Source organism: Drosophila sechellia, chromosome 2L (genome assembly GCF_004382195.2).
Source record: "Drosophila sechellia strain sech25 chromosome 2L, ASM438219v1, whole genome shotgun sequence".
Classification (NCBI taxonomy): Eukaryota; Metazoa; Arthropoda; class Insecta; order Diptera; family Drosophilidae; genus Drosophila; species Drosophila sechellia.
The window spans coordinates 14,842,670-14,914,758 of record NC_045949.1 but is presented as its reverse complement, the minus strand read 5'-3'; the positions used below and the strand labels follow the sequence as shown (position 1 = coordinate 14,914,758).

The following is a 72,089-nucleotide window of genomic DNA, read 5'->3' as shown; positions in this document are numbered from 1 at the left end:
TTTTTTTTTTTGTTTTGCCCAGGCAGCAGAAGCTGCAACAAATTGTTGCCAAGTTTTCTAGCGCAGAGGCAAACACAGGAGGAGCATAGAAAATGACACAATAAACACTGAACGCATATAAAGGACATTCGAGTTCATTTGTTCGGCGCGTTTTGCGGCGGCCCATGGTTAAAAGGATGTTAAGGGGGGCGGCTGGGCAGGGTGGGGGCAGTGGGCGTGGCGCTCTGGGTCGACTGGTGCATTGTGGAAGCCCATTGTTGTTTTTGTTAAAAACAATGCCAAGCGACGGCGGCACCGAAAAATGGCTGCAACAAACTTTTCGCAAACTATACAATTGCATAAAATCGTAAAAAATTTATAGGGAATACATGTGCTCTAGGGGAGAAATGGCCAACAACCACAGGCGCAGCAAACAGCAATTGTTGCCGTTGCAATTGAGAAGTTGAAAAACGAGAAAATGCAAGCAAAAACCGAACAAAAAATGGCGAAAAAGGGTTTAACTACATAGGCGACTGTGTAATTGTGCCGAACAACGAAAAAAAAAAAACAAAAACGACCTCAAAATAAATACATTTGAGTCAATAAAGGGTAAAGTTGTTAAAAAGATTAAAAAGGCCACTTTAACTGATATCGGTTTGCGTAGCCAACGAATTTGTTTAAAACATCTATAATATTAAATTGGTAACACGATCCGATACGGTGTAAGCCATTGACAAAAACGTTGACCTTTTTGGGTTCATTCGACCTGTGGACATTTTGAAAGCTTTATGTATTGATTAAAGGCAAATAGGAAAATTCTGTGGCTTACCTTTTTTTTTTTAGAATTTGCCATCAGCGATTTTTTTATTCGAACCGAGCTATGGCTTTTAAAACAGCCCTAAGACACTTTTTTGTCACAGTTTTTGCATTTATCATTCACGGAAGCTATTGGCTTTGCATCAGTCGAAGGTTTCACGTCATTCATCATTCACATTCAGCCCATTCATAACTTTTTGCCAACTTCAGTGCGAGCCACCTTCGTGTTTTCGAGTCTCCCAGAAGCCTAAACATTATTTGCGTTTTACTTGGCTCTGGCTGAGAAAAACTGCAAATGAACTTGGGCCGAGCAGAGACATGGTAGTGGTGGTGGTAAGAGGGTTTTGTTTTTTGTAGCCGACCTGCTCTTTTGGCCACACCGCACTTTCTGGCTTAGCCAGGGGTCGGCGGTCCCTTTCTTCCTTGCTTATATTCCCTTTGTTTGACACCTCCTTTTTTCATTTTTTTTTCATTTTTTTATTTCGGCATGCAAACCGAAAATATAACGCCCGGCACGTTAAGCCAATATTTTGCGGCAGCTAAAAGTTATTCAAAGCTCTGCGGTGGTCTGGGTTTCATTTCGTTGAAGTTTTTCACGCTTCTCGCGGCGAGTTAGCGAAATAAAAACAATTAACCCCAGTGAGTTGAATCAGGACAACTGGAGCCACCAGCATAACTATGACCACCAGCACCACCCACACCTTAGCCAATTTAGACCGCTGGCGAAAAAATGGCATAGAGTTGGTCACCCACATTGACTCGCCTCAGATTTTAACGCTTTTTTTTAAACATTTTCCTGGACACCAGGCTCTTTTTGTTCCGCTGCAGTATTTTCCCCTGTTTCAGTTTCGCGGTGGATGGATAGTTTTCTTTCTCACTCACATACACATACATTTTTTAACGCTGACAGGGTGTTAACTTCAAGACCAGGGTCACAGACGTGTTCTTATGTCAAAAGTTGAAGATACATAGATGTGGAATGAAACTGTTGATGAAAATATAATAATAAACTGATCGGATTTCTTGTTTGTTTTTTATTTTTTTTATATATATATTCAATATATTGTATTTGATTCGCAAACGAGCTTTAATGAAATGCTTTTTGAGTTTAACCCTACAAAGGCCCAATTCAATTTACAGCCGCATTCAGGCTTTGCCGTGCAAATTAGGCTTAAATTCCAGTGCGGATGCTGTAAAAATACATTTTAATTGAGACGTATCCGTTTTGGGAGCCAGACAGTTGCCAAAGAGCCGGCTGAAAAATCCAACTGATTCTGTTCGCTGGTACGAGTATCAAGTATCAGTATCAAGTCTAATGAGCTTACCCACGGCACATGTAATTCAAATTGAGACCACTTGTGTGCAAAATGAGCTCAAAACGCTCTACACATCGAGTGGCGAGGGGAGTTCAATGGGTTGGTGCGGAGGGGATTGGTGGTTGGATGCGACTGCCTTCATCGCTCGTTGAGCTAAATGAATAAACTTTTTCCGCTGCACACTCTTTGGGCGGTAAATAGTGTTAAAGTTCACACACATTTGATTTGTTTTTTTCCTTCCGTTTTTATTTTTCTTTTTTTTTTGTCGCTTTTGAATATATATTTTTTTTATATTTCAGTCGCCCCATGAAGGGCAGAAGCGCAGACCCGCCTCCTTTATTCACAGTCACTTGACTGTTTTTTAGCATTCACAAATTTTTTGACAACATTTGTTCCTCGCAAAATAGTTTTTCCATTATGGCGTTATACACACACACACACACATGGTTGGCTTCTATAAAGTAGCCGAAACAACAAAAGTGTAAATTAGCTTTTGGCTGTTGTTGACGTTGTTGGGTTTTGGGCTCTCCGGCTGTGGAAACGGCAGCTTCTGTTCGAGGGAAAACTTTGTCATTCGGTTTTAATAAAAACACTTACACAATCACACTCGCCCTCGCACTCGCTCAAATGCACTTGCACTCACATTCACATCCACATTCACACACATTGGCTCATGTGGCACTTCATTTGCGCCGCTGCAAGTGGGAAAGTTCGCTTCAAGGGTTTTTGGGGTTATTTTTCGGCATCAGCTTTATTTAGATTGCAAGGTTCTGGGAGGCTGCTACTGCTCCTCCTGCAGATCCTGCTCCTGCTGCCAGAAACCTGCTCTTGACACACCTTCGCCGGAACGGCCTCCTTTGCCCAGCCGCAAAGTTTATTTAAAAATTAAAAACGTTTGGAGCCTTCGTGGAAGGTCCTTTAAATTGCGGTTACTGTAGAATAAATTACTTGCTAAATACCTACATACATATATGGTTTGAATATAGCAATAAGAACTTTGGGCATTCGATTGGAAAATTAAAACTCTGAATAGTTAATATGATTTTCTTAAATGTGAATTTATTACCAAGGAACGTATAGCTTTAGTTTACTACTTTAAATACATGTATTGATAGTAATTATGGGTTAAATCTTGAACTATTTTTCACTTGGAGATACAATTCAAAGGATACGAAGAAATACAAATTAATTTCTCTATTAATAAATATTATTGACAATTTAGGTTTCGGTTAACATTTGCGACAAAATCCATTTGCTAACACTTCACCTGTTTATATTGCTTACATTATTGTAAGGCTGGACAAAGCCTTCGTTGTTGATAATTCAAATAATTAAACACTGGCAAAATTTATCTTTACGGCAGAGACCGGCTTATGGGGCAATCTATTTAAGTTGGTTAAAGGCAAACGGACGGTTGAAGATACCTGCTGAGAATTGTCACCTGAGCTCAACTGTCAGGTGTCCATATTGATTGAATAGTCGCCGCAACAGGGGCACATACAATGTGCTGCATGTGTGCTTTTTGTCTAGCCTACTGCTGTTTGTATTTACAAAATGCAATCAAGATCGGATCGATTGGCATCGTCCTGTATATGTACGAGTATGAATGTATGTGCATACATATGTAGGATTTCGCACCAGCGAAATTGAAAATGTCGGGCCCCTTGGGCTGCGCCACGCCCCCTTTTACACCCATTTCCTACTATAGTGCTGGAAAATAAAATTCCACGATTTGTTGGTGCGTAAATCTGCAACCAAAGCAGCAACGCTTAAAACAACAAAAGCGGCGTGGCAACAACAATATGACTCTGGCCAAAAGCAGCTGTTCGTGTGCTAGCTCAAAGGATTTGTGCAGGATTTTGGCATAACGACAAAAACGAAGAGCCGCGAATAACAAAAAAAAAAAAAAGAAACCAGCTAGCAAACAAAAAAATACATACAAAAAATAGCGACAAGAAGGACAAGGAGGAGTGGAACTTTTTGGAAATTAAATTTAACCCGTAGATGCTGCAGCTCACTGGAGTGGCTGGCTAAGCGAATTTTTCCAGCGCACACAAGTTGAGCCTGGTGGCGCCACCCCTGCACTTAACCCCTCCCTCCCCGCACCAACCCCTTGCGCGATTCGCGTGGCGAAATTTTGACAGAATTTCAAATTGAATATGACACACTTTTTGGACCGGCTTGGCACCAAATCGGTTATCAGCATTATTTCCAATAAAAAAAGCAGGAATTCATTTAATAAAATTGGTTCTTGAACAAAATGAATAACTATTTCCACTGCACAATAAACAGGCAAATGTGCAACATGAGGCAATCGGATTTTAACAGAAATTAAAATATATTAGAGATGTGAAGGGTTACTGTAAATATTTATTTTAACTTTTTTTATTTTAAACTAGGTTATATAAAAAAGGGTAAATATTTTGGGAGCAGTAGAAAGAAATGTTGATCATGTTCATCCAGTTTATTATGAACTTCCACAGAATGATAATTTAGATTTTTAATTTCCTAATTTATTATAATGTATCGGAAAATAGCTGAATGTTCGAAATAAAAAATCTTTCTTTACCCAAAACAACAAAATATACATCGCTAAAATATGGCCAGTATTTAGAAACCGAGTTGCTTGAAGTTCGATTTGTAAGTTTCCAAATTGAAAATATCTATTTGATCGGAAATAAAAAAATATATACCCACAGTTTAGTTCACTAATCGCACACACCTGGCGAAGGACTCGCAATTTATTCTCGACTCGCTCGTCCTGTCTGTCTGTTTGTCCGTCTGTGTGTCTGTCGTCTGTCACCTTTCCGCCCAGTGCCGTCTGGGGCATTTCGATTTGGGCTCTGATGCGATCCCAGTGATAGATGTACACAATTTCACCCATTTGCATACATACGAGCGTGTGTAGTCAAACCAAAGCGAAACGCATTGGATGTGGGAGTGGGACTCTGCAGAAGATAAGTTGAAACCAGCAAAATGATTTTCATTTCAATTATTTATTGATTGATTTGCAATTTGTAACCGACCAAAATGCTGCACACCTGCACATATGTGTACATACTGTACATATCAATCGACTTTCCCAGGATTGATGGCATGGGTGTTTTCTGTGTGGGCGTGGCAGAAAAATTTACAAACCTGCGACTGTATGTGTGGCAATTTGTGTTGCTGTGTTTGCCGGAGCTGCGCGCATATTTAATTGAAAATGTTACCGCATTTATGAAATTGTCAATATGCAATACAAACACACCCCAATGCCGCACGCACACAAATATGCAGGTGTTGACGACATACATTTGACATATTTACATACAATTAGTTTCTGACATTTTTGCGCAAAAACGAAAATGTAAATTCCACCCACACACACAGCAGTACGACCGCAACGGAAAAAAAGGCTGTAACACACACACACACAAAAAGAAATCAACAAACAAATTGAAATGGTAAAAGCGGCATCAGCGTAGAAATTTTTATGGTTTTCTCCTCGCCACTGTGCACCAACAACACCAACAACAATGCGAAGAACAACAAATTTTCGGAAAAATGCATAAATAATATATGCATGTATTAGCATAGATCGGTAGCCATTCAATTAGCGTGTGTAATAATAATTGAATCGTTTCCCAGCCTGAAATAAACTGAAAATATGTGCCATGTTTGACAAAAAGTTCGTAAACGTTTTAATGAGGCTTATTGTTGGCAATGTGACGAACAAAAGCTTCTTAAACCTTTTCCAAACTCTGGCATTAAGTTCGTTTTTGGACGGTTTCATTTTGAACATTTATTAAATTTACTTAATAATTAATTAAAAACATTTAATGCCGTTAAAATATTCCATATAATACCAACATTTTCGTTTTTATCATGCCATTGCCACCATGCTTTTGTAAAAGCCTTTATCAAGAGGCCATATTTCCATTTAATTCATTTTTAAACCACACCTAAAATTATGAAATTAACTTATTCTGTTAAACATTTGCACTCTAGAAAGTGATAATGCATTTTTTCTGTCCTAACAATGCCTTCTTATTTCAATGGAGATCCCTTAACTTCAGCAAAGCATCGAGTATTTCGGTGTCGAAAATAATATCACGTATACGCCACGTTGCCAGAATGAAGTTGCTGATCTTGTGCTCGTGTTCAGGATGTGTTTATTCGTGTTCAAATTGTTTTAATTGTTTAAAATAGTTTTACATGAACAATACTTAAATATTAAATAACTATTAGGCCTTTTTAACTGTGTGAACTACTATATTTTTTCATATTTTGTTCAACTCTGTCTTAAAATACCTGCGCTCTGATGCTCAAAGATTATGTTTTCCATTCTTTTGTCACGAAAATAACTTACGTCAACTGCTAGGCTATTTGGCTCATTCGATTTACATAATCGTTTCTTGCCTTTTGAAAAAGATTAAAATTGTTATAATTCCAAAGAAATGTCTTGTTTACTTGAGACTAGCGAAGTGACATGTGATATTCGCAAGCTTAAGCTTCAATCTGCTCGGTTTGCCTAATGTACAGTTTTGCTAATATCGGTATTGCTTATTCCAGCACCAAGGGAATCCTCATACAAGGTATTGGCTTTGGTTTCCAACCTCTTGGCCTGCATCATATATGCACTTGGGCACTTGAAGGTTTTCCTGTCCATTTCCTTAAAGAGCACAGCTCTGTATCCTTTAATTGGGTTGAGTTCTCGCTGTCTCAAGCCAGAACACCAGAACAACAAATCCAAAATCCCCGCCTGTTGCCCCTTTTCCGTTGGCCTTATTAAATTTACAATTGCATGGATTATGTCAGAACTCTGGCAGCGTTAAGCAGCTCAGCTGAGGCTCAATGTAGTCACTCCACTTCGATTTTTGCTGTCAGCCTCCTCGACTTGGGCTGCCCCACTCCAGATCCTTCGATTCGATGGCTGGCATGGAGAGCTATCCTAAAGAGCTTCAAATGCCAATCAGGACTTTGCCGTGATTGTCTGTGTGTGGGGGCAATGTTTGTGGCGAAGGAGGAGTGGTGGGGCCCCAGTATCTACAATCTCGAACTCGGCCAGTTGATAATTAATAAATTTCTTGCTTCAGTGTTAAGCCCAGCACGCTTTGGCTGTGTGTACTTACTTATATATTTCGACCGTATGTGTTTCTCGGCTTATGTACGTATGTGTTTTATTTTGCGCACATAAGTGTATTCGAAAGGGGGTACTTGATCGTTTGATAAGGCGCTTATCCGTCCATTTTTTTCCATTATAAATTTTAAATTACTAAAAATATCCTATAAAAATCCATAAGCTTTAAACAATACTATATGAATAATCAATACAAATTCTGAATTTTGTGGAATCTGTTTCTGAAGGGTATATATAATCCCAGTTCATATTCTACAACGCCTTTGCAAGGACTATTGCTCTCGCTTTTATATGTCTCTATTGAGGTTGTCGCATACGGAACCACACAATATTCCGGCGCTTGTCATTTGTCTCACGTTTCTTAATTAGCTGCAGGATAATGGGCTTCGTGCACATATCGCAGGTAAACAAAAAGAAAATTCGGCACGGAATCGCTGCGACGCGTCACCTCGAATATATGCAGTGGAAAATGTTTTCCCAATTAATCGCAAAATAATTGAAATATTTCATTAAAATCTGAGCGCGTCGCTGAAAGACAAAACTTTCTTCAAAAATTTGCCGCAGCACTGAAGTGAAAGGGGGAAATTCGAGACAGGATTATAAATCAATTTGTGGAAGCCCACCACTAACAGGAGTAACCGAAAAAGTAACGGAAACAAAACATAATCGAAAAAAGAAAAGCGAGTGAAAAAGTTTACCCAAATAACCGACTTAAGTCTGGTTTTCATTCCCAATTTTTTAGCTCCCCCCGCCAGCACTTACATCCTATATATAGCATGATATATAGACCCGATATGTACATACATACATAAGTCTGTCGGTTTAGGCGTTGCTGATTTGTTTGCTTGCCATTAGGGTTTCTCTTCTCCTGGCTATTGAATTTCATTGTGCTGTTCCCGGTGCCGTAATAAATTTAATATGGGTCATTTGTATGACATTGTATCTGCCGTCCCACTTGCTCCCCAAATCTTCAACTTCACTCCCTGCTCTTGCATTCCCTTTTCCCCTAAACCAGCTACCTTTTTCTCTTGCCATTTTCATTTTTTTTTCTTTTTGGTCATTTCCCATCGTCTATCACACTGTATATGTTTTTGCGGTGACCGTCGTAGGTCGATTAAAGGATTTGTTTTCAAAAGTTGATTGCCAACTAAAATTTCATGCAAATAAATCATAGCAATTTCGCCCATGCTTAAAGGAATTACAGAATTTGGCCCAATTCTTGGATTTTTCAAAAATGTATAGCTCCTTTAAAGATTTTTTCTGTAAAATATGTAAATATGTCTAAAAAAATATGCTTGTGAAAATTTTTTGGTATTTGATAAGAGTGTTTAATAACGGACTGAGCTTTTAAATAATATGCAATAATATATTTTATGAAAATTAACAATGGTAAGGAGCTATTAAGAATGTGACTTTTAACATTTACTTTTAAATAGATATTTTTGGCTTCATTTTCGATTTGCTTGTAGCCTTTTGAAACTGGTTCTACAACTTTTCGGCCTACCCTCGCTGTGAATTTCGGCCGTGTCCTGTTTTGCCTGCGCTTCATCTTCTGCTTTTCCCATCGCTGTCGTCGGCGTTGCTGCTAATTCTGTTTTTGCTTGGGTTATTTGGCCAAAGCGCAAAAAAGGAGCGTGGGGAAAAACCAAGAGAAGGCCCGGCAACAAAAGGCGCAACAAAGCGTGAGCTGACGGGGGCGTGGCCCCCCCTTTTTGCCCCGCTACTGCGTCCCTTTTACTTGTCTTTCTGCCAATGACATGTTGCAAATTAAAAAAGGGTATATGCCTGAACAATCTTGGTTGCGGTTGCCCTCTGTCGACACAGAAGAGTTTTCGGGGTCGAGCACTGGCATTGCCCAAAGTCCAGAGTCCAGAGTCCAAGGTCCAGAGACCAGAGGCCGGTAACAGTATTTTAATGATGCCCGTTTCTTGTTTTCCACCCCGTCGTCGTGGTTTTGGCCGCACCAAATTCCTACCAAAATGAAAAAAAAAAACAGAAAAGAAACAATCAACGATATACATAATTTGATGACAAACCATTTGGGCGCAAGATGGGTCTCTTCTATTTAAAGTTATTGCCGTAAAGCTCTTGAACTTTGGATGGCGACCAGCTACAGCTATGCTGGCTGTTTTGAAGAGACTAAAAGGCATGGGAAATATGCCTGCGAAAAAACATCAACAGCATTTCAAACTTCTTAGTTAGCATTTCAGGCTTTTCCCTTCTTCCCAGGAATTTTCCCCCGGCTGAGTATACCGAGTATAGTGGAGAGCGACTAGAGCGACCGGCAGGAAGTTTAAGTGGAATTTAATAAATGTTCCTTTTTTAACTTTAGTTAACATTACTTTGAAGTTATTCCTTGGCTTACTTCGTCAACATCAAGAGCAAAAAGCAGCACCCCAAAATGCGAGCTGGAAAATCTGTCAACAAAATTGAGGCCAAAAACCATCTGAGCAGTCATTCGTTCATTGATTACCACTCATTACGGAAAGTAAATAGTGTTGGAATGGTATAAACTGGATGGTCAAAGTTATTTGCCAGTAAGTTTATTTAATAATTAAGCAAATGCGGTAGCAAAGACATTAAATAAATTATACGTATTTGATACCATATTTTAAAAGTAAAACTATATCGATACTTTTCCAAATGATTTCGTTCGTTCCATCGTGCAAGATTCTACTTGAGATGTCCTGATTTGCTTACACAAGCCCAGGAGCGTGTCAATCTGAAAGGCCTGAAATTCCGAGTTAAGACCAGGCGCGTATCCAATGCAATTGAGACAACATGACAACAAAGCCTGTCGTTTCCGGAATCCGTGGGGAATTGGCTCCAGGAGCATTTGGCAGCCCTTGACCCGGGTTGCCTTCGATTATGCCATTTAGCAGTGCAAATAAATACAATTGCCGCTTCGTTCGCTGTTTGAGTCTCGATTTCAATTGAGTGGGCAAATGAGGGCGATGGGCGGAGGACTCCAAGGACACGGCGGAGTAGGTGGAACTAAAGATAAACAAGAGACGAGCGAAAAGGAAGGATGTAACTTGGCAAGCAAGCGAGTGGCAGGGACTCACGACGAGCTTTTGTTATTTTTAACAGCAATTTCCAAGAAAAACAAAAAGATGACTAAGCAAGGAGCGCTCCTTTCCCAGTTGGATGTTGTTGCAGCTGAGCGAAAATATATTTGCCGCCATATTTTGAGACAATATCCTTCGCACTTGGGAAGCTCCTTACATGAAGGAAGCAACACTCACACCCAAGCGAAGACGTGTGTACGCTTGTGTGTGCTGCGAGGCTACGCATTGTGCTTCCGTTTCCGCTGTGTTGAACTCCACTTGTTTACTCGATTTAAGGAAATATTACCGGCACAAACAAACAAACAAAGTGCAGCGGCAACGGCAGCGCCAGCGAAGTAGTAACAACAACATCCAGGTCTAAACCAGGCAGACAAAGCGGATATAGATCTCTGTACCGCGTCTCCCAGGTCAGTTTCCGGCCACCTTCAACTTCCGCCCACCGCCCACCAGCCACTGCACCCACCTATATGGCTGTGTGCGTCCAACAGACAAGTCATAAGTTTTTACGGTTCGTTGCAGACAAGTAGTAAGAAATTTTTATGCTTCCCAACTTTCTGTAATAACTCCAACACAAAAAAGCAAAAAAAAAAGGGTGCAGCATTGGCGAAACCCACAAAAGCCACGCCGATGGACAAATGCCCTAGAGAAGGAATGAAAAAATTAAATTTAAACAAGTGTTACAATGAATAAATTATAGATGAATATTTAAGTGAGCAGCGTATTTGCAAAATGTAAATATTTTTTTTCAAAGCAGTTAACAAGTGAATACGGAATGTAAAAAAATTATCATGGTAATGGCAGTATATTTACATTTTGATCATCCCTTTGTATGCGTTCAGATGTAATTTAGTGTTTTAATTTGATTACAGGTAGTGAAAAAATAATGAGTTCACCCGCTGCTATTATAGAAGAATTTATCACAATATTTATGAATAATAAAGTTTACATTTGATTGAGCTTGTTTTTAGGCTCTATATAAACATATGTTGTGGGCAGGAGGTCATATTGAAAGCGTTTGAAAGAATTGGAAAAAAAATATTAAATATAAATTAATAGAGAATGAATTAAGATATTGAAGTTACACTATATAATCTTTTGGATATTTTTTGTTATTTTAAATAGGAATGTATAACTATGGACAATAGAGTAGATCCGTAATGGCTGCACGAAAGGGGGAGCCTTGAACTGGCACTTTCCGAAGATGTGGGGCGGCGAGAGGCATGTGCTTGTGCATATGAAAAGTGGGGACGAAGGGATTGGAGCAGTTGCCTCATAAGTTGCAGCTGAGCTGATATTTTGTACTCGAGTGGAGTTGCAGAAGGTGCAGAATGGCTGGTGGCTGGATGGGCGGATGGGTTGTTAGCGGAACAAAGCTGCAAACAGACTGAGGCAAATTAAGTGGCAAATAAACAGAACCTTACTTGCCTTATTCCTTTGGTTTCGCTTGTGCTCATGCTTATTTTTCCGCTTGCTCGGCCCATTGAGGCGGCATAAAAAATGCATAACGAGCTTTAAAGTGGTACGGCATTTTAAAAAATTTAAACGAGTCCTCTTATCCAGCAACGTTTATTCGCTGGCAGTCTCTCCTGCGCATAAACATAAAAAATTCGCTTTATTGTCAATTTTAATACGTTTTTGCATTTTATGCGATTTGCTTGAGAGAAGTTTTGGGGGACCGGTTGGTGTATAATCCTTTTTGCCTTTTGTCATAAAACCGAGAAAAAAAAATGAAGAAAGGAAGAGGAAGTGGCTGACTTTACGAGCTTTGGCTTTTGCCTTTTGACATGACATTCAACAGATTTACGTGCGCTCCTGCCTAATTTAAGGATAAAGCAGCGCATCAGGATGCGCAGGATGTCAGAGTCAGAGATTTTAGTTCTTAACCTTTCTGGCATTTAATCGAATTTTATGCATAAAATAGCAATTCCTCTTTCCGCACCGCGCTTCATTGCTTTGATCATCCACTCAACCACTCTCTCTCATCTCATTTCATCCTTCCTTCCGCTCAGTGGCAGCCATTTAAAGGGATTAAAAACTTTTCAATATAATAATGTCATTTTAAATTGACAGTGAAATCAACTGACGAAGCTGTAGCACTGAAATGTTTGTTCGCACAGCTTTCTGAGCCACCCTTTTAACGTCAGAAGGGGCTTTGGCCCAATCGCTCATATATGAGGACCCCTCTAAGCCGCTTTCGCATTACGAGAACTTAACTTTTGAGCCATTTAAATCACTGCCTCAATGGGGATCGAGTGGAAAGGGATCTTTCTGGCATCAATTACACCGACAAGCGGCGGCAGTTGGCCTAATAATGCAGAAAATGCCAAACAAAGTGTTTAACGTTGTCAATTTAACAACCTCGAGCGCTTTTTTATGGCCACTTCCACATCCCGCATCCCTCGTCCAACCTTATATCAGGGTCGGACTTCACCCCTCACCCCTGCCTACTGGTATCTTTCTGCTTTTTCAACTGCTAACCAAAACAAAACAACAACAAAAGACAGCAACAAGCAGCACTAAGGAGCAAAGTTAAACAATGGCCAAAAGGCACAGTGGACGAGGCCAAACTGAGATATAAATCAATTTCACTTAGACAAAAATCAAAGTTAGGCGGTTTTTAAACTATACTATATAAATGTTAGGTAAATATTTATATAAATTTATATTATTTATAATACATATCACACAATATTAGAATTTTAATTGAAGTAATAAATTGTTGAATCAGCTTTAAAAACGTCTAATTATTGCAATGTTTCCTATAAAGTCTGAAATGTTTATAAAAAATATTTTTCTTTGTATATCGATCTCATTTATCTTATCATTAATAGAAGTCATATATTATATCGATTAAACATTGAAAGCCATACACATCTGACTGTTCCCGCGATTTTCCGTGCAATTTGCTCCACTGTTCGACGCACACAAAAGCGATTTAGCCGCGCGAGAGTCGCAGCATAAGCCGGATGCCTGCTGGAGCCCAGGGTGCAAGTTAGGGAGGTTAGGATTCTCCGGCTCCGGTCCGGGCTCGAGATCCCAGACTTTGGGCTCCTGGCACGCCGCAGATGCTCAGCCAGCCACCCACTCACATGCCCGGGTACGCACACAACGACCAGTCACACACACACACAATGGAACAACCCACCGCAGAGACACGCGCCGGCAGACAACACACATGTTAACATAAACGTCAAACACACAAAGGCCGTCCGCGAAATGTGGGAGGTGGAGGCGGTGGGCAGGGGGTGGAGCAGGGGATGGTCTCTGCGGAGGAGTATAGGTAATCGAGGTGGAGTGCAGCCACGGAACTACTAGGCTCTGCAAAAGTCGTAAGCAGGGAGCTGCCGTCTAAATGGCCATTCTAGTTGCGATTATCTATCTCGGATAAATACAGGCAGCACTCGTTTGAAACAACAAACAAACAAATAAATACCTTAAATCGCTTTAGCCGAATGAATAGAAAACTGTGCAGCACAAAGGATAATTTAAATCCTTTTTGAGAATTTGAAATTTAGAAACAACTTCAAAATGTTTATTTTCTATATTAAATAGAATATCTTTGAAATGCTATTAAAATGTGTAAGGAAGATACAAATTTATTTTATAGCTAATCCAGTTTATTAAAAGTATTTTTAAAATATTGCAAACATTTGAAGCGAGTGCCCACTGTGCATAACGGGCTCGAAAGCAGCGAAACGTTAAGACGGTTCTATTTTGGCAATTGATTGCCGTTTTTCTTCAACGGGAAATTTCTCTCTTGTGTATAGCCAGGCGTATATGTGTGTGTGCTGGGAGTGTGTGCAAATCGTGATTGCTATCTATATCCATGGTTACGCCGGCGTTATTGTTCTTGCTGATGACCAGCTCCACCAGACACCATCCCTCCCACTCGACCATCCACTTCAGGCGGACTTCTGTCCGCTGGGCACCTGGTCCTTGATTGGGCGTGGTCGGCAACTGCGATATCCATACAGTACATTAGGCTAACTAATGATGCATGCCAAAGACAACAACAGCAACAGCAACATTCGGAACAACAATCACACGAAAGTCCAACAATGTGGAGAACAACAACGCGGACAACTTAAGCTGGGCAGATAAAAAATTATGAACGCAAGTCCTCTCATCCACAGCTCGGAATGGGATGGGATGGCCAGGATATCTAAGGACACGGCAGAGCGGAGTTAATTGAAGCCATAAAAAAAGCAAAGACAACACCAGAAGCGGCTACAAAAACAAGCAGCCTGAAAAACATCTTTATCAGCTTTTGTTGCTGGTGCGTGTGAATAGCTCCCCTGGTTTTGTATGTTTATAAGGCCAGTGATAAGGACGATTTGTCATGGAACCGAGAGAACAAGGACCAGAGATTTAGCTGCATATTCTTTATATAGCTACTACAAGACACTTAACCATTTTTTTGTGCCTGCCTCCTCTCTGTTTATGCGATCCATTGTCGGCTATCGACAACTACATAAAATGTAAGTATCTCGCATAAATTCAGTAGCCCAGCTGATAATTTCAATGATCAAAGGCAGAATAAACTAAGCAAATGGTCAATTAAAGTTGCCGCAACAATGCATTAGTGGGCGGATAAAGATACATTTCTATACTCTAGCAAAGTGTATCCACAATGTGTTGTATTTGTAAATTCGCTATTCTCATCATGTTATTACTACAATTCAGATATTTAAAGTAGATTTTTGAATAGGATTGTCTTTTACACAGTAATGAAACTTTTACCTTGAAAGTTAAATTATCGATCAAAATATTAGCTACAAAGGACCAATATCGGTTTATCTCTTAATATTTAGTTTATTAAAAATGACTAGAAATGTATTCTTGCCGCAATGACTTAACTTTCCGAACGTTCGTGCATACAGAGTGGATGTGCCACTATTATGCTGGATCACATACATCAATGGGGAAACAAACATTTTGAGTGGTATTAATTATTCAAAGGCCTCAAATGGAATACCATGTTGGACACAAGTATGTACTCCATGTTTTCAGTTGGACTGCATTATTCGAGAGTGTCCTGCACACAAAGGCCGGCGCACATACACCAATATACGCCGAAAAGGAGGATAAAAATGTATGTTTGACGTTGCTTGTCACATCACTTTGTGTGGGCGGTGACCAAACACAAGTATTGCATGCAGAAACTAAAATTACCCACACAGTACAGTGGCAACAATAGCTGCAAAGCTCGAAAATAGTGTAAAATGCTGTGTGGCATGATCGAACGAAAGGAAGGCTTTGTTTGCGAATAATTATTAAAAATATTTGTGTTCCCTCTGCCAATCGTTAGGATGTAAACATTTCAATTGGGAAAGATACCCAAATTTAAGTGCCATAATTGCCACTTCAAAATAAGCTAATTGCTGTGAGAGAGCCGGAATTATATATAATTGGTTTTAGAACTTGAACAAATATATTATTATTGGAGCTTAAATTATTTTCCACAACTTCGATGGCACTGCATTATTTGTGATTTTGAAGCGTATGCTCATTGTTTGCATCGGCAATTGAGGAGCGAATTATTTGCATATGCCATGAAATAGCTAATGGGTATATTTGCTGGTGTTCCAATTGAATACGCTATTTTTGCTTTCCAACCATTGAGTTTTTAATTGTTAATGCAAACATGAAAAACTGCTTTTGACTTGTTATTTTTGTTTTTTTTTTTTTGACTATCGCTTTGGCGAGCACAAGCACCAACAATGCATTTGAATGGTCCTTAAAGCAATGGTCCACGCCCACAAATCCCCCCGCTTGTCCTGTTTGTTCTTCGGGGGCATGAGTGGTTGGGGTTCAGATGAAGTGACATAAATGTGAATGAGTTGAAGTCAAAGTGTGCGAAACTGGTGCTCCAAGTACTTGGTGCTGCTGGTGCTGTTGGTGCTAGTGGTGCTGCCCCCAAACAATAATAATCTTGATTGCCCCTTCTGGCCCGCCCTTGATACTCCCAGCTCATATCTGTCTGGCTGCCGGCTGTTTATTCCAACAAGAGCAACATGTCTCCGGACAATTGTTGTCTGTCTGTTGGCTGGTTGGTAGGTTGGTTGTTTGGTCGGTTGGTTGGTGTCCCAGTGCATCTGTTTGCCAATTGATGTAACTGTAACTGACCAAAAACGTTGGCCGTCCTTTTGGCTGTCTATTTAGCCAAGTGATTTGCCCGTCCCCAGCAATCGCAATCCATTTCCCTGCCAAGAGTGTCTATATGCCCGGCACACCACCACTCCAGATCCCATTTCCGGATGTTTGTGCCCCGCTCAAGAGTTTGTCCCGTAGCGGCCTGTATTCCGTTACGACTGCGTTATATGGTACGCCGCTTCCCCACTTTCCCACTTCCAGTTCCGTTCTGTTGTCCAACTAATTGGCTGCTTAACAACTACAGAGGCAGCAGCTCAACTGTCCGAGCTGACTGCCAAGTGTCTGTGCCCAAAAACGACTGTGCAATTTCAATTAAGATTATCGCATGCATTTAATAAAGCACTTAATACACTTATCGGTTGTGTGTCTGTGTAAAATTATATCGACTGCAGTCGGCCGCCTCAAGGAATTTACATTTTACTTCACTAAATCGAAAAGTGTGCGAAACAAGGACATTTCACAAAAATGAAGTTGAGAAGTAACAATACAAGAAAATCCTTTTTTCAACAAAAGTGCTATGACAAAAGTCAAGTCATTGTTATAAAAAAGCATTTTACAATGAATGCAGTGGCATAGCAAAGTCTAATTTGATACCAAATATTAAACAATCGGAGTATCTCAAAACGAAACCGCAAGATACTCTAAATTGTCTCTGATAACTGCAAGGTTGTTTTATGACTCTCAGATACGAATCTAAATTTATTACACATGTCTTTCATTTACGCTGTTCGAGTAGTTTTAATTTCATTGTTTTTCGGTGGAAAACATGTAATTTAATAAAGTGGTAAGAGTGCAGTTATTCGGCAAACATGATACTCCACGCTCATGGTCCCGCAGCCCTCGAAAATCAATTGCGGTTGTTCGTGTAACTATTTGGTTCACTGGTCACCACACTTTGATGATGGAGCAGGATGGGTCACGATGGCGGCGGAGTGGGTCGAGTGTGAAAAGGTGGAGTCGAGGGACGAGCGCTGGAGAGTCGCCGGCGGAGAGGAGCACGTGGCGGCACTTCATGCAATTCACATGAGCGGTCCACAGCTGTTCGCCTTTGGTCAGGACTTTCGAATGGATGGATGGTCGGATGGGTGGGATGAAGTGCCATTCCTGCATGTCCTTCTGCGTTGTATGTAAATGAGATATTTTGCGGTCTGGGAGCGTGGGTGGGCGACGAGGCACGTACAAATTCAAATGCGGTTGAAATCTGCATTAACTATTGCAATTAGTGCGAAATTTCGTATAAATTATGTAAAGAATAGTTTTTGGCACAGAGTTTTCTATGAACTACGACTGCGTCTGTATGTTGTTGGTTAGATTTTGCGTTTGAAAAATATTTTAGCCAAATGGTTTGTTCATTTGCTTGTCCGTCCGCCCATTGTGTACATATTTGTGGGCGTGGCACGGACTTGTTTGCCATTCGGCAGCCGGCGGTTCCTGCATTATGCAATTGAATTTAAAATCTAATAATATGTAGAGCGATTTCTATTGTTCGGCCAGCTGCAACGGCTTATACACCTGTCTCATTGCGTTTTTGGATGATCTAATTCATCTTGTTAAGTTTCAGAAAATGTAAATATCATTCGGACTTTTGAATTTAGATCTTAGGCAAATGGAATTACTATTGTGGGTATCATACTTTTATCAGACATAATAATTAAAATATTACCAAATCATTAAATAATAATTTGTAAATATACAGCTGGAACTACCAGCTCACTAAGTTTCATTTATAGATTTATTCGAACTACTTTTTTTTCTGCTCCGCACGCTTAATAGGATTCATTATTTGTGAACAATGTTGCGTATGCGTGATATTTGGCTGTCTATCTTTTCCCCGCTCACTCAATGAGCGCTCTTGTTGGTCTGTCTGGTTGGGTGAGCCTTCCTCACTTGTTTGTTGTAAATTTCATTTAGATGTGCAATTAAATTTTAATTAGCCTGCCTCTTTCATTTCCATCCACGCATCTGCGTGGATTCCGCAGTAGGGGAACTAGGGGAAGGGCTTTCGAGAATAGAGGCCATGTATGTTTCTAGTTATATATCGAAATACCTTTAATTAGAGAAAGTTCATTTTGGGGATTTCGTGCTATTATACCCTTGATGTGTGCGCTTTAATTTGTTTTCATCGACTGTTTGTTCCGCACTCGCATGCGTTTTCAATGTGCTGCGGTATTTGGTTGCTTGCCACCCAGGGGCATTTGTGGAACAACCTTCAGCTGGTAGCTATTCCCATTTAACTGTAATCAATTAATTCATTATTATTCGAATGCTGCTTTCGAAAAACCTGCCACTTTGCTTTATTGCATGTTGAAGTAGTTTTTCATTATTGGCTCTACCTTGTTGCACACAGTCGGGAGGATCATTGAGTTCACCGGGGGGCGACTCCAGGGGGCAAGTGCACAAACTTGTCGGCAAGTTTTCCAAGGTAATTCACAGGTAACTTAGCTCTGCTTCTTTTATTTATCCCCTACACAACCTTTCTGTTCAATTTCAGTTTGTTTGAAGGCCTCTGGGGAAACATTCCAAACAAGATAGCTCAGCCAGAACAACTGAGGCGAAATCTTTTGGCCTTTAAAGGAGCACTGCCGACGTGCTTCCTGATGCCACTGTATAGAATTGTCTTGTTCAGATCACCTTGGCTTGGATAGATAAATGTCACTAAAATGCTGTTAAGATACTTCGGATTTCGGTCAATGTTTTTTAAAACAATTTGTTAAGCATTAACTATGTAATGTTGGACTCTTTATATAACCAGCACTCATTATGTTTTTCATTTTGTAAGCCGTTGAAACTGGTTTTTGGTAGGGCGAGTCTTTCAATAAAACCAAGTTTGAAAATGTCCTCAACTGTGAGTTATCCCTATAACAATAAGCTGGTGTATATGCTGCGGCCAATCTGATGGTTTAACCGACAAATGTCATAACAATTGATGTCCTGCAGTGAACTTTCAAGCCTTTCGATTTGAAAGGTAAGAACGGTAAACAACTTGTATCGATTGTGGGGGAAAAGGAAACTGTGTCCTGTGCACACATTGAACGCTTTTTTTTTATTGTCGCTGCCATTTTCATTACATTAACCGTTTGCCAAAGCATTCAACTTTGCCAGCTGGAACTCCCAACTGTTTTTTACACCACCCGCCACAATGCGCATCGTTTACCTGGTTTTTCTTGTTTGCTTGTATTATTGCGCCAGTTAGTGCTGTTATTTTTATTTTCCGCTGCCTTTGAAACAGTTTTACTGCGCTGTTTGTTGATTTTCCAGTTGCTGATGCTGCCACTGATGCGACAAAACCCCTTGTGAGCCCGCTAATCCACCCACCTGGCCTGGTGAAAGGAGCAGAAGTTTCACGCTTTCGTTGTTAAAAAACATTACAAGTAGATTTTGGGTAGAATCGCAGCATCAGCAGCAGCAGAAGCGAGAACAAAAAACAGGCAATTGAACAGCGTTCTCCTCGGAACAGAACTTCCGGTTTAACTGGGCACACTTCGAAATCCGCTCTTAAAGTCCAATCACCCGCATCAATCAATCAGCATATGATAGTCTCGAAAAAAAAAAAATAAATCCAGACATTTCCAACCTGCGCATCTCATCGCTGACCCCGCTCAACTTCGACAGGTCAGAGCGTTTTTATAAAGCCATAAAATATACACAAACTAACTCAAAGGTCGGTCTCCACGCACTCGCACATGCATTATTTCTCGCCACGGGGGAAGATGGTCCCTTCGATTGGGGGCAGGAATGGGTTTAAATGTGGGTGAGGATGGTCCACAGCCAGGGTCCTTAGACTGTCAACGGCCTGCTGGGGCAAGCTTTTTTAGAGAGTATACACGGAGAAGTGTTTTAGAATTTGTAGATTCAAGATTATGTTATTATATATAATAATATAATATAAGCAAAGATCCAATTTCTTTAAAGATCTTCAAATAACTTTTTTAAATTTATTTTATTTTTTAGTATTCAATTTACTTTATAACTTTACTTTATAATATATAGACATTGCAATTAGTCAAGCAAAAACTAGACAAGCACTTGAATCATAGGTTTATTTGTCATATTGTCTCCATTTATTAGAACCCATCGATCCACCCTCGCTTTTCTAGCTTTTTGAGTTGTTGTTCGTGCCGTGCTTTTGCGTTGGTTAAAAGGGGCCTGCTTATGTTTGGTTTATGTTTTTTTTTTGCGGCCCATTCTCAGTTTCGGACTTTGGCTCGCCCCGAAAGATTTATGTGCGTAAATTTCATGCTGACGGCATCAGGTGATTTAACACTTTAGATAACTTGGAACAGTTTATAGTCGGAGACGAAGAGCCGCCACCACCCACTTTCGCCGGCTCTGGAGGCTTACAAATGTCGAGGACGCTTGGCTGAGCTCCGAGGATGGGTGAAAAGTTGTATTTTTATTATTTTATTTTATTGCGCTTACATCTTTAAATAAGTTTGCTTTTGCTGCCCTCTCTTATTGGGTGTGTATTTGGGGTCCTTTGTTCGGAGATCTGCCCTTCGGAATTGATGCGTCTTTTGGGGTCATAAAAATTACAAAAAAAAAAAAAGAATTCGCTCGCCTTTTTGGGCTGATTGCTGTGTGCGATTGAGCATCGTTGGTTCTGGTCTCAGGTCCCAGGTCCCCAGGAGTTTCGTTTCGTCCTTTCCTGCTTGTGCTGCTTCTGGAAAGAAGAAGAAAAACTTTTCCCTGATTTCTCTTCGATTGATAACTGAGGCAATGGTGGGCATGGCGAAGGGGATCTCAATCGGGGGGATATTTAAAGAGTTTACTTTAGTCGCACAATGCTCAACAATTGCCAACTCCATTGGGGAAAGTTCGCCCTGCAATCGTTGCAGCACCACCAACAATGGCAAGCAATTACCAAAATACAAAAAATACTACAAAATGAAAGCAGAAAAAAGCGAACCAAATACAAAAAAAAAATAAAAGGGGGAGATTGCGAAAATTCAACTCCAACACGAAAAGGGCAAGCGCGAGAAAGGAAACGCAAAAAAGCGAAAATAACATGGAATTGTTAAGGAACTGCAAACTGCAAATCCATTAAACCACAACAAGAACAAGATGCAGCAGGATGAGGTTCAGGATAAGGACCAGGATGAGCAGAACCGAGTAAAACTCCCAACTACAGTAGGTATTGAATCGAAATGGGGAATGTTTCGACACAATTGACTGAAAATTGTTTGTTAAATGTGCACAGCGTTGAGCATCACGAAGGACATTTGTAAATGTATTTTTTTCGGATTAGCCGAAACGGCTTACACTCAATCACCCTAAACAATTTCCTGAACAGATTTAAGTTATTTTCTCATGAATTTTAAATCAAATCGATCTAAACTATTTCCGTTGCTATCCTCATAGTTGCATTCAGTGCAATAAATATAAGATTGCATTAAGGTTATCGAATTGATCGAGAGAATAACTTCTTATACCTAAGTTTTATTTTCAGGCTTATGTCTGAATATATTCTTTTTACTTGTTTTTCTAATTGGCAAGTTAAAAATTAAAATTATAGATCCGAAATTTTTTTTACGATTTATGAATGAAATGCTTAACAAATGTTTTTAGTGTAGCATTTTCCTCTGAAACCTTCTGTTACTGTGAAGCAAAATCCAATTGTTGTGGTCTTACAAAGATAATAAAATTTGTGTTATCTTACAGTTAAATCACATTAATAAATTTAGTTAAACCGAATATAGGGGTTTTTCTTAAGTTCCAATGAGTCAATCTAGTGGACTATCGGAACGCGAATATATAATATATATAAAAAGATACAATTGATTTTTTCTGATTAACATAAAATGAGTAAATATGCACTAAGCATATTCATTTTTAAAATGTACTAAACGTATTATACCATTTCGAATTCGAATCGAATTTAATTCGATTGTAATGCTTTTTAAGCGCATTTAACCTTAACCAATATCATGTAAAAGTCAATGAGACTGGTAAAGTCAGTTATAATCGGCTACTGTCATAATGAAATTGTATTTTTTAGTTATTCTGGGTAAGCTAAATGTTTTCTATATATTTTCTAGATATTTTAATAATTCTTATTGTCAATCGAACAGCCTTTATGCTAGTCGGGATTGGATGGGGAGAAAACTGCAATAAGCCGTGCGGAAAATGCATCTTGCCCACCTGCAATTATGATGGGAAATGTTACTTTGAGGGAACCAGCGCTTGTGCTCTGGAAAATGAAAAGTGCCGACGAAAGAAAAAGAATCTTGAACGTGAGCTTTATGCTTGAAGTGTTTTTATCCGATTTTAACTTATTTTAAATCTTTTTAGCATTCGTAAAAACCGTGGCTGGGTTCTGTGAGATGGGCGTTAAAATGTGTAAATAGCTAAATAAAATGTTTTCAATTGAATTATATTAATTAAATATATTTCTTTAAAGAAATAAATAGTTGAAAAAATAATATAATATATTGCTGCTTGTCTACTATTTTGCTGTTTAGTTCATTGGAAGTTTTAAAAAGGGTATATAGGATACATTTTTAACCATAATTTATTTTCGCCTAAATGCTATAATCTACCGGCAGTGCTACAAGTCCAATTGCTCAGTAGTTTGACCGATGGAAAACCTCAAGAAGACAAAGATGAGGTAGTTTTTACTTTGCCACTCAAGCCCCAGAAAAGCAAACCCAAACGAAACGAAACGAAGCGAACCAAACCGAGCCACCCAACTATGAAAAATTTAAACTTTGCATCCAAGCCATTTATTCATCCTGCTTGGCATCTGCCATCATATCTTAGCATGCGGTTCTGGCTTCGTCCGGAGTTCTCTGCCCCCATTTTGCATCTTAAAGCCGCCATCTATATCTTTAACCATCTCTATGCTCCTCGGTTCTTGGGCAGTTTGGGGTGCACCTTAAAAATTAATTGAAACATCACTACCGGCTAATATTGTAGATTAAAAACAGCAAAAGGAAGCTGTGCTGGGTAAGAGGACCGAAATGGGCCCCACCTAGATGAGGCATATAAAACTTTTGGGGTTAACTGAGTGCTCTAAAAACGGTCAGAAACTTGCAAATTGCCAGTATGCTTGGCCATTTATCAGTCTTAGTTGTGGGTTAGTTGGAAAGAATGTTCCACAATAAATTCGAACAACAAATTTGGCTCCTTCTGGAGTTTATTAGCTGGCAGCCGGAATTTTGCGGTCAAAGGGCGACCTGAACTTGAATCTGGCGGCCGGTCGTTTCCCCATTCCCGTACCCCCACCATCCACCTATTCCACATCCATCTTCGTCTTTGCCCCCATCAAGTCACTGTCCAGTTTAGAATTTCTTTGAATACTCCGCTTGATGATGGGGCATTGCCAGATGGCATACTAATTCCGGCTCAGTCACTGCGCATGCCCAGATGCTCCGGTAATCGGGGGTCTTCGGGCTTTGGGGCTCTCTCACCAGCGGCATGGGTCGTGGCAACTGGCTTCGGGGGCTTCGGCTTTTGGGTCTGTTGCGCCTAGGACAACAATTTCCGTGTTGCATGCCTCGCCTTCGGGTGATCTAAAAACGAAGCGAGTGTCGAGGTCGCCAACGTGCCATAAAATGCGCATAATGTGGCACGGATGTGCCAGTGCACGTTGGTAATTTGGCGCGTGAGCATCGCCGAGTATCGTTCTTGCCACCAGTGGGGGCAGCCCGTATTGTGATGTTGCTGGTGCAACGGGAACATTTCGTAGCTCTAGCCGGCTAGATAAAATCGCGAAATGGTGACCACAAATAGATAGGCTTTGAGAGCCGCGAAGCATTAACCAGAGATCGTATCGGTCGAGAGAGATCCGGCAGTGCTTATGATACCAAAGTAATCAAGCGGTGATTGCAAAGTGAAGTGATCAGTAATCAAAACTCAAGTGGCAAGAAAGCAGAGAAAGCAAACGAAGGAGAGAAAAGTAAGCTAGGCACATGCAACAACTGGATACGGATACGCTTTTCAAGCCCTGAACAGCCGCCGACCCACGAACCCACCCACAAGTCAAGTACGTAACAGATTGATGAGCAAGTCGCCGTCGCTGTCTCGAAGAACCACCCACTCACTTACCCTCCTCATACTCATCCTCATCCACCGCCTCCTCCAACTCCCAGCCACCCACTCGACCAGGCACTTGACTAAAAGTTCAATTTCCTGCAAGATGCTTTAATTGAAGCGCACAGTAAACAAGAAACAGAAGCGGAGAAACAGAAAACAGAGTGGGCAAGGGTCACTCGTCGCCTTGGGTGCCTTCGCTCTGGTCAGTCATTAGTCATTTGCTCATTTCCGTAAACGCAGCCCGGATGTGCAGCACTTGTCAGCCAATAAACAACCTCGACGGGGGGTTGGTGGATGATGGGTGGCGGCGACCCACCCGCCACCCACTCTCCCAATTAAATGTGGCAAACATATCAGCGTCAATCACCGATTCTGATGGCCAGGCCAGTGCATCCTGCTGCTTCACTGGCGTGTCCACAGATCGGTTGAGAGGCATCGGCAAAATGTCTCGGGCTATTTGCATTGCCGTCCAAGGGATTTGATGAAATTTCGATCAGGTTGGACTTGGTCACAGTTGGGGGTACTATCAACTTGCAATGACAGTTTGTTTTATTGAGAGCTATTGATAAACAAACAGCTGATAACAGCTGAGAGTGAGTCGAAATGTCTGTAGATTTGACAAATAAAATCTATAAACAGAGATGTGTGTTTTTTGACAATTTCAGATAAATTTAGACCAGACGTGCAATGTTCACTTGCAGTTACAAAAAATATCGCCTTTTTATTATAAGTAGACAAAGGAAATTAAATAGATACAAATGAAATATACATGTTCATACAAAGATTTTTGTTCGAAGGAAGGAGTAAAAGATTTCGTATAAGTGTTTTAAACTTTTCCCACTACATTTTTTGGATCTGTGTCTTTGGTCTTTAAGATGATGAAAAGAAAAAGTGGAACGAGCAGAGAAATCTGGAGGAGTAGTATTGCAGTAGGAGTGGCACAGTGGGTGAGTGCAACTGCATATGTGTCACACATTGAGTTTCTTGGACAACAATAACCAAGACGGACAGGAGCAGGGTGCATCGCTCAGAAAGAGCAAAAACGGTGCATAGGTGCTAAAAAAAAAGAAACAACGAGGAGCAACAATGGCACGGAGGTGGGGAAAGATGGGGAAAGTTGGGGGGAGTACCCAAGCTAACCCAGTTTTTTTCGACGCTGGTTCTTCACGGCTCAGTTTTGTTTTGGGCCTTCTTTTTTTTTCCTGCTGCTGCTTGGTACATTTCTTTTTATGGCTTTTACGAACTGGCCGCAAAACGACGACGACGAATAACCAACCTCACTGACAGCAGAAGAAACGAAAATATTTCGACAAAGAACTGCCAGACTTGTCCAAAGCCACCCACCACCACCCAGCAACCCATCCCACTGGATGAAACCTGTTTTGTAATTGTTGTGTTTTTATTCCGAGTATGCGTGTTGATGCGGATTTCTTTGGCTTTCACAGCGCTTTCTGCGCTCTAGCTTCTTGCCGGGGCCATTGTCACGTAAATCTGTGACAGAAATTAGCCTCGTTGACAAAAATATGCCTGCTTACACATTATTTGTACAAACAAATAGACGGGCAACAGTTAATGGGCGTGGTGGAGAGTGTCGTCCTCGTGGTGCCTCTGGGTTCCATGGGCACTGGTTCCATGGAGTTCTTGTGTTCTCTAAGGGGGTGTTGCAGATACATGGGTCTGGAGAAATTTTGCATGGGAACTGCGCCAGTTGACGCTGTTGTTTCTTGGCCTCTTTTGGGCGAATTCCTCAGCTAGTTTTGTGGCTGTCGTCCTGCCGTCCTGTCGGCTTTTCTTCTTCGCCTTGTTTTATTGATCTGTTTATGCTTTAGGACCTCCGGCCCTACACTTCCCCCCACCCCAGCAATCTCTGTCCAACCCTCATCATGGATAAACAAAAAAAAAAAAAGTTTTATTTGTGGACTACTAAAAATGCAAAAAAAAAAGAAAACAAAAAGCAAGGGATGCGGGGACCGCAAAAGTGCTTTTTCGGGGCAAAGTTGTGCCTAGGTTAATGACCAGACAGGCGTGAAGGCAATCATAAACTGCGTACATTTTATCCTCCCACACCTCGCACTCGAAGTTAATTTTCCTTGACCAGAGTCTAGCCAGGATCGAAAGTTTACTCTAGCTCTTAATCAACTCATTATAATGAACCCCCTGATCAGAGAAACAAAAAATATCCATAACATGCCGTCGATTAAATTATTTAGTTGCCTTACGGCACTTTTGCTGATTGACTTTATGGAGTTTTGGCCTGATTTTTTTCAATAAAATGTAATGAGATTAATAAATCAAATTGTTGCACATAAACGATTAATGCTATAAAAATTTATGCATGTATTTAGTTATACCCTTTACTTTAAGTGTAAACGGGTATACAAGGTTCGTTGAAAAGTTTGTATCAGTTAGAAGGATGTGTAATTGACCCAATATTTTTTGAACATTGATAAAATGCAGATTCTAGTAACGGCGAGATTGTGCATCTTGCCCACTCTAACGCTGAGTACGGGGTATCAGATAGGTGAGTTAATCGACTCTATTGTTTTATTTTATTATTTGTCTTGTCAATTTCTATCGGCATGCCAAACCATTTTGGCCAAGCTCCTTTTGAAATACAAACCTGAGTCGAATGTTTTTAACAGGATTTATATTTTTTGTAATCATATAAAATTATTTTATTACAGACAGAGTGAAAAATAATTTTCCGAATTTAAGGCTTGGCCTAGAAAAGTTAAAGTTGAAAGTCAAACAAGGGACAATTTTTGACGTCTACAATATCCATTCGAACCCAGATTACCCTTAATTACCAGGACCTAACCTTAGACACACAAAATACAGAGTCAATCTATCATGCGATGGGTGTTCTCCTGATTAACACGAAACTTTGCCCAGGCCGAGCAACAAAATGATTGATGTCCACTACAAAATTTTCAATGTATCTACCCCAGAAAATTGTCGATTTATTCAGCTAGAGAATTCAGCTTTTCCTACGTTTCGTAAACGTTGGCTACATAAACTGTTTATCGAACCATTCGGTTTTATGTCACAGCAACTGATTGATTTTTAATTAAACGTCCACGATTTCACTGATTGACGCTAATCATACGCTTGATGCGCTTAAGTTCGGCCACGCCCCCCTCTTAAGGGGTGGCTAAATAAAATGAGCATTTCCCACTTTAATTCGAACACAATGTATAAGCGCACACACATACTGCGGAAATTAGATATTTATTGAGCGAGGCGTTGTCAGGCAAACCAATTTAAAAGGTATTGGCCCAAAGCGAAGGGCATTGTAACGGGGAGCGTATGGAAATCGAATATAATCCAGATAGTGCCGAAGATCCATTTACGTGACTCGGAAATGCAAATAAAAAAAGTGGAAAAAACCGCTTTCCGAATGTTTTGCTGCCATATTTTTTTATTGAATTGTAAGGGGGAGCTGAGGTGGGTGAGGGCAGACCGACATAAATAAACCTCAACTAAGTCGTGTGTTTTGACATAGATTTAAATTGACATGGTTGTGTAAACAGACCAGGGAGGAGGACATACATACATATACCAGAGGCAGACACAAAAGCAGAAACAGACGCAGAGCCTCTCACACATTCCTCATTGAAAGCCGCACACAAATTCTCGGCGTTCAAGGCATTCCTCGCCTGGAAACCACAACCCACTTTTCCGAGTTCGATATCAGAGCAGGGCGAGAAAGAATAAAATAAAAATGCAAAATAGTTCGTTATTTAACATATTTGACGGCTGCCCGGTTGGTTGGTTGGTTGCCTGCTTGGCTGTCGGCTCGTAAATGTAAATTGGCCCTGAGATATGGAGCTGATGACAAACAGGCCCAAAGCCAGGAGCACCATAACCAGAAAACTAAACCAAAAACCAGGACGCGCATGGAAAATCCCATCCATGCCAAGCGAGTACGAACCCTTTGACAATTTTGTTGCTGCCTCCGCTTCGATGGTTCGTTGGGTTCCTTCTCCGGGCTCCGCAAAAATATTTGCCACGCAAATAGCTGGAAAAGTATTGCCCGATTATGTTTCTCTAACTGGGCACACACGCAGCAGTCAGCAAATTGAAAGGCAAACACACACACACACCGCCGCCTCACTGGTAGTTGGAAAAAAGATGAACAGGCCAAAACGATTTGAGAAGGATCCGAAAAAAAAGAGAAAAAAATTGAATATGGAGGGGAATAACCAGTGGTGGAAACCGGAGAAAGGAGAAAAGAACGCAGTCTCGTTGCTTTCTATGAATGTCAATTGGTTGTTGGCCGGATGGTTCTTGGCAAGCGGGGAATGGAATGGCTTGGCGTGCAGCTAGACGAGTGGGAAAGGGGGCCAATTTAAAAGGGCTTACTTTTTAATGAAGCGAGCCAGGGATGATGCCGAACCCGAAGGGGTTCCCAACACAATCGCTATAGCGACTATGATAAATGAATGAGCATATGTCGGATGGAGTAAGTGGGTGTCTGGCCATTGAGGAGCTGGCAGCCTTGTGACAGAGAACGGCAACAGGAATTGAAATGCTAGATTAGATGCAATTAGATAGAGCGTAAGTGGAGGATGATAATACGATGATATCCATTGTTAGGCAAAGGAAAGGGTTGTCAGTCGTATGGTAATCGGAGCTAAAGACCGCATATTAGACATGGAGAATGATATTGGATTTTGCATTTCAAAACCTGCGTTTTTTTTTTTGCCTAAATGTGCGTATGTCCAATATGTCGTACCCATATATAAAAACATTTCTTTTGTTTGCTTTAAGCTAGAAAAAATGTACAAATATTTGTTGCACTTCAATACATTTATATTTTATCCACTTTCATCACAAGTTTTTATTTACCAAAAAAGTCAAATAATATTTGCTGGTCAGCCACATCAATATAACTTTTTTAACTTTAAAAAAAAGCTATATAAAAGATCAGTCAGTAACATCAAACGTTTGCTTTGATGCCCGCAACCCCTCCCGGAATTCGTTGGTGCGCTTTTATTGGTTTTGCCGCAGTTGCCAGTATCCACAATCTGACATATTGGAATGTCAAACTAATGAGGTTTCCAAACCAAAACGTACTTACCCCCATTTGCCACCGACCACTTGCAGGCTTGCACAGAAATGGCGGCATTGAGGGGGCATCCAAATCAAATCACATAACATGTCAGCCATGTTGGCCACCGCCCACCGCGCACCGCGCACCGCTCACCCTAGAATGCCACACCCATCCATTCAGCGGTCCACACCAACCAAACCATTCAAACCGTGCAAGCCAGCGCAGCCAGCCCACCAAGCGAACTGAAACCAACTAAAACAATTCCCTTAGCTATGCTAATGACGCGCAGTTTCCTCTATTGTAAACTACCTTTTGCTCTATTTTCACCTCTGACGTCCCCTTTTTTTCCCCACCTAAGCTGTCACCTGTCCCCACGAATCCGCCACCTCACCACCTGGCAGCCCAGGCCCATGCCCTTCTTCTTGGTGGCAATGCCACTGCATTCTCTCCTCTGATATGCATGTGCCGAGGTTAAATATATGTTCTGTTGTGGAGCCTATGCTAATGCGCTCGGTTGGTTAAGTGGGTGGGGCTGCAAAAGTGCGGAAAATTTAAGATCTGCTTATGCTGTTCTAGTAGGTGCAGTCAATATTTGTGTATGAACGAAAGCATCGTGGAAATCATCCCGCTTGCCATCACTCGAGATACGTAGTTTATAATCTGTACATATTATTGAAATCAATATATGGTCAATGGTTCTTAGTGCTCAGATAGATTTAAGCCTTTTACAACCAGTTGGCAAATATAAATTCAATTCTTAAATTAATTTTGGAATATGAATTGCAAGTAAATTAAATGTAGAATTTTTGACAGATTTGTCTGTCCCAAGTAAATTAAAAATAAAGACAAATATTCCATTCTACTACGAGTATAAACTTGTTACTGCATTTAATGTATTTGAATAGATTTCAAGCTTAGTATTGGCTAAGATTGATTATTGGCCATAAAAAATTGTCAGGAACCTTTATCACAAATATGAAAATAACATGGGTTTAAGATGATATGTTTGCGCTTCCCAGAATTTTTCTTGGAGAATCGTATTGTGGGATAATGTTATCCTCGCAGCGGCAGCATTGTTGCAAAGATATTTTTCACGCGCACCCAGGTACTTGAAGATATATTTATGTGCAGATATATGCATATAGTTTCCTATTCGCAGAGGTTTGTGAGTCTTGTGAGGTGTTGTCGACACCATCGTTCGTTGGTTTGTTGAACAGGATTGGGCTGTTGTCGGTGCCCTCGTCCAATATGTGTCAAATGCAAATTTAAATCTTATTGAAAAAGGGGATTATGTGACAGCAGCAGACGCCATATGAAAAAGGGGAGGTGTAGTTGGGGATTTGGTTCTTCCCCATCTTGGCTTTTCATTCATTTTGCGGGATTTTTTTTCAGCTGTGTTGGTGCAACTAAAAATGTCACTCCTTCCGCTGTAATCGAAGCAGGAGTGATTGACTGACTCTGAGTGAAGGACTGTGGTCCTGCAGGGATGCATGTTAACTTTCGAGTGTGGAAGAAGCAGCTGCTCCAGAGGGGCCAGCGTCTGGGGCAGTGGCAGGGGCAGGAGCAGGAGGCATAAACCGATTCTCATTTGCATCTTTTGCTGTCTGCCATTTTTAAATGCTTTTCCCTTTCTTTCCACTACCATTCTCAGCAGTTTTCATTCCTACTCTGTTGGTTTTGCGGTTCTACTGTCATTGCACTCATATCATCATTCTGGCATCATCACAGCCCAAGAGTGGAGAATATAATAGAAATCCAACTTCCAGCAGTACTCTAATCCCCACATCGCTGCATACATTTATAACCCATACAATGACATGACCATACAATATTTCTCTTTCCTTTTTTGGCACAAAATACTTTGCGCTTCGATGCTACCTCGTCCTGTCATCTCCTTTTGTGTGGACGGAATGCTTGCGTGGCACAAGGGGGCGGGAGGTGTGTTCAATATTTTCCAGCTATTGAAATCAAGGATCGAGAAAGCGGGCAGCTGAGGAAGGGACGCTTGTATATATTTCAAAGCTTTGTTATCAATATGTCGCCTGCTTATTGAAAATAATACAATATTCGTGTGTGGGATAAGTAAGGATGCCTGAATGTACGTAATATATCTTCCTCTGTTTTCTTCCTCATTGTGCCAAGTATCTTGTAGATACATACATCCACAAAAAGAATGTGAATGTGAATGTTGGGCTCTGTGTGTGCCGAAGCTTGTCACCTGTCGGGGCTTCGGCACTTTTGGGACATTGATTGCGAAATCATCATCATCATTTGAATGGTAATCCTCGGTTATTCATTCGAAATATGAAATGAAAACTTTTTGATTAAACTACCAAACAAATATGATTGTATCAATAACTCAAGCTGTTTGCTTAAATATATATCGCTTAAGTATTTGTTTTCTGAAAAAGGAGAAATGTTTTGTTAGCTTTTTCGTTTGTTTACACATTTGTTTGCTAGTTAGTATTGTTTACCTTAGCTTTTGTTACGGCTAACCAATTCCGATAATGGTCTATACCGACTCCTCCTGCTGTCATTAAATATGCCTACTCCCAATCGCAGGGCTTCCTTCTGGGGCGTCCGTTTGGCAAATGGGCGGTGAGTCATCTTCTTTCAACTGGCAAATGCCCTGCACGTAGCCACATAAATTCCCGTATTCAAGCTTGAAGCTCTTTTCTTTATACATATACATTAAACATTCCTTTCCAAGCCGTGCCATTCAATTCAATACCATTCAATTTATGTAGCTGGGAGTCAAAGTCCTTGGCTGTGGCCTAATTGAAACATAGCTTGCAAATGCATTAAATCCCCAAATAGTAGCAAAATAATGAGCCTGATTAATTCAATCAGTTGTAATGTGGCACGCCCCTTCAATCTGCCTGGGCATTAGGCCAGTACAATCTTCCTGCGGCAGAACACACAGGTTACGTTGGCCCTTCACCATGTTAAGTAGTTTAACACGCTAATGTAATGAAGCTATAATGCCGAGGGTTTTGCTTCCGGAACATCTGGTGATAGATCAATGTATTTATCGAAATAAATGGACCAAGTGTGACACGTAAATGGATAGGCAATCGGGATGTTAGCGCCAAAATGACGAGCCAATTAAGTCAGCCACCAGTATAATAACAGTCTAATGCATAATTATATACCAAACGAGATCGCTAATGTGCATTCTCAAAATTAATTATTTACCAACGTGCTTCTTGCATTATAGAATATTTTTATATTTCGTTTTAGATATTTGTTGCCGGCACATCATTAGTTGGTAGTTAGTAGTAGTTAAATAGAGTGGATTACACACGTTAAAATTTATAAATAGTTGATATAAATACCTGTTTTATTATATGCAACACAGGATTAGGTGAAACATTAGCGAACATTCAAATATTGGCTATTGTTGTGCATTTGGCATAAGATCCTTTAACTGTTTCAAGTATAACTTCTTGAAAAAAGTGTGCTACAAACATTTATGCCTTTATTGCAAGCCCTCGCTTATGTTCGACCTTGACTCCTGGGAAAATCCACTTCATATCTATCAAGGAATCGCGTCGTTGATTCTCTGGCGTTGTCAAAAGTCAAAAGTTCAGTCTGCAATTTGAACATGACATTTGTCAGGAGACAAACACATGAGATGGCGAGTGGGTAAAAGGATGTTGGCGTTGGTGGGCGCAAGGGGCGGAACGGTATGGCGCCATATCCACTGAACCTTAAATCAAGTTGTAAAGAGGCTGGGCCAAGTGTTTGGGGATTCTCTGTTTGCTAGAACCACTCAGAAAAAAAATAACAATAATAGCTACTCCAAATAACTTTTAATTTTTAGGGACTTTCACTGTTTAATCCGAAATCAAACATGGTATCAAAAATACAACAATTACCTACAAATAATAAATGTTTGTATCTTGTTAAAAAAATTATTTGAACTCTTGAACAGCGTTTATGTCTTTTGATACTTAAATAGACTTTTGGGATATGAATGTGGATTATTTAAAAATATTAGTCATTGTATTTTGACTCAGGAGTCAATTTTTAAGTAATTTTTTTAAGTGTAGAAGCAGCTGTTGATGGAACGCCAGCAACAATATCAACAGCAATAGCAACAACTAGAGCGACACAGCGGCGTTAAAAAAAGAGAAGAAAAGCAAAACGAAAGGAAAGGAAAAACATTCCAAATGAAGATGGGCAGCTGCGAGGCATTTTCCAGGGCACATTCGGACTGACAGACTCACACACATGCGGCTATAAAAGTGACAAATGTTAAACGAAATGTAAAGAAAAACTGACAACAGGAAGATGCCACGTAATGAAGCATAAAAAGTACATTTTTCAAGACGACTGCGAGAATCCAGCGGGAACGAGAATAGATCAAAAAATAAAAAATTACGAGAAAAGGAAAACCATAAGTGGATTCGCGAATGAAGAATGGAAAAAGAATAGCGTTGCTTATCCTTTATACCCTGTAAATATGTGAATGCGTAAGGATCCTCAAAGATCTCTAGATATTTCTAATTCTTTAAACATTTTCATTGTATTCTAACTTTATTTATTCTTTTTATGCTTTTTATCATTTCTTTTAAATACATGAATATAGAACTGTAAACTGTATATATGAATTTTAAAATATGCTTTTACTTCAGCAAGGATGTGCTCTTATACATTTTGTGTTTGTATATTTGCCAAAGAGTAACGCTACTCATAAGCTGTAGGTAAATCAATAAATTGTATGAAATAATTTTCTGTGTTGACTAAGATGCATAAAATGTTCTCTGTTTGCATTGAAGTGGCTCAATAAATGGAGCAATTTTGATGATTGGCCTTGGATTACAAGTGGTAGTGGTATATGTTGTTTTCTTTGCCTGCGTTCTCTCAGATATCTATCGTTGGAAAATTGTATGTGCTAGATTTCAGTACTGCCTGTGATTACATTTCCGTATGCATTGCACAAATTACAACTGGCTGCGCTAGCCAAGCGAATTTAACCTGATCAGAGCTGTGAATCCAACGACCGACCGACCGACCGACCGACCAGTCGCTTATTCGGTGCTGAAATCATAGCATACCTTGCGGCGCCAGTCGACTGACAATGAGTCCTGGCAAAAAGCAACGAAAACATTGTCAACGAACCCTCGTCCTTGCCTTCATCGCATAATCGAAATTCATTTTCACGCTTGTAATCAATGCGACAACGCCCCAGCAATGCCACGCCCAACTTATGCAAATCGTTGACTTCGTGCACAAAGTCCCCCGCCACCCCAAAAGCCCCTCGCCCCGCCACGTAATTGCTAAAAAAAAAATTTGTGTTGCAGAGGGAAAACTTGGAGTGGGGCACAAAAAAAATAAAAAAAAATGAGAACGACAAACCGAATTTAATTTGTTTTTCCCTCGTTTTGTGCAAGCAACTTTCTCGTTTTCTTGTTGAATTCGTTTTCAATACGCGCAGACACATACATACAAATATATGCTTTTTCTTCTTCTTTTGTTGTCTAGCTTGCAATATTTATTATCGAATTGGTAATACCCGTAGCCGAAGGGTGAACGCGGGCTTGAAGGGCGAAAGACATGACGGCGCAGTGCGAGCAATTCGAAAAACTTCAAGCTGAATTCAGGGACCACCTCCGACATAAGTTTCAGGCTTAACTTCCGATTTCCTGCGATACCCTTTGCCACACTCGGGGCATCATAATCCTATTTTCTGCTGCTCAGACATATGATTTCTAGAGTTATAAATCGTAAAATATTATTTGTCAATTTCTTACATTAGCTAGCAAGATGCACTTAAACTTTTCTTAATTTGTACTTAATGATAGACGGACTGATCATTGCAATGATGATTAACCATTCCATTGCCTTAAAAATAAATAATAATATTTAAGAAATCAAATAGTTGAAATATATTATATTCAATGGTTTTTCCACAAATTTCGGCGAGGTGTATAAGAAGTCCTAGGGTATTTACCGCTCCTGGCCCGAAGCCATCCGTTGCCACTCGTTTCCTTCCGTTTTCCATGCCAGCCTTGTTTACTGGAGAGCTCCTCCTTCTCGCTGCTCGTTCTTGAAATGTTTGCTGCGATTGCCGGATTGCATGGCCATGTCGTGGACTGGTCCGCTCCGCTCTGCTCCTCACCGTTCCGATCCGTCCGACGTTGCCTTTGGGTCTTCTTGGTCGGGACATTGGTATGCACACGCGTGGACCTCGCATAGTTGTCCTCGACAGGAAGTCTAACCTAACCCGGGCATATGCCCTGCACGTATTGCCCTTATAAATTGTTGCCAAATGCATATAGTATATACGTATGGCAATACACATATATGTGAGGAGAGGACTCTCCACCTCAATTTCTGCCAACAACTTGCCCCTTCCCGCCGGGGAATGCGTGCGTATGACAGTTGCAATTGTACTTTAGATGGGGGGGTTTGGGGGGACTTTGGTATGCACGGAGGACGATTGCACAAGTCGTTGCAAACTTTTTGCCAAGCCATGTTAACTGCCAGTCAATACACGAAATGCGAATGATATGGCTTATTTGTGTCCTACGGATGTTGGCCGACCCTTCATCCCCGCTTCCTGCCAGGCGTATTGAAAAGCCAAAAACCTTATGACTTATTCAGATGATGTTCGGTTTGAGTTGTCTCGCTCTCTCTTCTGTCCCTCTCTCCCTCTTACTTTGCTGTCTTCAGCTGCGTTTCGAGTCCTTCTGACTCACGTCATTAATTATACGCCACGTGTCGCAGTCCAGGCAATTAAATTTACGCATTTAATCAGGAAAGCGCCTCTCAACGTGACACACTCACTTGCATGTGGGGATAGGAGCACTAAATAAACCGCATGCTCAATGTGTGTACTTATTCCAAAATAAATAGCATAACCCGTATAATTTGTATAATTTGCTCATACCAAAGAGATATTTCCTAAATAATATTATAGTTCCTCTCTCCTTGACATTTGCTCATAATGTTCATTTAATGTGTCGGTGAATAATTTCAAATCATGATAAACATTTATTATTCAAACTTAAGATGTTTGAACCAACGTTTGTGCACTTGTTTTGGGTCAGCAAGTTATTCGTGAAATATTCAGTTAGTTTTTGAATATGTGTATTTATAGAGACATAATTAGTAAATATTATTTCAACATTGAGTTCTCTGTTTTCTCAAGAGACTAAGACTTTTAGAATTAGATCATCACAGCTTTAAAACTTTTATTCAGTTGTTCAGTTCTACCAAAGTTTCCTAAAGGCTTTCACTGATGAGCTTACATTCGTTTCTTCCTGCAACTTTAATGCATTCATTAGGACTATAACGACGCCCATGCCCCATGCCGCATATCATCCGTGGCTTTCTCTGGGGTCACAAACCCCGGGGAGACATTGGCACACATTTCATCGAAGTGTTGGTGGCTGTCCGCCAAATTGGCCAAGAATGAATGAACGATGGGAGACCCATGACCTCCGCCTGAGGAGGACTGTCATTCCACTGGAGCACCTTGTGTGTTTAATGATATTTGCTCGCTTTAAGAATGGCAAACAAGCGAACTGGTTGTATATGTATCCATCAGGACATGAGGAAAGAGATGTTGTTAATTGAGAATTGGTGGTATGTCAGTGGCTAATTGTATATGGCTTTCCAGTGAATTTTGTATACTTTGACCTTTTGGCCAGGTCCTAAGTGGCGGTCAAGTGGCCGGCGTAATAGGGCGACGATGGCCCATCTTTTAAATATTCCAAATCCCAAGTATTTCGCCTGTGCGTGTGCTCACAATTTCCAATTTAATTATACACCTGACCGAATTTGAATATCCCGCCCGTACCACAGACATACACACAAACATACTCCTGCTCACACACACCATGTAGTTTATGCGTGGCCATTCTCATGGCCTGGACTCGTAAATTTAATATTTAAATAATGTTTTCCCCTGCGTTCCCGCTCACTGGGCTATATGTGAAATAATTTTAGGTAATGGCAGCAACGTGATTAGCTTGAATCATGCCACAAATTCATAAATTTCAGCTGGAAAGCCAGAGGTTTTCCTCTTCATTTTGCGACCTCCCATGTTTTTCAGTCATTGTCGCCTTAATTTCCTAATGAAGCCATTCAGTTAGCGAAGTGTCGCCAACCTGATTTCCATATAAATGTATAAATGGTATACACAATATATAAAAAGTATGGCAAAAGTTGCTGTTGCGGTTGAAGTGGTTGATGCTTCAAGGAGCAATAAAAACCGCAGATAAATTCAGAGCAGACTTGATTTTCCCGGTTCTTTCATTAAGTGTAATTAATTAGGTCCAGTTTGGCTTGTGCAAATACTCCTTTTGGTAAAATTAAAAAATAGAATGGACTTTAAAGAGCACGAGCAGTAAAATGTAATATAGTTCTAACCAAAGTTTAATTACAAATTCTTGATAATTTAGAAACACATTATGTTGCAAGCTACATCGCTTTTATTTAATCGTTTCAACACTCAAGAAAATGTCTTAGTTGCAGCTTATAAAGAAAGCTTTCACAATGTAAAACCTAAACGGTTTGAGCTGTATTACCTCTAAAATTTATTTAAATATATTAAAACCGTAATTTCAATTCAATTTTAGCAATGCAAAATAGCTCACTTGAGTTTAGGCCAAAAATATTTCTCCTTTTGCAGTCGGAATGGAACTTTTTCCAAAAAAAAACGGCCTGACCTCGTTTACATTCACATGAACACATACTTTACTCGGGGCAACATTTTACCTTTCAAATTGTGAATCGAAAATTTAAGGCTCGGCTGGGCCACTAACCCTTTGAGTTGTAGAGATGCGTTTGAACACTTTTCTGGGCTTGGATTTTCCTGCCAGCTTCGGCTTGCATTTTCCTTGCCAAATACTTAGGCCCCGACATTGGATGAAATCTGCGTAAGGCATTAATGGCTCGGATACGGGTATTTTGCACTCAGAGGCACTGATTTAATATGCCACGTGCACACAAGCACACAAATCATACGTCAAAATCAAAATTAATCCGTTTTGTGATATATACAGCAATTGAAATTATGTGCTTAAGGGCTTAAAATCAGCCCAACAAACGGGCAAATAAAAAAGGGCAAAAACCAAAGCAACAAAAAAAAGGGATCGCATAAACCAAACACAGCAACCAACCGAAAACAGAAAACAGAAATGTTACAATCCAACAACAATCCCCAAACGCAGCACAAATTGCGTATGTTCTACCCTCACAGTACCCTGCACACACATTTCCTCTTTTTATCCAACTGCCGCCATTATTTGTGTTTTTATTGCTTCGTACATGAAACAAAAAATAAAACGCGTTTGGAGTTTGGGGCAAGGTGGCATCAAATCGGGGGGCAGAAGAATGGCGGTACGCCCGCCATTTGCAACAACTGTGTGTCGGGGGCACTTGAGAGAATGGCATAAAACGCCACTGACACACCGTGACACATGCAGCAGCAGAGCTCCAAAGCGCCGAGCTGATCGAGTTTTGAATACCCCTCTTAGGCTTGGAAAAGTTTGTATCGAAAAAACAAAACTCCATTCTAACTCTTGCACATTTGTAGAAGTCGGGCTATAAATCAAATTATAAAAGATAACTTGTATAGCAATTGAAACTAGGGGTAGCTATCTCAGTATTTATGTGGCATCATCAATGATTTAGCATCGGATTGAATACGCTTTTTTTATATAGTTTGAGAAAGTGGTTTTCGATTGCTCACAACCAGCCCGGCATACCCTGCAAATCGGTTATAAAGGCAAACAATAACAGATTTATTGCATATTTCGCACTGGTAATTGAGATTAAACAGTTGCAAAAATAAGAACGAAAACAGCCGCTTGGCATTTCATAAACCCAGAGGTCGTCCCACACACACACACACACCAGCACAGAAAGCGGCTATAAAGGCAGCGCATAAATTTAAAAGCTCGTATACATGTATGTATCGTTTTGTCCTTTCCCTTAGTCAATCCTTTTTGGAGCCCCCATCATTTGTGCTGCTCGCCGCCTCCATCCTTCTCTTCTGGATTGTAATTCATTTTAATAATTGTCAAGTGGCGCACTTTATTTATGACAAACTTTTAATAATTTAATTGCTGGCCCAGCAATGTCCTCATTGCCGCTGCTCTTATTGTTGCAATTGCTGTATTTGCCGCTGCGTTCGCATTTAATTGATAAATGCGTTTGGGGCCGAAACGGGGGGCGTGCCACCGAATGGCGGGGCGGCAAGGAGCAGGCAATCGAGCGGGTTGCCAGCTGTAATTATAGATGATTTGAATAATTCAATGCCCATGCCCGCCCGTCCGTCGCGTTTTGTTTACGCAATTAATTGTGCGGCTGTGTGCCCCGAGAATAATAACAACAGCCTGGAACAGTGGCCCAAAACAGGGAATTAAGCCATGGTGGAGAGACTCTTGAAGGAAATTCTCATTAATCCCCAAGATACTTAGCTAACGTTGTTTGTTGTATAACAGCGGCAGATTCAGCAGTAAAGTCACAAACTTAAATTTACTTGTGCAATATATGGGTAGAGTTGTCAGAGTTATTACTCATTCAGAAACCATTTCTACTCAGTATATTGTGACTTAATTGTAGGCTTCTAGTTGCGAGTCACGCAAATTAAGAAGTTTTAATTAATTACTACCCTTTAACTTGCAAAACAAACCCTTACATTCCATTACTTTTTACTTGGGACTCAGAAAGTAAATGTTCATATTTGGTAAGTCTTTGATTTATGACGCTGAAATTAGGTATAACTCATGATATTTATATGAAACACCATTGAGTTTAGATTTATATCAAAGTTAACTTTCTGTTAGATGGAAATATATAACGTCAGTTTGGAACTGTTTTCTCAAATCTCTCATAGATCCCAGCTTAGTTCCTATTTTGGTAAAAAATGTTAAGTTTTTTATCAGCCTAATCCACTGTGCACATGCGATGGGGTTGCTTGGTCATCACTCGTTTGTCGCTCTGTACTTTCGGTTTCCATTGTGCACTGTCATTTGCTTGATAAGCATGGAATACATATATCCAAAAGCGTTGCCGCACATCAGTGCCGCGACCACGCCCACCGCACAACATGACACGCCCGAGGCCTCGAATCCCGCCCCTCGGACGAACCACCACCACCTGGCGAACGGCCTTGGATAGTTTGGCGCTCGTCGTTCATAAGCAATTCATGTGTTTTCCGTAAACACTTCAATTTAATTTTAGTGCCGCGGGCGCGTAATTGCTCTTAAATTATTTAGGCAAAGAGTTATTAGAGCAATCCTCCTTTCGCGAATGCGGCCCTATGTAAATATATCTACCCGTAGATGAGAGTCCTCCGCATCCGGTTTCAAGTTCAGGTGCGTCGCTGATTGCCGGAGGGATTGGAATTAACGAAGGTGTCAGCACACGGTGCAAAATTGTCTAGTTTTTTTCGTAACCCCTCGTTTCCAACACCGTCTGGGCACATAATTGCGGCAAGTCGAAGATAAATTACCCGAACTCAAAACTTTGACCTAAGCGCCGTTTCCGTGAGTAAGATTAATGATGCGGCAATTGCCAAACAGCTCCGACCAACGTGAAATGGCCAGCAGTAGCAACTATCACAGCAACAGACACTCGACAACTTTATGGGATTTGAATCAAGGGTTGTGCTCTGGGTGGTACGTGGGTCGGAATGGGGTGGAATGGTCTGGGGGCAACATAATAATTCCGATGTCCGTCGGTGTTGGCGGGTCTGGGCGCCACATGTGGCACCCCCGCATGCCGCACTTAGGTGCGAATGGGTGCATATTTATGGAAACAGATACTGGGATACTCAGCAGAAAAGATACATTTATTGCTATGCCATAAACTTTGAGTAATAAATTTTATTTTTATTGTTCTGACTGACTCTGCTTGACTGACTGACTAGCTGGATGGCTGGTTTTTTGGTTAGCTCCCGAGTACCGGGAAATCACCTTGTTAAGGGTAAAGTGTGAGGGTCGCTCTGCCAAATTGGCATATTTATGACCGAAAGCAGTTTTACGAAAGGCGCTGCCAAAATAGCAAAAGCGATAAACGACACTTGAATGAACCGACTAAACTGTGGATGTGAATGTGGATATGCATCTCAGTTGGTGTGTCTGTGTTGGAGTGTGATTTATATGGCCAAGGAATCGTTGGCGAGTCAAACCAGTGCGGTGCTAAGTTTCTTTTTAAAACGCCTCGCAAGATGAATGTATCTTAAAGTTTGCGCCGTTCTGCTAATGGTTTCATAAAACCCACCACTGCATATGTGCAGCTCCAATGCCAAAGATGGATCGTTTTGCATCTGTCAAGGTGTGAGATATGGCCAAGAACTGGCCTTAGACTTGTGCCAGAAAATCCGAGCCAGTTGAATGGATGGCTATGTAGTGGAAAATTGGAAGGGAATATGTGGTTAAAATGTAAAGTGTGGAATTGAGCAATTTACCCAAGAATGTGGGCATTTACGTTCTCAAAATAGGAATAAATCAGTATTTGAAATGGCAAAAGTGTGCCTCATAATTACTTGTTTAATAAGTTCCTTTCAAAGAGCCTATCCTTTATAAGGCCTTAGATTAAATACCAAACATTTTAGTACAATGATGATACACCCTGCTAGGGTATAATAACTTATCCCTTCTACTGAGGTACTCCGGTGGAAAGGCCCGGCAAAAGTTTGCGTATTCTTAATTGACTTGACGCCGATTAAGTGTAATGTATCTTGAGGATATTATATATAAGGATCCCACTTACTACGTATACATACAAAAGGGCACACCTACTTGCACATAATCGCGCGCCCAAGAACCTTTTTCATGTTTGGCTGCGTTAAATACACGCTCACAGTTTGTTAAGTTCATTTAAAGTTTTGATCCCCGTCTGAGCGACGGCTTTAAAATCTGGTTTTCTTCATTTTTTTGGGCGAAAAAGCTTTGGGCTTGTATAACAGCAACGGCAGCTGGAGTTGGAGCAGAAGTAGGAGCTGGAGCAGGAGCATAGATGGGAGCAGCTTATGCGGCTGAGTTTAAAACCGACATGCTCACATATGCATGCCCTGTGTGCGGGGAGGCAACTTACATATGTTATTATCGCACAAACTCGCAAATTCTCGACTGAGATACGGCGCGGCGAAACGGGCGGCGAAACTGCGAGGCAACGACTCCCAAATGTATGCTACGTTTTGCTCCCATTTCATGCTGCGCTGCGTCGCAGCCCGCGTCGACGTTGGCGTCGTCGTCGGCGTTAACTAGCAGGACATCATCCCCAACGGACGCTCATCATATTTATCCTGGTCCTTGTCCAGGAGTTTCTTGCTACCGCCGCTTCTGCTTTTGCGTCGACTTCTGCTGCTGTTTGTTTTGCAGCTCGTTGACATTTCATGTCACTGTGTCACCGGCATAAAAAATTAAAAGTATAAAAATGATGCAGACTCTGCAAGCCACTCCCACTTAAACTCCCGCCCGCACTCTCCTTTGGCCAAATCGCTGGCATTATATGCGTAATAAAAACTTGCGGTCTGCCCCGCCTGGCTGCCTCTTGTTGACCTTTTCGTGGCATTCGTCCTTCTCCTCAAAGGAAGATGATGGCGGCAAAGGATTCCTCAGTAATGGGAGTGTTTGTGGGGATTGACACTTTATTGTATAGTTTGCTCTTTGGCCGGATCTTAAAGAGGGAAAAAGGGTATCGCATATTTTATGGAAATAAGCGAGAACGAAGTGAAATAGGGATTGAATCAAAGATAACTCATGTTGCTTTTTAATATATATTAAATTATTAATGGTAGTATATCCATAACTATAACTTTGTAGTATAACTAAATTATAAGTTATAAACTTAATTATATTTTTAATAATTGAATAGAAAGGATCTTCCTATTTTTAAAGAGTATACAACTTACTCCTTCGTGCTACTTTTCATGCATTCATTTATTCTGTTCGCTTGTTTTAAAAGTTTGGTCCGACAAGGTTGAGGGTCACATGGAAGCAGCGCCCGCATCTGCAGGTTCAAACTTGTGGGGCGGAGGGGTCGTTTGTGCGCGACAGACGTTCTCTGGCCAACATCATGACCTACCGCCTATCCGCCCACCAGCCCACCAGCCCACAGACCCACTCCATCTCTGACCCCCACTTGTTCCTGGCCCAAAGCGTTGCCTGTTTGCTGCTTGTCTGTCAGCCAACAAGTTAGTCATTTTCTGTATCAAAAAAAATAAAACGCAAATAAAAAACTTTTACGACATATTTATCTTTTTCGTTTTTATTCTGCCGCCCGTCGTCCAACATCCTGACTTCTTCGACTTTGTCCCATTCTGATGTATCGCAAGTATGCGTATGTGTTTGTGTGTGGGCAAGGTGCATAAAGGTTGATACTACTTATATATACGCACTCAACTGTGTGATGTATCATTTGTTTTACATGGTCCAAGCGATGGGAAAAGACTTCGATTTGTCACCATCAGCGTAATGAAAAACAATCAGCAAAAGTGCCGGGCGGAAAACTGAAGCTTTTCTGATTGGTTTTTTCCCTGTCGGTCGGAATTTAATGTTTTGTGCATATGGCAAATGACAGTCGGAAGATTAGGTAAACAGTTGGCGATTCGACCGACAAGATTAGATTTATTAAATTAGAATATATTTATTTAATTGAAACGGAAGATGGATGGGCTGAAGTTAGATATACAAATTGCATATTTAGGTGATTGATTCCTAAATATTTTCAAATCAAAAGAACTTTCTTATTCCGAAATGCAAAGCAAAAAGTATATTGGCATTTGCAACATTGTGTGTAGTTTTCGTTTTCAGTAATAGTATAATAAAAGCTCTTTATTTTCGGAGGATTTTCCTACTTGCAAGCCAATCTTAGAGCTAAGCCGTATAATTTGTGCTATCCGGAGTACGGACCTCTCACTTCAATTTTTCTTGGCCATATTTCATCGTGTATAAAATATATTTGACTTTTCCGAAGCTTTGAGCTGACTGGAAATAACTTACAGACTTAGCCGGATGGGAGCGGGATTGAGTGCCAGTCTGCACAGGGTTTTTCCTTTTGGCTCCTAGTTTTATGGCTGGTCGTAATGTGCGCAGGTACCCACACACATTGGCCCACTCAAGGTAAGCCGTCGGGAGTCTTAAAGCTCAACAATCGTGCTAATGGCCCGTACTCGTCCTTGTCGCCGGCGTCTGGTATGGCAAGGTTCCATGGTTCCATGGTTTCATGGCGGAGCCGAAAGTTTTTATTTGTTATTATATACTTTGGCGTGTCAAATAAACATCACACATCTAGCGTACATGAAACATGTTTTATATGCGACTTCTCTGCGGCTGTTGAGGCCTCTACGTGTTGTGGTTGCGCACTTTCTTCTGACTTCCATACAAGCTGAGAGAAAAGTGTGATGAGAAAGTTATTGAGATTTCATTATAAAATGAAAATTATTTGAATGAATAAACTATGTCTATGGGTTTTGGTATTCTGGCTGCGAATTTTCTCTGATGATTTACTTTTTCTTGATCATTATAAGAAGTTATAACATTTTTCCCCCAGTGCATATTTTCTTTTAAGGCTAGGCATTTCCATGTGTATGAAAGATTGCATGGCGTCGGATGAGAGGGGACTGTGTCACACGACTGCGGCTCATTTGCATGAGTTGTCGCAGGCTTTTAGTCGAAAACTTCCTCCGTTGTCGTTTGGCGTGTTGGACGCGGAATAAGGGGAAGGGTGTTCGCTTAAGCCAAAATATCAACATTGGTTCAAAAGTATTACGAAAACAATTAAATCAAGTTAATTGTTTTACGCGCCGAGCCTGCAAGCAGAATTCTGGGAAGCTTAGGTTTCACACGTCTCTGGAAAGTGCTGTGCGGGATACAAAAATGTTGTAAATACAATTAAAACTTGGGTGATGTAGATACTACATGACTAAAAGTATACTTTCTGCTTGAAAATCAATTAATCTTCTTTAGCAGTCTTGCAATAAATTTGTAGCTCAATTTAAAAGATCTGTACTTACTTTTCTTCAATATTAATATTACTTTGTAGCGGAATTTAAAGCAAAAATATTTTTATAAATGTTTTTTTTTGTGCCACGGTGCGTAGTCAACGCGTGTTGACTAACGTTAATTTTATGCCATTTCATTTGCTTTCGCTTTTCAAACGTGTGATTTATGCAAAGCAGCAACGAATAAACAAATGCCCCCGGCAAAGGTGTCTTCACACAGTGGATTTATGTGAGCCAACGTGCTGAAATGAGACGGGCGAATAAAGGAAAAGTGGGGACCACTAGATTATAAGATGCTATCTATAGATCGCAGATTTCTAAAGAGCCAACCTCTTTCGTTTCCGTTTCAGGATGCATCTGTATCTGGTGCTGATCTCGTGCCTGGTGAGCTCCTCGCACTGCTGGCAGTTCGACGGCGGAGGTGGCCACCGGAGGCCAAGGAATACCGGCCGGGGACCAGCGTCCTCGACCGGAGGCAGGGGTTCCGCCGCCCTGCTGGGCTCACAGCAGCAGGACATCCTCTACGCCTGTCCACTCAACTCCATGTGCCAGTGCGCCGGTCTGCCCAACGAGACGAGCACCCTGATTGAGATTAATTGCAACGAGGTGGCCCTGTACAAGTTTCCAGGTAAGCGACCCCGCCATATCCTGCGATCTGTTCGATGTCCTGTCCTCCGGCCCCGTGTATCGCCTGTCAATGTGTCCTTCCAAGCTTGTCACGGTTTATTTATGTGGCAAATATTTTCATTGCCAGTTGGTCATAAATTGCCATGGCCGCATCCCTGGACAAGGACTCGTCGGCCGGCTTCTTACTTCTCCCATTACCCATTTCCCATTTCACATTTTCCATTTCCCATTTCCCATTTCCTGTTGCCCTGACCAACACCAAGTGCCTTTGGGGTCTTTGTGCTCCTGTCGCCTGTAGCTGGAAAAATGTAATTTTTTAATGAAGCCTCAAACAGCTTTGTCGCGGCCCACAAATAAAACGAAATCTTACATTTAAGTTTGCCAATTAGTTGTAAAAATAAAGTTTCCTTTCATTTTATTTTATTTTCTTCTCCCCTCTTTGTCTTTCCCGCTTTTCTTTCTCCCCTTGTGCGCCGCTGTTGCTTTCGACAAAGTTTTATAACGATTGCTGTGGCAAATTCCACGCAAATTTCGGTAGTTTTTATACCTGGCACTTAATATGTACAGGGGTAGATTGTTTTATAGCGTGTAATATGCACTCTTGTCGGTAACATAAGAGGGGAAAGTTGGATTTATTTATTATTACCGGTGGATACAACAATCAATGTGGCTTAAAGTTTAAAGCTAATTAGCGAAACCATTGTTAGTTGAATGTAGTCTATGCAGCTCCTACTTTCCCGGTAACCTTTTGACCCACAACAATGGATTCAATTTCATTAAAAAGTTTATAGCACTCGCGGAATTTCTACAGTGGGTATTTTATAGTCGGAAGATCCAACGAAGGCTCTTGCTCCCCTTTTAAGTAATGAATGAATGGCAAGTTTCCATAGCTCCATTGTCATTTTCCATTTCCATTCCAAGCGCAAAATGTTTCTCATTGCGGTGGCTTCTTTTCTCCTCGCTTTGTATGTATGTGTTTTGAGTCTTGTGTTAAAAATATTACCATTCTGCAATCCGCTTCCTCTTCGTTTACAACTGTGACACGCCCACAGAGTCGCCTTTTTGCCCAAAAGTTGCCGCATAAGTTGCAAAAAAAAAAGCAAATAAAAGAAACAAAATAATAAACAAAGTTGTTGACTGGCAAAACACACAAAAATTGGCCAGACATTGGCAGCACCGGGAATAAGGAAGACAGGAAGAGTGGAATACTATTGAAAAGTTTGTCTCCTGCTCGGTGGTTTTCCCGGAGGATCCGGGATACGGGAGCTGGCGAAATGGCTACTCCGCATTGGCAATTTATCCTTCGTTTCTTATGCAAAACTTTCCAATTGCATCCGCATTGGCTTTTGCTTTAATGAAAAACTTTAGAATATTACAACTAATCGAATTAAAAGTAATGACACGTCGGCAATTTATATATCCTTTTTACTTCCATATCACACTGAAATAAAGTCTGTTCTTGCTGCATTTAGCATTGCACTTCGAGCAGATGTCTCCATTCTAGGTCTATCTATATGCATTTTATTCCACATATACACATAAATATATAAAGGACTCGTTGATGGGAATGTTAGCGACAACGATTGCATTCAAGCAGCAGAAGAAATGTTGCAGCTGGGAAACTTTTGGCAATTAGCAATTCTAATGCAAGCGGACACACACAGAGACGCAGAGAGATGCGGGAAAGGGGCAGAGAAAACACTTTGGTTGACAGCCTGGCTAATTGCGTGCCACGCCCCCTGCTCCCGCTTTCTCCAGCTAGCACCAGCTTGCTTCCCTCATCGTACCGACTTCCTGCCTGGCATGTCACCATGTGGTGGTCGAGCAACCCGAAAAAATAGCCAAAACTATGCTCCCAGAAATTTTAAAAGGATAAAAATGGGGCTTGGGTGGGGGGCAGAGGATTTGACAACTGTAACTGGGGACACAAGTTGGAAATTCATTTAATATCTCAAAATTTCCAGTGCGTCGCTACCGCACACAGAATATGCAGCAGTGGCACTTTTGTTCCTGCTCCGAATATTTCCGTAATTTAATGTTGAATTTCTATTGTCTATTGGGAACGTAACACAAAAAAAAAAGAACCATGGAAAATTGTGGATCTCCAATTTAGATTTATTTTTAATGTTTCATTTTCGGGCTCTCTCCTGCTGGTCACTTTCACGCTTGGCCAGAGGCCGTTTTGCTAGATAGCAGCATCCTTGGTTCGATTTGGCCGCAATTTTCATGCCGAAAACTATTTGTGACCGACCGAAAAACGAAAATGAAAGACGACAGTTTGCCCACATGCCGCACGTTTCGTCGGCCCGATTCTTTCTCTCTATTTTGTGGTGCAGGACACCAACTATATGGATATAAATGGTAGTTTCCCCAGAACGAGAACATCGCACCCACACCCGGTTCCTGTCTTTAGTTGCCTTCCTGAATGCCGGGCCAAAACAATAACTTTTCAGCTGACGTAATCTTCATCAACACACGGACGCACAGGCTCTAAGGCATCGGTTTTGAATGTCGTTGGGTAGCAGCAGATTGTTACCGAGTTTCGGGTAGCTTTAGTTGGGTTATAGAACACAAATTGCCGAAATGATGGAGTTGAAATTAAGGTCTATACAATTCTCGGCCTGATTTTATTGTGCCACCTTAGATGACTTGGCCTCTGAAATGTTTACATAAGTTACAGTAACAAGTGCACACATTTGACTTGCATTTTGTTAGAAAAACTTAGTCATGTTGGCTAAATTAAAAAAAAAAAAAATGAGTGGAAAATACTCTGTAATGCTATATATTCTAAAGTCTAACTTAAATAATTCCACTACTACTTGAACTATTTTTAAACTGACTAGCGTTCATACTTTGATTTTAGTTTAGTGTTGAAACAAGTCTAAGAATTTTCGTTGGTCTTGGTTGAGTTAATATTGCATAGATGGTGCCACCACTGCCCCTTCACCGCCCACCAACACTTGGTTGTTTGTGCTTCATTGTGTTTTTTTCATATACTCGGTGGGGAAAGTTGAATAAACACTTGGCAAGTGACGCAAAACGAGACGAGAACGTCGGACGTGGACGAGCATACAAACGGCTGGGAGGATGGGAAGTTCGGGAGTGGTCATCGCTGGTCTGCCTGGAAGCTAAAGTAAATAAATAAATATGCTTGGCATTTTGTCAGAGAATTGACTTGCGGCCATAAAGCAGAACAAGCCAACAACGTACGATGGACGCCAGCAGAAGGAGTCTCCCATCCAGGTTCCGTATATGCACATATCACCATGCCCAGTCTCCAGTTCGCAGCTCCCATTCCATCAGTTTGTTTCCCGAGTTCATTTCACTTGGTGGACCCTCAGGCACGGGGCCAGAAGTTTATTAACGCCATATGTGTTGTTGCCGTTGTTGTGCTGGTTTGTCCACTCAAGACAAAACACTGGCAATGGCTTAGATATGCACACGCCCACGCACACACATGCGTACTTTCTCCATATACATATATACATTCGTATGTAGGTGGTATGTATTGTGGACATATATATGTATGGTTCGTTGGCCCTGCATGAGCAATGCGCCGTGCTTTGGCCACGTGTTTGCTGCTTGGTCAAGGGAGGCGCACGCGTGTCAACAGGGCGTATGATTAATATTGTATTAATATGCGATATGTAATTAAGATGTAAGCTACTCTGTGCTTATATTACTTCGTGTGGCGCATGTATGTCCCGAGTCGTAATGCAAACTATATATGCATGCATTGGCATTGGAATAATCAGCAATCTAAACGTATCGTCGATATGATCAACATATGAGTTTATGCGTACAAAGCTAACAATTTGTTTTGGTCAACACTCAAAACTACGGGCTGGATTATATATAAGAACTAAAATGTTATTTCAAGATTTAATTTAATCTCTAACATTTTCTCTAAGCTTTAAATCATATTTGATTCATTTCTATTTCTTATAGCTTTATTTTTTTTGAAAGAATACACTTATTCCGAATCCCCTAAGAAGCTTTATATACTCATTTTACTAATATTTCAAGGTTTTAAAAGTTAAATTTAATTCAATCACTAGAAAGACATCAGAAAGAAATTTCTTCTAACGAGTTCCCATAAATTGGAAATGATCAGTCTACGTCTGTGGCAAAATGCTCCTGGCCCCCTTTGAATGTCTTCCATTTTTGTATGACTCAGTTCAAGCCCGAGGGAAACATCAAAGCCGCAATTAAATTACGATTCGTTGAGCATGTGTTAATTAAACAGGAGCAGCGGGGGCGGACGAGAGTCCTTGGAGTGCACGGGACGAGGGGACGCGGCTCTCAAAGGAACTGGTCACCCAAGGCGACTTTCGCATGGAATTGGAGCTCCTCACAATCACACACACACACATGGTCGTAGTGGGGGAGGGGAATGGGGTAACCATGTGTTTCAGCCTTATTATGGCAACGGCTGCTGCTGCTGCTTGCGACCAAAGGGAATTTCCATGTCATGCTTGTCAACTTAAATTATGGCCTGACCTTACCTTAAGCATTCGGCGGCTTGGTGGGTTGTGGTGGGCCGGTGCTACAAATGACACCACCCACCGGCCGCCGCCCACAATCGACCACCCACCCCCACTACCTCAAGCCGTTCGCCGACATGGTAAATATTTTTCGGTCGAGTGGCGTGGTCGCTTTTTCCCGCTCTCTTCGACTTTGTCTGTTTTGCTCCTCTAGAATTGCCACAAAACTGGAAGAGAAACTGACGTGCAACATGAAAATGCACTTTTCGCTTTTAATTGAAAAATTTCCTCTCCTTTCGGTTCGCCGTTTTTGGGATTTTTAGACCGAAAGACCAAAGCGGAGGCGTATCTATTTTTGTTCAACCATTATTCCACCGCATTTGCTATGCACGTATTCCTGTGTCAGTATCTGAACTAAATCACTGACATCACGGCCGCGTTAAAGTCAAAGCGAAATTCGCGACTAATCCTAGATTTTCAGAGATTGACTCTACCATCAGCGTTTTGGCAAAACAAAAAAAATGGATCAAACTTGACTGCAGAGCGAAATAATTAAACATCAATTTCATGAGTTCGGACTGAGAAAAAATTGCGAACATCAAAGTATTTAGACATAGAGAAAAAATACCGCATAAAACGAAAACTGACCAACAATTGATTGTTCCTTATAAATATTCAATGCGCCAGAGAGTGCAAAAATCAATCGCTCTATGTTTGCCAATTTTCTTTTTTTTTTTATTGTGCGCCATGGAATATTTAATAAGTGAAAACGCACTGATTCCCGAGGAAACTATGTTGAGGTTTGACTGGCAGGGAATTAAGCTCGAAAAAAATATGCAAAATGCATGAAATCGTTCAGGGAAAAACTTTTAAAAATTGTAAATCACTGAATTGTTTTTTCTTAATACAAAGAATGGTATCCCTTCCATTCAGTTGGTTTTTTAAGATAATTAAATCAGTCTTGACGTATTGAAGTTTCATTGAGGTTAAAGTAAACCTGACACGGTGCAACTCTTTAATTTTTTTGTTCCGAAATATATATAAAAAAGAAAAAAAAAATATAAGAAAAAATATACTTTTTAATGGTGCTTATTTTTGGGTGGAGCTTAAGTCGGAATCCTAATCGATTTAGCTAGTGGCCCATTCAAAATTTAAAAAAGAAATCGACCAATCTAGTACGTTGCGATTCATTGTTATACGCGGCCAAGATGTCACTGTCCTGTCTTTTGCATAGCCATAAAATGAAATTTGTTGCCATTTTTGTTTTTTTTTTTTTGGTTTTTTGGTCGCTGGTGAGTCGCTTTCTTTTCTGCAGGCAGTGCCCGGATCCTGTGCCTCTGGCTCGACCGGAAAACGAGCACAGAATCGAAAGCGTGGCTTCATCGCCGGCGGGGAATTGGTTTGGACTACGGGCCATGGACGATGTGCCATGGACTTGGTCCTCTCTGGTCCACCGGTTTGGCGGGTCCATTGTCTGATGGCACGCTGATGACCCATTTGCCTTAACGCGCCGACGATCAAAACTGCCAAAACAAAAGCCATCATCGTTAGACGTGGAGCAACATCTATGTATCGGTTGGCATAGGGAATTGGCGAGGGCCCTGGCATATTCCCTCGTTTATGGTAAACGCTTCCAATGCCGTTTAAAATCAATTTGAATGATGAACTGATAGCCGCCATCGCTGCGACGTCTCTCACTCTGCCAAGGGACTTGGATGGGATGATCTGAGAACATCCAATATTAAAGCAATTTCCAAGCAACACACGGTGAAATACTTTTAATATATACTATATATAGTGCTGAAGAAAAATGAAGTAACTAGGGTTATTTAAAAATTTCAATGATTATGTTTTTATAATTTTAAAATCCTCAAATATATTGTTTGGGATGACTTCTTGGTATGAGTTTTAGGCCATATTACGAATAATATCATGATTTGAATTTTTCAGTGCATACATATGTATAGATTTCTGTTTCCTATAAAACTTCCACTTTTGCTCTGTAATATCCCAGATCAATATATCTTTTTTTTCCTGTTCCTTCGCAGAGTTCATGCACAGCAGTGTGCGCTACATCGAAATGTCCAACACACATCTGCAAAGTGTCGACGATGAGACCTTCCAGGGACTGCGTCTCAAGACACTAAAGCTAATCGACAACGAACTGCAGGATATATCCGAGCGGAGTTTCAGGTGAGTGCTTTCCACTGGAAAAGTGGCGATTCACGCTGGCAGGTGGGAAATGGAGATGGCCCAAACCCAAACCTGCAGCACCTGCCAGGAAAGAGAAATGATGACAGGACAGTTGGCCGGCCTATTTACATGACCCCTTTTCCACCTGGCCGCGTGAGAGTGTGTGCATGCGTGTGTGTCTGCCGGTGAAGAGTGCTTTGTATATTTTTACAACATAAATCTGCAAGTTGTAAAAAAGGCGTAAAATTAAGTTTAACAAAGCGAGGACGGGCGGTGGCGTCGCGTTTTCAGCGGGGCACTCAGGCTGAAAATGCAAGCGGGAAATGCAAACTCACACACGCAGCGGAAAAAGCTGAAAAAAAATGAAAAACTTTCAAGCGCTATTTGTTTGAGTGTAAATAATCACAAAAAGAGCAAAAGGAGAGCAAGATGAGAATAGGAAAGGTTTCATTTTAAGCGCAAAACCGAATAAATATATGCTCTAGGTGGCAACATTTTCGCCACCAATTTGACTCAAAGATAAATTTAAAAATTATCAACTGGGTGTTTTGAATATTTTATCTTATTTCTGACATACATAAGCCTGTGGCTATGAATAACAAAGCTTATAAATTCATAGTTATAAAACCATTTTGGTCTTATTGACTTACCAATTTATATAACCCTGTCAAAGTGTAAACGGCCAAATAGAGAAAAAGTTAACATACGTGAAGAGAAATGTGCTTGTTGTGCTGACTGTAGTACAGTGAACACAGGCTCGTATTTCGTCAGCGTTTTGTGATTCAGTTCGCATTACACATCACACATTTGACTGGGGCTGCAACTTTCCGTGCAACTCCCACTTTTGGCCACGTTATTTTGTGTGTGTAGAATGGGAATGGGAGAAATCATGGGGAAGAGTCGACCGCATTTGCCAGCCTTTTTGGTTTTCTTTTTTTTCTCTCTGCTCTTCATCTTATACGCTTTTTGTTGCCATGAAATGAAACGCGAAAATTTTTTAACGAGCACAAAGGATAACCAGAGTTGGGGTCACGCCCCTTAACCGCAGGCGTACCGCCCGCCCACCCGCACACACATTAAGCTGCTAAAGTTAAATGGAAGGCCACAGTTAACGGCTGTGTGCAGTTTCCGGGGAAAGAGCTCCGGGGGTAGTTGGCCAAAGACACAATTACACACTCCGATGGCATTAAGAATTTAAATCAAACTAATTAATGCTCATAAGGCTGGCAAATGTGGTTAAGGTCTACCTTCACTCCTAACATCGGCTGGCTTCTTTTTCCCTACTCCAAATATATATAGTATACCCCTTGAAATGCTCTGCATAATAAACTCCCGCCGCAGCGTCTATTAGTAGAAAAGTTGTCTGGGGTTAAATTAAATATATCAGCTTAAATTATCTTAGCTAAAATTATATACGTAAGGTAGCCGCAAGGACAATTTTAATTACCCATTAAAGAGTTCTCATCAAGGCTAAGTTCACAACATTTAAAACTGCGTGAATATCCTAATCTATTATAGGTTTTATCCTCACTTTTTAGATTTTACCAAAAAATATTTTATTAAATGCTCTTGCTAACAAATTCGTCCTATAAACAATGTAGCTATTTTACTTAACTTTAAAAATGCTAATGGACACATACACAAACCGTGCTCACCGCCCCTTGTATTTACTTTTGCTGACCATAAACCAACCATGTTCCCGGAGTTACTCGCTCTTGACCGCAGGTGTGGTCCGTAAAGGTTTCATTCGCAGCTACCTATATATGTTGACTGAATTCCAATTATATACACATGTGCATCTGGGTGCCCTTATTACCCACAGGGGAACACTCACGAGAAGACTTGATTCCCATTTTCTGTTGCGGACTATGATGCCATATGTAAAAGTTCCCATCAATATTTCAACACTTATGTATTTCAAAAATTGCTAATTAATAATTTAGAGTGCTACATTGCTAAATTAAGCACACGCACATAGCACTAAAGTTGTGTGGGACTGCATATGGATTGGCTTGTTGTGTGTTACGTGTTTGTTGCGTGTTCAGTTGCAAAGTGCCGATAAATGCGCACTTCTCCGGTATTCCATGTACATAGTACATATGTACATACCGGAGTGACATGCTAGTGGGGGTATTTCAATAGAATTAGAACGAAAGAAAAGTTAGAAAGGTAGAAAAAAATAAGCAACGAACACAATATTTTTTAATATGTAGATATATTATTTTTAATTAGTGGAGCCTCGAAATGACCACAAAATATATTATAAATTAGCAACTTCAACCACATTAATAATGCTAATAATAAATTTTCGAAATATATAATATATTTCTATATATATATATAGTCATTGCTATACGTTTCTATGCCCCGCATCTGTAAAAAAAACTAGTTTTGAAAAAAGTTAACAAGAATTTCTCTTTACAATGCTTTCTAAATATAGCTTATTGTGAGTACTTTACGCCTAAATCGTTACCAATAGTTATTTAGGAGTCATTTGGTGATAAAAACGCTCGCACGCGCCGAATCACACACACACGCAAAGACACAATATAAACCAGGATAACATCAAGAACTACCGGCAAATGGCGAAAGAAAGCCGGAAAACAAAGGGAAGGCCAGAAAAGCGAGTGGTTTAAAGGGAACCGCAAAAATTTGGTTTTGCGTTTGATTCCTCGTCGCATAAACAACAAGACCGGGAAAACAACAACGCCAAGAACTACAAAAGGATGCCGCTGCGCTTGTTTTTGTTGTTGCCGCTAAGGAGGAGGCTGGAACTTGTTTGGAAAACCTCGTGGTTTTCATAATTGAGGTCGCTGTTTCCCCAAACTCTGTTTGATTTTCTCTCTGCAGTTCCTTGCTGTGAAATCGAGGGTGGACCTTAGTAGAGACTATTCCTTATAAAAATATCAGTACTATACTATATTTATTGAAATTTCAATTCCTTATCACCTTACAAGTAATAAAAATTTAAACACAATTTCTATGCGAAAGTGTGTCACCACTGCGAATGAGTTATGTCAAATATTAATCATACGCCAGGTTAGCCCATAAAAGCATCATGTTAGTCTTAGTGCAAATTAAAGAATAAATTAAAGAATACAAGAGCTGTAAATAAATCATTTTATTTAAAATGCATATGCGTTATAAAATGTATTGCTAACTTGCATGCGTTAAAAAAAGCTGGAACGATATTTTAACCACTGCTTTTTAGAAGCAGATTTTAGAATCATAAAAACTTTAAGTTCCTATGTGGTCCACTCCAACGCACATATGTGTGTGCGCTTGGTGAGCTTGCGGTGCGTGTGTATAACTATTAATGGGGCCTAGAGAGGAAGTGAAGTGGAGACCACGGGGTGGCAGCTGGGGTCGCCTGGTCGCCGTTGCTACGCGTTAATTAAGTTTAAATATTTGTTTTCCGACTTGTGTGTAGGATATGTCAAAAGGCAGGCAGCACGTCAATTTATATGAGCCATGGGATGGGGAATCACATGTTGATGGGGGATGTAGCAGACCCAAGCGGAAACTGTTGATAGTTGTGAACAAAAGTTTTAGTGAAAGTTTTGGCCATTATATATTTTTGATAACAGCCCCCCCTGCAGTTCGTGTGGAATGATTTGGAAAATATTTATGCAGATAGGCGTGGCGCCTCGTTGGTCCTCGTTTTTATCGTACTTCTCCCTTTGCAGCACGATGACACACTCGCTCATGACTTTGGATATATCTGGCAACAAGATGCAGCACTTGCCACTGGATGCACTACAGCGACTGCATTCCCTTTCGCGACTGGTGGCACAACGGTAAGTCTAACTACTATTTTACCATAATTAAACTAACTATGAGACTTATTATAGAAGTCTGATTATCTTAGCTTCATAAAAAACCATTTTATTCCTCCTTAGCAACCACATAACCACCTTGGATGGAAATTGGGATGCCCAGCATGATACCCTTCGATCTCTACATTTATCCGACAACGATATTACCGAAGTGGCGCCGGGAGGTGGATCGATAGAAGTAGTTTCCCAAAACGACAACAGTTCCCAGCCTTCCAGTTTGGCCGCTGTGCAGACCAGACTAGAAACGAGTAATTCAATTTACCCACCATCTCCGAGCTCAGGAGATCGGGTGACAGGGGGTCGTCCCTTCGAACAGTTGCAAAAACTACTTTGGCTGGATTTGTCCAACAATCGGATCTACAATGTGGCTGGGAACTATCTGCCGCGTTCCCTGGTGACCATGGACCTGTCCAGTAATCTGCTTACAGTTTTTCCCCAGCAACTCTTCGAGCAACTGCCAGAGTTGCGAATCGTAAGTTTAAGGGATAACCTTATACGGAGTGTTCAGTGGAAAGAACTTCAAGTGAGGCCGCTGCGAATGCACCTGGAACGACTGGATCTCGGACAGAACTGCATTGAAAACCTGGAGTCCGACTATTTTCAGCAAAACTATTCCGATGTTCATCTGAGAGCTTTAAATTTAGAACAGAACTTTGTCACCCAGCTGCCGGAGGCGGTGTTTAAGGCCACGGGCATAGCCCACCTAGTATTGGCCTTCAATGCAATCAGTCGAGTGCATCCTTCGGCCTTTGAGGGTCTAACCGAGACCCTGGAGTATCTCGATCTGGAAAGGAACCGACTCACCACGGTGCCCGTAGCCTTATCCTCACTGCATCACCTGAAGTACCTCTACCTGACCTCCAATCAGATAAGTCAGTTGAACAATCTTCCCTCATTCACGGAAAATCTACGCGTTCTTAGTCTGAGTGGCAATAACTTCACCATGATCCCTGTTCTCGGCCTGAAAAACTACACACAGCTTTCCTACTTGAACATGGGCTACAACTCCATCACGGACATCCCCGAAGGAATTTTTGCCGTGGATTCTTGGGGCAGCAATCTGCAGACAATACTGCTGCGAAACAATAAGATAACCCATCTTCATTTAGGATCCTTCGCGGGACTGGAGCAAATTCAGGAGATTAGTTTGAGCTTCAACGATATAACCATACATCATCCTCTGGTTTTCGAGAATGTTTCGAGAACCCTTAAGATTTTGGAGCTCTCGTTCGCCGTCTTTCCAGCCAGAAGCCTGGAGAGCCTGGATCCCTTAGATGCCCTCTTGCCCCTTTCCCAGCTCATTTGGCTGGGTCTGGACAACAATAATTTGAAGCAAGTCTCAAATGAATCCTTCGCACAGATGAGGGAATTGAGCTACATCAATCTGAGCTTTAACCAGCTAAAGACACTGCCCCGCGGACTCTTTCAGTCCGATGCTCATAGTCATTTGGTGGAAATTGACTTGTCGTACAATGGCCTGGAGCGACTAGAAGCGCAAACGTTTCATAGCCTCGGGGACTTGCAGACACTCAATTTGCAATCGAACCGCCTGAGGACCATAGCTCGGCATGCTTTTCACAATTTGGAGTTCCTACGCTACTTGGATTTGTCTTATAATCGCCTGGTCAACATCTCCCACGGCGCCTTTACCGTGCTACCCAATCTGGCTGCCCTGGATCTGATGCACAATCAGCTGTGTTCGCTATCCTTAAAATCCTTTCTTTATGTTTCAAACACAACCACTCCATTACGACTCAATGTGAGTCACAATCACATAGCCAGTTTTTATGACGAGCTGAGCAGCTACATGTATATTTACCAGCTGGACATTAGTCACAACCATGTGACTAAGTCGGATAGCTTTACGAACCTGGCGAACACGCTGCGATTCCTCAACTTGGCCCACAACCAGCTGGGATCGCTGCAGAGCCACGCCTTCGGTGACCTGGAGTTTCTGGAGATCCTTAATGTGGCCCACAATAATATCACCTCGCTGAGGCGACGCAGCTTCCAGGGCTTGAATAGCTTGCAGGAACTGGATCTTAGCCACAACCAGTTGGATCAGCTGCAGGTGGAGCAGTTCTCGAACCTAAGGAAACTGCGAATCCTGCGCATCAACTCGAATCGGCTAAGGGCCCTACCACGAGAAGTGTTCATGAACACGCGACTGGAGTTTCTGGATATAGCCGATAATCAGTTAAGCGTTTGGCCAGTTCCGGCATTTACGGACATCGGATTCACTCTTCGATCCATCCAAATGTCCCACAACAATCTAGAGTACTTGGATGCCTCGATGTTCATCAACTCACAGTTCCTGTACGACATCAGTTTGGCCCGCAACCGCATCACCATTCTGCCGGACAACACGTTCAGTTTTCTGAATAATCTGACCAACCTGGACCTGTCACAGAATCCCCTGGTGACGACCAACCTGCGGGAGGTGTTTGTCCACACGCCGCGCCTGAGGAAGCTGAGCCTCCACCACATGGGACTGTATGTCCTGCCGCCGCTGAAGCTTCCCCTACTCTCCTACCTTGATGTGAGTGGCAACTATCTGCAAGAGCTGTCGCCACTGGGTTCACTGCGCCACCTGCGTCACGTCAATGTCTCGCACAACAAGCTCACGAATGCGAGTTGTGCGGCGGAGCACCTGCCACCATCGGTTCGTGTATTGGATCTGGCCCACAATCCGCTGCGCAGGATATCGCTGCACGATCTCGCCAGTTTGCGGCACCTGGCCGAACTGAATATCCTGGACGTGAAGGTAACCAATCCGCAGGCATTTTCCAAGCTGCGTTCTCTGAGGAAGCTACATGCCAGTTCGCATGCCAATCTGGGTGAGATTGTGGCCAGGATGCCGGGTCTGCAGCAGCTGAGGGTGCACTGCCTGGAGCCAAATATTGGCCAACAGCTTTTCGCCAAACTGGCGAATAACACGAAAATCCGACTCCTCGAGCTATATGGCAGCAATGTCCAAACCATTGCTCCCGATGTCTTTACCGGACTATCGCGAAGTCAACGGCTGCAGGTGAAGATCTCGCACACACGCATCTCCGACCTCCCGCCCGGTATTTTTTATGCCCTGCGAGAGGTGCCGCACCTGTCCATCGACATCTCGCACAATCGTATCAACGCCCTGGCCGCCGACAGCTTTTACCCCAACAAGAGCTACTGGGATGCTGTGGGAACTCGGAGCATCATGGGTGGACTCATCACCTCGCACAATCCGCTGGAATGTGAGTGCGGACTGGTGTGGTTCGGTCACTGGTTGCGCCGATGGCTGAGGGAGTCTGCCCAAATAAAGGTCATCCAGAAGGATGACCTCAAGCGCATGGTCCAGGTGAGTCACTTGACCTAACTCTTTGCTGTGTATCCTTCTATTTAACCTTGTGTAAATCTTGATTTTTAACCAAAAGTTACCCCTATCGATTGCCGATATGCGCGTAAGCTTTTATATTATTTTAAACCTTTTTTATGATATTAATGCAAAGCGCGAAAAAGTTATACATAAAAGTATGTGGCTTCAGAAAATGAAGTAAATGATAAAGTGTTTTGTTAGATACAAATACATTTCGAAATCCGCCTGAATGTATACCATAATTGCATTATGTGCTTAATGTAAACATGGTTTCTTATTCATTTAAATTATCAGGCTAATATGGCATGCACTGATATCCATTATTTATTCCATTTGAACTTGTTTTGAATATGGGCTAATGAGGTTCTATTCCATTTTCGTAGAGAGCCCGTGCCAACACCTGCCACGATCCAACATCGGGTCGACACCTGCCCATCCTGGAGATCTTTCCCGAGGATCTGCTCTGCCAGGCGAGCGCGTTGAGCAGTTCTGGCCAGCGCATATTCCTGTTATCCTTCGCGATGGCCCTGCTGATACCCATTGTGATGACCACCATGACCCTCTGATGTTGGCTTTAGTTGCCGGCGAAGTAGGTTACTTACAGATCGGATCGGATTCCGAACTGACTCCGATGCTGTGGCTGAAATGCTGAAAATACTCAACTGATCATTGCCTGTATGATATGTACATATATAAATATATATAAAATGAAGAACTTAAACTAATCGGTAGGTACGAATTTTTGGGATATAGCTAATTGTGAGAGCCAGCCCCGCAACAATAAAGATACAATTAAATGAAAGACAAGCAAATCGGTTTATGTCCACTCGTAAATGATAAGTTTTATATACATACGAACAAAGTATATTTATAAGTAGTGGAACAAGTCATGTGCTGGGCACTTTTTTTTAGATCTTACAATTACTTCCGATTTCTGACTATGAATTTTGTTAAAAATATATACTAGGCTCGTCACCAAAACTTATTTCATCCGCCCGTAAACTTCCAGCAGAATGATAAACTATTAGTTATCTCAAATCGAACTTATTCATCTAAATATGGCTTCTTTACTATCCTAATTTCCACTTTTGACGCCCAATACATGACTTTGTGTCTTGGCCAACATTAATGGTAATTAATGCAATTGATTACTTACACAGAACCATACACACACCAGCGAACATATGATGATTCCTAACACACTCACACACTTAGAGTATAGTCAATAACCAGTTTTTCATCTCCATAGAACAACATAGAAACATAAGTTGTTAATAATAGTTATATAACTATTTTTAAAACGAATTTGCAAAACCAAACTAATAATACAAAATCTAGTTTTATTTGCCTATAATTTACAATTTAGACAAGGCCAATAAGTACATTTAATATAAATACAAATACACACTTAGATAAATCGAGATATATAAAACGATATATAATAATAATATGAAAATTATTGGATAGCAATTATTAATTGTTTTTTAAGCAAGAGTAGCGGACATTGCACATCTAACAGCAAAACTAGAAAACGGTTTGCAAACTTTACGGGCAGTCAAATTTTAACAACACACACGCAGACATATATAAGTACATATCAGTTTGGCAAAAAAATAATAATAATGGTAAAATAAGGAAAAGCATAATCATGTCACACACAGACATACACAACTCCAAGCTATTTAACTGAGAGGAATAAATTACGAAATAAAAACGTTCCCTTGTTTTTTTGCGTTCATTACTCACCATTTCATTGAATTGCATTTTTTTAGGTTTTTATATTATTTCGGTTACAACAATGACAATCGTGATACTAATTGTAGTTGTTTACACGACGATGATGCAAAATGCACAAGTAAAATAATAATAATGATATTGGTAAATAAACTATTGAATGAGACAAAGTGGACAAATGAATTATGGCAAAACAAACAAACGATAAAGCTGCTGGTATTCCAATTTATTTTTTTTACCTAACCATTCAGTTTTTCAGTTTTCTACCCAACAACCGATGTCCCCAAATGAAAAAAAAAGAAACCGAATGGAATTTTTATCAAATAATATTGTACATACAGCAAACGGAATGGAATGTTCATTATGTTTATTCAAGCCAGCGTTTATTTCCAATTATTTTTCAATTTAATACGCAGCGGCTAAAAAATACGAAATTTAAATAAAAGAAGAAGTTAAAGTAGCAAATGAAAAACTGAAAATGAATATCGATACAGAAATTGAATATGAAATAAACATAAAAATGCTAGAAATATTAACCCTTTGTGTTTGTCAGTGATGGGAATTGTGTTCAGTTTCGATTTGGTCATGGTGTTTTCATTCTTTTTGTTTTGTTTTTTTTATTTTTTTTTTTGTTTTAACCCCTATCAGCTGCGGACCCCAGAGATTAGCCTCCAATGAGGAGTTGTGCTCCAACTGCGGGTATGGCTGCCCTGCAGCTGTTGACCCTTTTACACATTTTAGTGTGAAACTTGACTCGCGGCAAAATAAGTTGCGGCAAATTATGTGCGGGAGACGCGGTTGCCCCAGGTGGCTCGACTCGCCTTGTAGCACTTTCCCCTACTGTCTTCCATAAAAACAGCACGTGAAGCGGGGAAACGAGCAGCAAATTTACAAGGACCCGGTGGCAGCAGAAGAAGAAGTAGATGCAGGACCGGAAGAGGAACCCCTGGTCAGGCCATAATTGGATTATCGGCGCTCAAAAGTGTTTCAATAAGTGCATTCCATTGCAACCAGATCTTGTTTGCCACCCTCGACGAAATGATGTTCTGCACGGCATGTTATGCAATGTATGGATACTCTTTTAGCTGAAAAATGGTTTAGTTCTGATTAAATAGTGTAAAAAGGGTTTGAATTAGGATACGTTTTAAAATAGTATTTAATATAGAAATACAAAATTGTAAAAGGTCTAAAAATATAATCACCTTTTTAAGGAACTATTCTTGTTATTTTAAAATGTGCGTTTATATCGTGCATAAATGGTTTGAAATATGTTCATTTCAGTTTGGCTATAAGAATTCCTGCTCCTCCAGTCGTAATTTCAGACCTGCTTCATAAATAGTCCCAACCAACCACTGATGCTCCTTTGAGGGTATTTTCAGCCTCGTCAAGCCGGATTCCCTTTTCAGCTTGTGTGTGTTGTTCCTTCTTGTTCGAGTGCGTGCGAGTTTTTTTGTAGGGGATAACTGAAACCTTTCAGCGCTTTTAAGGCTTTCCCCACCGACCGCTTCCTTTTTGGCCGCGAATGGTGGGTCCGTGTGGTTGTACTTGTTGTTCCTGCGGAGTCCTTTATGCGGCCGGGCCTCCTCACGCCGGAGATTGCATGTCGATGCGACTTAATTGCATTTCAGACAGTCCTGCCGACGAGCTGTTGGCCCGTTTGCCCGGCTATACGAAATTCCCAACTTTCACATACGCCCGCCCTGCCCCTCGTTTTCCACCGCTCGCCTTTTCCAGTTTTCCCCTCGCCATTTTCCGTGTTGGTCGGAAGGAAGCGGCACTAAGTACAAGTTGTCGGTGGGTATTGCACTGTAGCTGCAGCGGCAACTACACCTACTATTAAAAATGGATTCACTGAGAGAAAAAAGGATCTAAGTTGTGTGTACTTGCGATTTTTTATTTGATATATTTTAACATTTTATAGGTACATTACTAAATAATACTTAATACAATATAAGTTCCTATTAAGGATTGCATTATATTCAATGTTGATATGTCCTCGAACAGTCGGTCAATGTATTTCAAAATTGATTTGACTTAAAATACAAAAATATCAGTCTTATTTTTTAACATTTTTTTTTAGTGCACACATACTGCAGTTGGTAGTACATACTGCTACTTACGGCTTTTACCTGTGCCTTGGCTAACAAGTATCGATATTGTTTCAGGCACATCTCAGCCAAAAGTGAAAGGAAGTGTGCTGCTTGGGGAGCGCCATTAGGAGTTGCTGCAATTTAATAGCCACCAAGGAGCTGACGCCCGAAAACTAAATGTTAAGTTTACCTCGCAGGCATGTTGCAACACATTGGGGCAGAATGCAGAGGGGTGTCTATCTGAAAGTGGGTGCTGGGGACGGGGAATAGCTGAGCAGAGCACACACGGCTGTCAAAGCCGACGACGAGCAGGTAAATCCAAATCCACCCAATTTGCCTGGCACTCGCCGCCACTCACCATTACTAATGCAGATATGCCAAGTATCGGGGCGACCAAAAGGCGGGCAAAAGGACGAGGAGTGGAGTGGCTAGCAGGACTAGCCGGCATAGCAGTAATGGCAAAAACCGCCGACAAATCTGCTGCATTGCCCCCACGCTCAAACACACAACGACCCAACTTCAGGGAAGGAGGTGTTGTGGAAATAGGACTGGGCAACGGAAAAGGGGGATCCTTCCCGTCGCACCAGCGGGCAAACTAACAGAGTGCTTATTTTAACGAAGTTACAACAACTTTTGCAATACAAACAGTAATGCCAGGCAGATTCACACTGGACACAACAGTCCTGGCAGCAAGGATACACGGACACGGAGGCAGACACAGGCACAGCTACCGGCGAAGATACAGACACAGATACAACTATACGTGCTCGCTGCTCTCGAAAGTATGCAACAGCATTGGAAATTTCCGAATTAAATGAAATGGGCTACATTTAGATGCTCTTTGGGAAGTAAACGTTACTTTGAATATCTGAAAGTAATGAAAAGATATCCTTTTTAAAAACATTATTATAACCTTATATAAATTGTGAATTTAATGTTTTTAGTTATCGAGTAAAAGTTTTCTACACGGACAACCTCAATTAACAGTATGTACTAAAATACATTTTACAACATTGATCAATAGTACATAAAAATAAAATTTTATTTTCAATTTTTCGTCTTATTCGGTATCATATATTTTCTTAAATGAATGCCTCATCTTAATTTAGGCATACACATGTTCAAGTTTTGCCTGTCTAGTAGATTTTCAAAAGTCAAGTTGCTGATCATGCATTGTATCAGTCTCTTGCCACCCAAGGGACATCAATCCAATTGCTTCCTGCTTCACAACGAATAGCCCGGCATTTTGCCGGAAAGGAAAATAAAACCGGGAAAGGGCATTCAAAAAATTCAGCATACGTATGTTAGTTGCCATTTCAGTTCCGTTAGGGCCAAACTGCAGCCATGCATGTACATACAGACAAACATAAAGGGGGGGAAAGACATACGTATGTATATGGGGTGGTGGACTAGCAGGGAATGAACGGAGTGAATTGGAGCTGTGCAGCACTAGAAACTTTACGACATGCAAAAATTGTGAGCAGAGAGCGGATATAATTGTCGGTCTTCTCGTAACTTTGCCGTGGGGAGCAGATTAGTTGATTTGTACACACTCGCAGACACACACACACACAGCCAAGCGAGCACACACACATACAGTTTCAGTTTGGGGCGGTAACTGGAGTCCGAACCACACGGAAGAGTAAAACGAATCCTTTTAACCAAATGATATGCACTGAACACAATTGTTCACTGCAGCACTTTTTTCACCCACCCCGATTTCTAACCCCCCCTTTCAGTATCTGTGCGCCACTGCGTGTTCTTGTGTGTTCGTGTGCGTTTGGTGTGTGTGTGTGTGAGTGTGTTTGACCAAATGTGGGGCAGTAAGGTACAGTTTGTTGTTGTGTTTGTTGCACTGGGCATTGCTCTAACTTTTCCACCACATCGCAATTTAATTTTATAGTCGAAAACACACAGAGCAGCGGTTTCCCTGGGCTTCCCATGTGGTGCGGCATTTCCAGCATTTTTATACAGTTCACTCGTCCAGTGGAGCTGAGGATTATAGCTGCTAGCTAGTATCTGCTGTCCCGGTGCTTCATCAGGTTTATGGTTATTTCGGCGAACGAATCAAAACTAAATCATAAACGATTAGCTAGCCGCTCGACTACACTGATTAAGGCAAACAGAGCTGGGAGAGTCCAAGGAGTGCGGCTACCTCCAGTGATTCTCCCATCGGAACCTCTGACTTCAGCTCAAATCAGTTGGCAGAGCATACATGACTGAGCAATGCAGATGATGATTCGACAAGGGGCGTCATGTGAGCCAAGCGGAACAAAGAGATGAAAGAGGAAACCCGAATGGATGGCAGGAGGGCAGGATATTGAGTGCAGGGAGAACGAAGGCCGGGCTCAGGGTAAGGATATTGGCCAAAGGTGGCTCCGACCAGGCCAGAGAGCAATTATGTGATTTCTGAGTGGCGAATTCCGCAGTTGCTTGAAAGTAGAACACTCGAAGGTGGAAATTAAATCACAGTTTCAATCAATTCATTTTTCGAGACACTAAAAGAGTAGAACTCATCAATTAGTCAAACAGAACTTGTCAACTATAGATTGAGTTTTAATGTTAGGCACAATCTGAAAGCGCTTTGTCCGAGATAATTAAAATGGTTATCAAACTATTCGAAATTTGAATACATATCCATTCATTTAAGGTATAAAGCCATATTTTTATAAAATAAAATAGCAAAATTTTATGTAAATGTTAATTAAAGATATGAACTAATAATGAACGTTTTTCCCAAATAACAAATATGCGGCTGCAGTAGTTACAGATTTTTGATACTTTAGCTGCATTCCGGCCATTCGAATGCCCGGTTATTCCACGAAAATCACCGAATCTGGATCCATGGCGGAATCCATCTCGGTTTACAGACCAGAGAGCATTTGGCAAAGCCCGTTGCTTAGTTTAATTTGGGGACTAATCAAGTACCGTGGCAGAAATAGGCATTTATGTACATATGCATGCATGTAAGTATGTATGGGTGCATGTGCATTTCCCCCGCATAGTCATCAATGCGGTCCCCTTAAAATCCCGTTGCCATCAAGATCATGACAACGCGTTGCAACGCTGCTGGTGGCTCAATTTTCGTGAAGCCGTTTTCAGGTTCAAAGTTCGTGATTTTGCGAGGCCCAAACACTAGTAATATGGACTGTTTGGAGTCCAATTCCCGCCTAGCACTTCATATGCACCGCTCTTGCCATGAGAATCAAACCCAGTACCAGAACCAGAACCTTTCCTGTCCTTTGAAGTGCTTGGTGCACGGGCAGCGAAATGACCAACCGGCTTGCTGCTCATTGAAATGGAATCTAATCGGCTTTTGATTTTACAAGTCCTTTTCACAAAGTTTGCTGGTGGCTGCCGCTACTCGTACCGTATCGATGTGTGTATTACTATATATGTATGTACATATACAAGTACATATATACCTGCAGATGGGGTAGGCGGACAACCGTGGGTTGCCATTTTGCACTCGGCATAAGTATGCAATATCCGTTTCCGTTCGTTACGTTTGTTACCAAGGCTCGAACTCGAGCACAGACGCATCGAGATTACAGGGGGAGTGGAACGGATTGGGGCAGCAGGGAGTGGTGAACGGAGCGGAGTCCATTCAGTGGCATCCACTTTTGACTTGGCAGGTGCCAACAAGCCAGGGAACGTCGCTTATTGTAATAAGAATGAGTCAAAGTGCAATTTCTTTAGAAAGTTTGCCAGCTGCAAAAATACACAAGTGCGAGGGCCTCTTCACTCTTTGTTGAGAAGGTAACTTAGAGCGGTAAGCATAAAACATTGAGACTTCAAGTATTTGGCTAGAAACTTCTTGAAGTACTTTTAAGCATCACTAGTATAGAGCTTAAAATAATTGAATATTGTATCATATGTTGTATCATAGGTAATGCAAAAAAAAAGAAAGTTACACTCAATCTTTCAAGAGCATTAATATAAATAATATATTATTTCAAACTTGCCCACGCATAACTTTCATAGCGAACCACTGCCTGATCCATCTATAGATGCAGACACATACAAATTGCATCTTTGAGATGCTTTGGCAGAGCTCAAGTATTTTTTGGCCTATGGCACCAAATAATGTCCAGGAAGTGATAATATCAAGCTCACGAGAGCCCTCGGAACACTTCCCCGTGTGGGGTCGCCCATTTCGACCATCCTGTACATCATCCTTTTCCCGCTGTGCATTCAATTGGAAGCTCTAAAGCTTCCCACAATGTGTGAGTGAGTTTGAGTCTGGGTCTGTGTTTGAGTTTGCAAGTGGTCCTGTGTCTGAGCACGGGGCGCTTTTAAGCAGCCTGGTCTCCTCGTTTTATAGTACATCTGACATTTTATTACGCCACACCCCACCAGCTCCCCTCCCCCTTTTGCGACCCACCCAATATGCCGTCACTCACACTTGACCCCATGACTCCCACCGTCGGAGTATTCAGGCCAGCCCCTTCCGCCATGGCAATGCCAATTGCAAAGCGGAAATTGCCGTCTGTCTGGCTTGATTTGCTGACCTGCCTTCAGTTTATTACGCCAAGTGATTTGCTGATTGATTTGTCACCTCCTGACCCGCGACCCCCTTTTATCTCGTGCAATTGACGTGTGTGTATGTACTGTCTTTGCCCCCGCACATTTTCAAATGCAGCACAGTTTGGTGGTGGCGGTGGGCCGCAAAACTAGTTAACGCAGAGTTATTTAATATTTAATTGCCTTGCCATATAATTACGTAAAAACATTAAAATATCTTTTATTTATTAGGGAAACGAAATGAGTAGCAGTCGAGGGCTCTCGATCCTCTGCTCCCGGATCCAGTGGCAAAAGTTGAGCACCAGCTTTCCATCTCTCTGCTTTATTTTTGTTAAACAGTGGCAGCAATTTCGGTCGCAGCTCGCCATCCCCCACTGCCCCATGCCATCTGGTATGCATTATACATTAATTATTTAAAATGTCAGTGTAGCAGCTAGGCAGGAAGATGATGAGAATGAGGACGAACCCATGGAGGGCAGGGCGAAGGCGACGGAATGGGGGAAATAATTTTAGTGGGCAAATGGCAGTTGGAATAACAAAGCGACGTTTCGGTTGAAATCTGAAATGGTTTCATCTCAATTTATTCCTATTTCAAGACCATTGATTTGGGTTTCAGTTGTTGTTGATTTTTTGTCGTCCTTGAAAACGATGTATACATATCCTTTGAAATCTACCTTGAATTTCGTGAAGATTTATTTAATAGAAAAATGTAAAATGTAGACCCAGCTGTTTATAAATTTGTAAAAAGTTAGAAACTATTAAAAACCTTACAAAATTGTTGGTTAAATTAACTATTCCAACTGGAATGCAGTATATGAGTTTCATGACCAGTTTAAAATGAATTTAACTGGCAAGAGGCGGCATGAAGGAATTGGATCAACTGCACTAACTATCTTAATATGCACATGGACTGACTGGCTAAGCTGAGCGGACCTAGAATTTGATGCCGGAACAGGAACAATGACTGGGGGCACCAGCACCGGATATGCGAGGAGCTTCGTTCTTTCTCTGGCCACCGGAATGTGGACGCTGGTTCCCATTTTGTGCGGTCCAGACAAACTCTGTGTTGTCACTGTGCCTTGGTTTGGACCTGCCTCATCATAACCCTAACGAAATGAGGTTAATTAATGAATTGTTAATATCATTTGCGACCACACGTCGCCACATTCGCCTCGTCCCGCACACTGCGTCCTACGTCCTGGGTCCTTCGTCATCGTTCTCCTTTGGACTGGGCAAACAGTTGCTGCAGTGATCTCGCTCTGCGCCTTGGCAGCTGCAACATAATATTATTATGAGGTGAGCCTGGTCGGAAAGGGAGGAGTTGGTGGAGGAGGTGGGTGGGTTTTTCCGCCTGGGCGCCATCTGCTGCAATCCAATTTCCAGCTCGAACAATGTCGGAGTGTGAGCGTGTGTATGTGCTCCGGTGCTTTATTATTTTAGCAGCACATGTCTACACACTTACACACTCGCACATCCACTCACACATGCGCGCGCGAGGGTACAGCAGCTCATTATTATTAAAATTTGTAGAATTTTTGGGTTGCAACTAAGCTGCATATAAATTTAGCAACTCGCCTGCACACTCCCCAAAAATGGCGCAAACTCTCCTTCGTGTTGTGTTAAAAGATGCCGGTGCCACGAGCTCCTCCTTGGGTGGCCCACCCCCTGTTTTCCCCCCCTGCTCACTGCATAACTCAAAGGCGCAACCGCAACTTGACAATTTGCTTGCAGCCAAAAACAGCAAAAGCAACACCAACAGCAACGGCAGCTGCTCCACAGAGGCAAAAGTCGCTAAAGATTTTCGGTACTTTTTCGCACACATAACTCTGTGGAAAAGTTGAGCGAATTTTCCACACCCACCAACTTAAGGCGAGGAGGCGGGGGGGTGGGTGGATTATGTACCCAGCTCGGATGCAGAACTTAATGGGTTGGCAATCTATTTTTAAGAAGTACATTGTTCTTTGAATATTGATACCACCGGAAAGTAGGTTTGCTTAAGAGATTAGTTGAAACAGAGTTTCTGTAATTCTTTCGAATTTTTCAAAAAAAAACCCATACTAACACGGAAAACCGTAACACAAATCCGTGGGGCTAAATGTTCGAAATCAAACACAACTTGAACATGCTTTATGCAAATTCGATTTATATTAAATGTTACATTTTTAAAAGCACCACACAATACATTTTTTCGTTTAATGGGAATTCACAATTGCACTGCACTTGTCGGTGGCCGTTTTGTTCGCATTTCAGATAAACCAAAATTGGCAAGGGAATTCTTGTTGAAAATCTGCACAAAAATTTGTTAGCGCATTTGTGTCGGTATGTTTACCCCAGGCTGTTGAATGAATAAAATGTTGTAAACTAGCACTGCATGCAATCGGTTTAAAACTCTTTAATTGACTCATTTTGAATTGCATTAAATAATAGCATGCTGTTTGTAAACATTCTGGAATGCATCATTTCTATTTGACAACGATTTCAAAAGATTTCCATCGCACAGCATGACTTAAGTTTTTGTTATTGCAAAGAAATAGTGTAAAAAGTAAGAAAAAATATGTGAAAATTAAATATATATTATTATTCAACTTTTAGTTGCCGCATTTTGTTCTTTTTAACTTCACTACCAAGTTCTAGTGAATTTGGCTAATGTTTCACATAATATGGAGATAACCCCAGGCCTCTATAACAGCAGCACCATAAATGTCCTTGGCCAGAAGTTCGTGTGGTGGCCCGATTACCAGCACGTGATCAAGGAAACCCATTTGTATTCACTAAAGAATAAAATTGAATTGAGTACGTGTGGTAATTGTCGATGGCAGCTTCAATCTTAAAGCATTTGTTCCGTGCTGAAGCACACGAAGAAAGCCATTCTCGTAGCATTAAAGACCGAAGTCATTGGATCAGGATCTAAAACTGAAAATCCATCAACCGTGAAATTTGCAGTCAAGCGTTCAGAGGCTGCAAAAGGGGGCCTTAACCCCCGACCCCTTCACAGTTGCCCAAAAACTAGCCCCCCTCCCCCCACTGCCATGACCACTTCCGACTGGGAACAAAGCGCCGACCCGCCTTAAGGCCATTAATCTTCAATGAAAGGCGTTTAATTTATTTGGTTTTAATTTAAATTTTGGCGCTACGATTTATAGGCCAAAGTTTGACGCTGCCATACGAGGCGTCGCACTTGTCTGCATTGCAATTGCTCAGCCTGCTGGCATTGTTATTGTTGGCTAATTATAAATGTGGAACACGCAACCGACGGTTTCAGATTGTGCCATGGGTAATGGGTAAGGGGTTGGTGGTGGGAGTGGTGAGGGGTAAGTGGGCTCACAGGGTGGGCGGTACTCGTCACAATACTAATTGCCGACTCAGCATTAAATATGCTCTTGATAAGGTCATTTTTTAGGGAGATTATTAGCATAGATGCATTCGGTTACGGATTGATGGCTATTTATAGCAACACATTTATCACATAAGGGAATGCTAAAAGCACCATAAAGTGGGTAAAGTGTTCTAACTTGTACGTGATTTTATTTAATAATTATTCCTTGTCATCATGGACTAGATAGAAACACTAAGACCACGGAAACTCCCCTTTAGGTGCATAATTTAGGTTTGAAGAAACATAGAAACCATACCTATTTGTATATACATATTACATATTCTTGTATACATGACATTATCTGCCATAAATAACCATAATGTATTTATTGAGTCCCTTTTAAGTTGTCATATTTTTGTGAC

The 72,089-nt window shown here is 41.2% G+C and overlaps 3 protein-coding genes across 4 annotated transcripts; 2 read left to right on the top strand and 1 right to left on the bottom strand.

Annotated features, from left to right (window-relative positions):
* Window positions 1-8,636: 8,636 nt before the first annotated feature.
* LOC116802423 lies at window positions 8,637-9,515 on the bottom strand. The gene is made up of 2 exons (XM_032726904.1): window positions 9,270-9,515; window positions 8,637-9,204 (listed from the first exon to the last, which is right to left on the bottom strand). Exons 1-2 carry the CDS (start codon window positions 9,381-9,383, stop codon window positions 9,145-9,147), a joined length of 174 nt encoding a protein of 57 aa, XP_032582795.1. The 5' UTR covers window positions 9,384-9,515; the 3' UTR covers window positions 8,637-9,144.
* A 12,865-nt stretch (window positions 9,516-22,380) lies between these two features.
* On the top strand, window positions 22,381-22,798 carry LOC116800193. Its single transcript, XM_032713836.1, has 3 exons — window positions 22,381-22,458; window positions 22,523-22,684; window positions 22,743-22,798. The coding sequence occupies exons 1-3, from the start codon at window positions 22,431-22,433 to the stop codon at window positions 22,796-22,798; spliced, it is 246 nt and encodes an 81-aa protein (XP_032569727.1). The 5' UTR covers window positions 22,381-22,430.
* A 1,256-nt stretch (window positions 22,799-24,054) lies between these two features.
* On the top strand, window positions 24,055-61,741 carry LOC6611339 (chaoptin). Of its 2 annotated transcripts, XM_032727031.1 has the most exons (7): window positions 24,055-24,435; window positions 45,856-46,133; window positions 52,665-52,809; window positions 56,496-56,606; window positions 56,709-59,985; window positions 60,062-60,088; window positions 60,387-61,741. In XM_032727031.1, the coding sequence occupies exons 2-7, from the start codon at window positions 45,857-45,859 to the stop codon at window positions 60,567-60,569; spliced, it is 4,020 nt and encodes a 1,339-aa protein (XP_032582922.1). In that variant the 5' UTR covers window positions 24,055-24,435; window position 45,856; the 3' UTR covers window positions 60,570-61,741. The 2 variants fall into 2 exon arrangements, with proteins under 2 accessions (XP_032582922.1, XP_032582923.1); XM_032727032.1 differs by lacking the exon at window positions 60,062-60,088.
* The last annotated feature ends 10,348 nt before the right edge of the window (window positions 61,742-72,089 follow it).

Bases quoted from the DNA above. Each gene is read 5' to 3' on its own strand.
- LOC116802423 (XM_032726904.1), bottom strand. From the start codon at position 9,383: ATGCCTTTTAGTCTCTTCAAAACAGCCAGCATAGCTGTAGCTGGTCGC. The intron at 9,205-9,269 runs GTTTGTCATCAA...TCATTTTGGTAG, and splicing joins ACCCATCTTGCGCCCAAATG to GAATTTGGTGCGGCCAAAAC.
- LOC116800193 (XM_032713836.1), top strand. From the start codon at position 22,431: ATGAAATTGTATTTTTTAGTTATTCTGG. The intron at 22,459-22,522 runs GTAAGCTAAATG...TCAATCGAACAG, and splicing joins GTATTTTTTAGTTATTCTGG to CCTTTATGCTAGTCGGGATT. The intron at 22,685-22,742 runs GTGAGCTTTATG...AAATCTTTTTAG, and splicing joins AAAGAAAAAGAATCTTGAAC to CATTCGTAAAAACCGTGGCT.
- LOC6611339 (XM_032727031.1), top strand. From the start codon at position 45,857: ATGCATCTGTATCTGGTGCTGATCTCGTGCCTGGTGAGCTCCTCGCAC. The intron at 52,810-56,495 runs GTGAGTGCTTTC...CTCCCTTTGCAG, and splicing joins ATATCCGAGCGGAGTTTCAG to CACGATGACACACTCGCTCA. The intron at 59,986-60,061 runs GTGAGTCACTTG...TTTAACCAAAAG, and splicing joins ACCTCAAGCGCATGGTCCAG to TTACCCCTATCGATTGCCGA.